Source organism: Chlorocebus sabaeus, chromosome 29 (assembly GCF_047675955.1).
Source record: "Chlorocebus sabaeus isolate Y175 chromosome 29, mChlSab1.0.hap1, whole genome shotgun sequence".
Taxonomy (NCBI): domain Eukaryota; kingdom Metazoa; phylum Chordata; class Mammalia; order Primates; family Cercopithecidae; genus Chlorocebus; species Chlorocebus sabaeus.
The window spans coordinates 1,775,593-1,847,681 of NC_132932.1; the positions used below are offsets into that span (position 1 = coordinate 1,775,593).

Below are 72,089 nucleotides of genomic sequence, written 5' to 3' on the forward strand. Positions count from 1 at the left end.
ATATGATCTTGCTGTAATATTTTCCTTTTTTGTTGTTGTTGCTAAATTTCATGTGGGCAGTTCAGGGAAAGGGTAGACTTGTACTCTTCCCCACTACTCAGTGGGATTTTAGGAAGGCTTTGAAAATGGGAATGATTCCCCGCTCGGACCCTGTCGCCTTTGGAATGGGAACATGCCCACGTTTCCAGAGCAAACAGATACTGGACTCCTCTCTTCTCAAAGGTGGCGAAACCCTCCTGGAGTGATGTGGGGTGTTGTGGCCTGCGAGGAGATGGCTACCCACAGAACCTACCCGCTGGAGGGGGCTGCAGAGGTCTGGCTCCGTGCTTTCAGATGTGTCCTGCCAGGGGCTCCAGGGGGTCCTTCTGAAAGCAGAGAAGCCCCCAGGGGTTGAGAGGAGAGATAAGACATGAGCCTTTTCAGCTGTGATGTGGTGAGGAGAGTCAGGGAGGCTGTGGGCACTGTGGGGCCAGAAGTGTTGGCTTCTGTCAGAAACTCGGCCCTGTCTGACCACTGCCTCCTGGCTCCCTCATTTCCCCTCCATTACGCGCTTCCTTCTGGAAGCCGGAAGCAGGAGGCGGGAAGCTGCAGAGGTAGTGGCAAAATCACGGTGTAACAAGAAGCTCCTGGGGCCGAAGTAACTGGAGAGGTGGCCACATACTATGAGAAACACCAGCGCACCGGCAGGGCCTGGGGAGTTCTGAGCTGTCCTGGGCTGCGTGAAGCCGCAGCCAGCCCACTTTTTTCTCAGTATGGCAGTGCCACCTGACCCAGCCCAACCCATCTCACTCAGGTTATGGTTCTGGGCTTTCTGATGCATTCCCACTTCATATTTGCATTGGGATTTCAGTTTACTAAGCATTCCACAGCCATGATTGCTTTCAATCCCTTCAACAACACTGAGAATAGGTGGGCAGGTATTTTTATCTCTATGTGAATAATAACATGTGGGGACTCAGAAAAATTAAAGGCCCCAGGAGAGAAGGCTAGTGAGGGGCAGTGACACTTAGGGACAAACAACTGGTTCTCCTGCCTCCCGCCTGAGGACTCCTGCCAGAAGATAGTGTAATAACAAAAGCCTCTGTCTTGCAATTGCAGCCGTTAACACATCTCTTCCATACCCACTACTCACTGGACTGTTAGCTCCTTGAAGACAGAAACTCTGTGTGTTTGTGTATGTGTGTGTGTGTGTATTTAATGGGAGCAGTACTTTCTTGAGGCATAATTTACATAGAAGAAAATGCACTAATGATGCATTTGAGATGTATATATATACACACCCATTTAGCCATCACCCAAGACAAAGATATGGAACATTTCCACCACCCCTGAAGGTTTCCTCATGTCCCTTTTCAATCCATCCTTCTACCCCAGAGGCAAACAGTGCCCTAATTTCTATCACCTGTGATGCGTTTTGCCTGTTCTTGGACTTCATCTGTATGGGGTCATAGTTTGCACAGAGACTGAATCCCCAGAGCAGGACACAGTCTGGCACGTGGCAGGTATACAATGCCAAAGAAAGCCTGGTTCTTAAATTACCCATGAGAGAGAGTTGGGCCCACTGGGAAACTGAGGCGGTGGGCGATTAGTGACCTGCCAAAGGCACAGCTCTATGAAGTGGTGGATTCCGGACGCCAGCCACCCTAATTCCGAATCCAGGGCTTCCTCCGGGCCCCCAGCCCTCCCTCTGCACTTTCTGCAGGGCTCCAGGTGGGGCGGGTCTGACGCTCCCGGACGAGCAGCGCCCCCTGCTGCCGGCCCAGCACCCAGTCCCTCCTCTCTGGGGATGTGACAGGATAACACAGGTCTTGCGCCCAGCAAAGTGACGGGCACAGGGCAGGGACTTGTGGGATAAAAGTCACCCGCCCTTTTATTTTCCTCGGAAAAGAGCTTTTCCTAAACCTTGGGGGCTTTCTCTCTCCAGAATTAACAGACTAAGGGAGAGGTCTTTTTGGTGGAGCGCTGCTGCCCCCATGCGGGCGGATGGCGACACTACCAAAGAGCCGGCGATCAAGCCTGGTATTTTTGGGTTTCAGGTTCTGCGGCTCCCGGAGACCTACAGATTCCTGGTCTCCGGGTCCTTGGGTCCCGGACGTGTCCATCAAGGCGTCCATTAGGGCCATCACCTAATGGACAAACATCAGGGTAAGGGGGGGCTATTGAAGGGGGTACCTCAGAGAATCAGCCCTAGCTGTGTGTGGGGACAGATACAGCCTCCCCACATCCCTCCCTCCCAGGAGAGCCCTGAGGGTCTGTCCTGTACTAAGTAAGCGCTTAACCAGGTGAGATCGAGGCCTGATCTTGGCTGGTTTGGAGGGGCAGCAGAGGTGCGGTGAGGGAGGCGGCTCAGCAGTGAGGCCAGCAGCACTGCCCCAGCATGCAGCGGGCCCGGTGCAAGTCACAGAGGGGCCGGCAGCCCCTCCCAGCCTGGCGTGTTGGCCTTGCTGCACCTGCGGCTGGCGGGTGGTGTAACGGCCCAGCCTGCTCCCCTCGGCACGTGGCCTGGGACGATGCTATCTCTAACTCAGTATTTTTAACTCTTCTTTCCAGAGGATGTGGCTTCTGTGGGAGAGCTTCAAAGGGTGCCCTACTTGCCCCTCTTGGTAACCATGACATCATGGAAATGGGAGGGGACCGCCCCAGCCCCCAAACACCTGGAGGGAAGTGGGAGACTTTTTCCACTTCCTGTTCTACTTGTGGCTACTGACTCAATGTCTGACCTGTTTATTAATTGCAGAATATAGCTCTATGTGTGCTACGCAGAGAGGCCTCAGGCATGTGTGTCTCTGTGTGAAAGGAGGCCTCCACCCCCCACCCCTCACCGCGTTGCCCAGGGGGCCTTGACACAGACGCAGGGCGCTGGTGGTCCTGCAGCCTTCCCGCGGCCAGAATGACAGCACTGGATCTCCATGTGCTTGCTCCCCCAGACTCATCCCAGTCAGAAGCTCGTCTTGGAGGATCAAGGAGGTAGATGGGTTTTAGAGTAGGACTCATGGAGAAACTGAGGTGAACCCACATAAAGTGACTGTTGGCCCTGGACCTCGGTGTGGTCACACAGTTACCTCAGCTACCCTGCGTGCTTTCCCACAGTCCCTGTCCTCCAGGCTTTGTTGGATAGATGTGTGCCTGCCTGGGGGCTGCCCTGACCAAGGGGCCACCACTCAGGTTTTGCTTGTTCTGAAGTTCTTGACAAGTTACTTTAGCTCTTGGCAAAACTGTGAAACATTGACTCACCTGACCACTTCCTCTACTAATCCCCTCTTTCCTTCCTCCGGTACTCCCCACTCCTCACACTCAGCTCCCCCCACCCAGAGCCTAACTGCAGGAGTCATTCACTTATTTATTTAATGGCATCTGTTGTGTGCCAGGCACTGTTCTAGTTCCTGGGGACACATTGATGACAAGGAACATTCCCGTCCCACAGAGCACACAGGCCAGGGGACTTCCTCACCAGGATGGTACCTGACAATAAGGTGCTATAGGTCTGTCTGTATACATGATCCCAGGGGAGTTGAATTTTATGTTTGGACCTAAAAAATAAGCAAACCCTTAAGACTCAGATGGCTGCCCCCAGTAAGGGTAACAGCAGAGGGGTTGCTCTGTCAGAGCCGAAGACCCCACCAGGACGCTCCTGAAACATGTGCTTGCGTAGCCTGCCGTTTCTCCTGAGTGGCTGTGACTCCAGTTGCCCTCAGAGGTCAGGTCTCCGAGTGAAGTTTCAGAGAGTCCTCTAGAATCTTAAGCCTGGGGCCATGAGAGCTCGTTTAGTCCATTCTTATGCCTTTGGGACTGGCCTGTGCTCAAGTCTTTTGGGACAGTAGGGCATGTGTCCAGAGAAGTCCCTTCTACAACTGGCCTTAGTAACATGTTCCCTGCTGGGATGTTGGCCTGAGGTTGGGTCCAGGCTGGTAGAGCTGCGGCTGCAGCCCATGGCCCTGGCTCGAAGGGTCTGTGGGTCTTTACGGCCGGGCTCTTCATGACTGTGTTTCCAGGTCTCCTCAGCTTCCTATTCCCTCCAGGCCAAGCAATGCCCCATTCCTTATAGCTGGGCCCTCTGCACTGAAGGGCTCTATTGTGGTGGTGCTAGGCTCAGTGCTGACCTGCCCAGTGGGCACAGGAGCCCTTCTCCTGAGCCTCCTCACAAGGCCACTCTAATTCCCTCTGACATCCCAGGTGGGCCCGGAGCCAGACATGCGAGCAGAGCAGTCGGAGATGGATGGAGTCTCTGGCGCCACCCCCAACACTTGCTCAGCCTCAACCCACTCGCTCCTGGTCCACCCCTCTGACCTCTGCCCTAACTGGCTTTAGGTTTAACAGCCTCAGACATGAGGGAAGGTTCTTGCTGAATAGAGGATCTCCTGGATTTAGATGGAAATTTCTCAGGGGTGGAGCTGAGCCCGCTCTCCAGATGGCTCTCTACCTGCCCTGACCTTGTCATCCTGCCTCCTTGCTTGGGTGTGGGTGGGTCCATAGCCCCTGCTGCATCACCTTGCATAGATCTGTGGGAGGCCTTGGGGGACCAGTGACTGTCCTTGCTCTCTGAGGGCACTGGGCTGGCAGGCCTCCACAGGCCTCCACAGGCTCCCGCACCCCTCCTGCAGGTCTCCTGCAGTCTGGGTCGCCTCTAAGATTATTGCAGGGGTCTATCTTTCACCCCTTCACTGCCTTCCAGGCTCCTGTTTCCTTCCCTCAGCCCTATGACCTCCATGTCATTGCAGCCAACTCAAAAGAGCAGACCTGCCTCCCCAGCCACCCACACTTCCCTTGCCTGAATCTTTTTTCTACAAAGCAAAATGAATTACCACTTCAGGGGGGAAAGAAAGAGAAACAAACTGGCCCTCAGTTTTTAATGGTTGATAAAGGCTTGCTCTATTAACCCTCCCAGGGGCATTTTCATTTAATACAGGGGAGAGAATGCTTTAATTATAAGAAATTCCCAATGGTGGAATCTCTGGTGTTGTGTCAGACTGGTGAGGAGGTAGAGGCCCCCCAGAGTTCCCCGAAGGTGGCAAACCCCACCTTTGTGAAGGTGCTACGGTCCTACCATGTGTGAGGGTGGCCCTGCGGTGATGGAGTTCTGAGCCCTTTCCCTTTGGTGATTTTTAAGGGGATTGTATTTAGGTGAGAGATGGGGCAGCTTAGAAAGAACTGGGGATTTTGTGACTTCCCTCAGTAGGGCTGACCAGGAGAGGGGACACTGGTTCTTAATTCTACAGGGGGCACAGAATCAGAGGCGCAGGGAGTGGGAGGTAGCCTCCAGTCCTACCTGACATTTCGTAAGTGGCGACACCATAAGCCTGTAGAGGGCAGGGGTGTGCTCTAGGTCACCTGTTAAAGCTGGTACAGGTTAAGTATCCCTAATTCAAAAATCTGAAATGTGAAATGCTCCAAAATCTGAAGCTTTTTAAGTACCCACATGATGCTCAAAGGAAATGCTCACTCGGGCATCTTGGATTTCAGATTTTTTGATTAGGGATGTCGAACTGGTAAGTATAATGCTAATATTCTACCTCTGACTCAAAAAGAAAAGAAATCCAAAACCTGATACACTTCTGGTACCATGCATTTCAGAGAAGGGATACTCAACCTGTAGCTTCTTCCCTATGAAAAAAAGCAGGCCTGAGTTGTAGCTGAGAGGATTTACGTATTTCTGGCTGGGAGGGTCAGACGCATAGGGGAACAATGGAGGTATTCAGGGATGGAACCCTCTCCCATCCCCGGGCGTTGGTAAGCCTCAGCTTTGGGTCTTGGTAGCTGTGCTTGCTGGGTGGATGGGGGAGTGGTCTCTGAGCTGTGTTCCCCTCGGCATCCCTGACCCTGGGGAAAGGTGCTCTGGCAGCAGGAGTCTCAGGAGGGAGAGCGCAGTGTGCTGTGGACCCCAGAGAGCCCCATGTCTTTTCTTCCGGGTGAGAGCTCAGGGCATCGACTCTCCTCGGTCAGATCTCTGGGCTCGTGGGGAGACAACTCATCTCCTTTTTCCTCATTCTCACATCCGGGATGATGGGAACATAAAGTCCTGCTGGGGCCACAGCCTCCTCTCAACCCTGCTCCTGGTGTCAGATTGGGCACTTCAAAGGCCTGGCGTGGGGCTGGGCCAGGCAGCAGAGTGGTGGGTGGTCCCCAGCCATGCATTTGTGAGACAATGCAGTTTCAGTGGAAACCCAGTCTGAGAGGAGAGGCAAAGGAAATGCTCCTGGAGGGCAGGAGACGTGGGTGGCATTTTGGGGACACTTGCTGTGTGGTCCCTGTCTGCTGCAGGTCACTGCCACCCATGTGTATGGGCTCCTGTTTGGGTGGTCCCGTGGCGTGGCATGACAGTGGAAGAGAAGGGGCCCAAGCCGGTAGGTGGGTTTTCCTGGCCCTCAGCGTAGCCTGCTAAGTGGAAGCTTTTAGAGGTTATTCCAAGAAGAGGTGGACTTAGGCAGCTTGTTGAATGAGGCTTCCTGGACCGCATCATAGACAAATGCCTTGGTTTTTCTCTGCCCAGCTAGTGATGACCAGCAAGCAGAAAATGACTGCGACCAAACCCAGTCAAACAGAGGCACAGTCTCTGCTCTTCCAAACCATTTTAATGAAGCCACTGGCAGCAGGATATACAACACACCCAGATACACAGCATAGCAGGGCCTCGATAATGAGATAATTTCCCCCCATGTCTGGAGAAGAAGAATAGTATGTATTTCTTTATGAACACTATTTAAAACATATAAACCCCTCACAACATTCTCCAGGACCTAGAGCCCAGGAGAACTCACTGAGGATCCATCATCTGTGGGATGGTGGAGGCAGTCTCTGGGGAGCGGGAGGGAATGTGCACAGCCGGGGAGGCTGCAGCAGCCTTGCCTCTGCCGTGAATGTCAGGCAGTGACAAGCAGCAATAAGGGAACAGAGGGGGTGGCAGCGGTGTTTGGCAGCTCTTCGGCAATCTTAATCACAAATTTGGGTAGGATCCAGTTGGTGGCATTGCCGGGGGGCACAGAGGTGATAGCAGCTTTCTCCTCCATGGGGGTGGGAGAGTTCCCTCTGCTTGGAGAGGGAGAGGAGGGGCGATGCAGAGGAAGGAACGAGGGAGCACAGGCTGTCTTACAATCCTGCAGACCTGGAATGAGGAAGAACAGAAGTCAGGCTGGACACTGAGGAGGACCCAGGACTGTTAGGGGTGTGATGGAGATGGCTCTGTTTGGGGCTGTGTGGTAGAGTTCTAGGAGCAAATGGACCCTGGAGTTCTGATTTTTTTATTTTTTTGAGACAGGATCTTGCTTTGTCTTCCAGGCTGGAGTGCAGTGGTATGATCATAACTCACTGCAGCCTTGATCTTGCAGGGTTCAAGCGATCATCCCATTTCAACCTCTCAAGTAACTGGGACTACAGGTGTGCACCACCACACCCAGCTAATTTTTTCACTTTTTGTAGAGGCGGGGTCTCCCTATGTTGCCCAGTCTGGTCTCCAGCTCCTGTGCTCCCCCGTCTCTGCCTCCCAAAGTGCTGGGATTACAGGCGTGAGGCCCCGCACCCAGCCTGGAGTTTTTTTGATGGTGATGGAACAGGATGCAGTTGTCAGCAAGATGACTGGGGACCCTGGGGGAGGAGGGCGTGGAGACTCTAGCCAGGATTAGGGTATAATATGAGTGTAATGTCTTCTTTCTACTGAGCTAAGAGGGCCATATGGGGAGAGAGGACATGAGGAGAGGCCTTGGAGGTCCCTTTAGGTCACGTGGTGAGAGAAGTACAGCACAGGGCATGTGGTATAAACGGGTGTCTCTCTTCTTCCACTCATTAGCTGTGTGGCCTCGGTTTCTTCATTTCTAAACAACTGTTCTTCCTACCTCATAGGGGAGAAGTTCAACTGAGGTGGCTGAAATGAACATGTTTTATAGTGTTTCGGGCCATTGTTATTGCACAAGAGGAATTTGTAACAGGAAGAAATAGAAGAGTTTGGTGGGCTCACTCAGGCTGTGGACTTAAAAGCAAGACCCTGCAGGGAGGCTTGCTCTCAGAGCTTAGGATGCACCCAGAGACCCGCGTGCCTAACCCCCACTCCCCAGCTTCAAGGCCCCTCACCTCAGCTGGACCACAGCCGCAGCGTCATGAGCAGATTAAACCCGGCCACTTTCAGGAGGAGGATTCGGAACCCAATCACTGACAGGTTTTGAAAGTTTAGGTTCATATCTGTAAAACCAACAGGCCACAGCGGTTATGGGCTTGCATGTCCCAGGCCTGCATGGCCTGCAGGGCACACCCATGGTTTTCCCCAAGGCAGAGCAGGCTGGGTGGGGGAGGCCTGCGGCTCCTGCATCGCCTCTCCCTTGCAGCTTCTGTGCATATCCCCTTGCAAACATAGTTCGTGCATTCTTCCAGGGCCAACAGTATTTTGTGTTTCAAGACAAAAACACCGACTAGACTTGGCTCTTATTTTATTTCTGAGCCCTTCTGGGGATGGGGTAGCTGCTCAGAATTTATCATTTCAATCCCTGGGGTCCATAGGGGCCCCTTAGTGAGTTCCGCTACCACGGGAGAGATGACTCAGTAAGAACAACTCAAACGGAAATGAATATGGGCCCAGGGTGGGTGTGAGGAGTGGTGGGGGATTCTTGAGAGACAGGACCATTGCCTAGAGCCTATGTGAGTACTGTTGCTTTTCTTGAAAGAAGGCAAAACCTCTTGGCTGTGGAGTGAAACTGTCCTCAGGATGATCTGGTTAGTTTGGGGCTATCCCTAAGGGAGTCAGACATTTCACAGCTGGGCCACCCAGAAGCTCTCTCTCTGGCTCTCTTGACAGTGGAGCTGTTGTAAGGAATACAGAGGCCTAGGAAAAAGTCCTTGGTCTGTTGAAGCTAGAAACTCATCCTCAAACTGCTTAGAATGGAAAGTCAGAGATGGTGAGAGGGATTCAGGAGAGACCCCACCCAGCTCTGGGCAGGTCTCGAAATGCTGTTTCCATTCCTCATCATTCATTCGCACATCTACTCATTTCTTCCCACTCCCTCATCCAGGCAGGATTATTGTGGGTTCATCACTTCTGCAACTCTGTGCAAACCCAGGCTAGACCCCTGTCTTACCTGTTTCAAAGCTTTTCTCAACCAGGTTGGCATCACAGACACTTTCTGAAAGGAAAAACACAGACATTCTTTCGCATTCAGAGCGGGCTGACTCTCCCACCCCAGACCTCCTAGTTCTTGGGCAGGTGAACATCTACAGCCTTTCCATGCTTCCTTGTGGAGAGATCTGGAGGGAACTTACAGCACATGGGCACATGCTAAGGAGAGCCCCTGGCCCTGGCAGGACTGATACCTTGGCTCCTGGACACCATTTCTATTTACTCAATATACACTGTTTGTGCAAAGTACATGTTGCATGACATAGGCCACAGGTGCCATCACACATAGACCCTGCTCTTGCGTGGCTTCATTCTGGAGTCCAATGGAGGCAGTGAGGCATACACAGTGACAAGGGCCGTAAAGAGTATAAACAGGTACTTTCATGTGTTCCAAAAAGTTTTGATCCTTGTACCCCAAATTTGTTCCTTGGTTTCATCTTAATAAAATGGCACTATCATTGACTTAGCTGCTCAGACCAAAATCCAGCTGCCTTCCTTGATCCCCTCTTGGCTTTCTCATCCCTGCATGGTTCTACCTTTGAAACCTGAATGGTGTTGGTCACCTCCCTGCCACCACCCTGTCCAGGCCTCCATCATCTCTCTGCTGCAACTGCTCCCTTTCTGCTTCTACTCTTGGCTTACAACCCACTCTCCATACAGCACTCAGATTGATCTTTAAGAAAAGCAGGCCGGGTGTGGTGGCTGACGCCTGTAATCCCAGCACTTTGGGAGGCTGAAGCAGGTGGATCACCTGAGGTCAGGAGTTTGAGACCAGCCTGGCCAACATAGTGAAACCCTGTCTCTACTAAAAATACAAAAAATTAGCTGGGTGTGGTGGTGGGAGCCTGTAATCCCAGCTACTCGGGAGGCTGAGGCGGGAGAATCGCTTGAACCTGGGAAGCGGAGGCTACAGTGAGCCGAGATGCGCCATTGCACTCCAGCCTGGGCAACAAGAGCAAAACTCCGTCTCAAAACAGAATAGAATAGAATAGAATAAAAAGCAAATTAGGTGTCCCTCCCCTGCTTGAAGCTGATCAACAGCTTTCTGGTATACTTAGAATACTGTCTGCCCTCTCATGGCCTAGGAGGCCCTGTGACTTGGCCCTGCCTCCTTCACTCAACTCATGCCTGCTCCTCTTCTCCTTTCTCATTGAGCTCCTGTCCCAGGCCTCCCCTTTCTCAACCTGGGTTAAAACACATTCCAATCTGAAGTTTTCTGGACTTTTCCCAGCTGACAGATGGGCTCCCCCAACTAGAATGGAGCTTCCTCTGGGCAGACCCCTCATCTGACTTTTTATTCCTCCACTTCAGCACCTGGTGCATTCATGTGCCGGCACAACCAGTGGTTGGTGGGTTAATGAGTGACTGCATGAGACTGACTTAATAAGCTGGGAAAGATTTTTTGGCAGACAGGGAGAAATAAGGAGAGGCAACTTGGAGAAGGGCTTTAAAATGAGGCGTAGAAGAGCAGTAAGGGGCAAACAGTCCGAGCAAAGGCAGGCAGGTAGGAACTCAGTTGGAGAGACTGAGGCTGGCCCAGTGCCCTCTCCTGCCACCTTTTCCTCATCTGCTTTTTTCCCGTGTCATTCTCTGGACTGCCAGGACAAGGCTCACTGTTTCTCAGTAAAAAGAGGGTTTTATGGCAATTGATGAGGCCAAGACCACCAATCTGAGGAGTTTTAGACATCGTTGACCAGAGCTCTGGGCAGAACCAGGCCACTCCTGAAGCAAGGAATCAGCCTGCGAAGGCACCAAAGCCGCCCTTACCTGTGCCGGGGAAGAAGGTGTCTGCTGGAATAACGCTGTCCTTGAAGGCGCTTGTACATGCAAAATCGGATTTGTTGCTCCAGGCCACAGCACCGTTGCTCTTAAAGTCCATAGACCTCATGTCTAGCACAGTTTTGTCTGTGATATGCACGTCAGAATCCTTGCTTTGTGACACATTCATTACAGAATCAAAATCAGTGAATAGGCAGACAGAGGTGTCATTGGATTTCGAGCCTTTCAGCTGGTACACGGCAGGGTCAGGGTTCTGGATATCTGTGGGACAAGAGGATCAGGGTTAGGACATGATCTCATTTCCTTCTTTGGCCCAACCCAGGCTGAAGTCCAGATGCCAGTGATGGACAAGAACGGGGTTCCGTGGGGCTGGCAAGTCATGGTCTCATGCTTTATATGGGAAACAGCATTTTAGAAACCAGCTGCTTGGGATGGACTGGGACTGGGACTCAGGGACAGGCACAAGCTATCAATCTTGGCCAAGAGGCCATGATTTCAGTGAACGTTCACTGCCAGGCCTGGCCGGCCACTCGAGGAAACCTGAAATGCAGGGCTACTTGATGATATTGCTTATTCTTTTATTTAATAGGATCTTCTTCAAAACCCCAGCAATATAACTCTGGCAGAGCAAAGGCAGGCATGGAAAGAAGGCCGAGCAAAGCAAACTAGTGGTCTCCCCAACTTAAGCTGGGCATTAGCAGAATGGGAGGTTTATGGTATGTTGGCATTAAGTTGGGAAATCTATCACATCACCAGGAGATTTCCCTCTCATTGATAGAGGTTTTGAACTATAAATCAGAACACCTGCGTCTAAGCCCCAGCACTACCGTTTACTCGATATAAGGCCTTGAGCAAGTCACAGCAGCTCCTTACGTCTCAGGAATTTCATCTGCAAAATGAATATGTTGCCTCATCCACCTTCCTAGCCAGGCTCTTCTGAGAAAGAAATGAGAGCTTCTCCATATAAAAATCTATTTAATAAACTGTAAAGTACCAAACAAATGTTAGTTGGAGCCATTGACCCTGGCAGAACATAGCCGTGACAAAGTGCTAGTGAGTCATGCAGAGCCACAGCGTCTATCCTTCACCCTCAGAAAGCAGGACCTGCTGGAGGCTTTTCCTTAGTGCTGAGACTCATTCCTTAGTATTTCCGTAGGATTTTGTGTTTTTAATGTGACTCTCATTGTTTATTCTTTCCGACCTCCTGCCTTTTGAGGAGGAAGCAGAGGTTTGCCGGAGGATTAGCATGTTGGGGCCACCCAGAGAGTTTCCAGCAGGGTGGGGATTAGAATTTCCCACCCAGTGGTTCTCTGCTCCCACAGCTCCTCACATGCACACAAGATTTCTCAGACCCTGGTGATTCCCCGACAGTTGCTGAGCCAACCATGGTGGCCTCGGCAATGCCGACATCCAGCTGGATCCAAAACCAAAGAAATCAGCCCCTGGGATGCTGAGTGGAGGCAGAGTTGCCTGCAGCATGTGGCTGCCCCTGGAGCAGTGGAGCGGGGGTGGGCTCCATGGTCAGAGGGGAGAGACATCCAGAGCTGTGGCTCCAGAGGATTCTGCCTACTTCCCTCCAACCTCCTTATACTTGGGCAGCCTGACATCTCTCTGGGTGAAGGCCCTAAGGCATAGTTCCTTTGCTGGGAAGGGACAGACAGAAAGCCATTAGCTCCACCAACACGTCCCCCTGATTGTTAGTCATCAGTGGGGGTCTTGGGCAGCACTGCAGAGGGGGAGAGAAGAGTCTGGAAGTGCTGATCCTCAAGCCAACCTGCATCTGGTGGCCCCTGATCAGGGAAAGTGGGCGGCTTTGTGGGGCAGAAACCCAACTTTGAGTCCTGATTAAACACTCACTCAAGTCCTGGGGCCAGTGGGTGTCAAGACTGGAGAAGGTCTAGGCTGCTCTGTCTAGTATAATAGTCTCTAGCTACATGTGGCTGTTGAAATGAAAATTAGTCAATGTGAAATAAAATGTTTTCAATTAAAAATGGAAACTTCATTTCAAGAGCTCAATAGCCACATGTAGCTGGTGGCCATTGCATGGGACAGTGGAGATTGACAGAACATTTCCATTGCCACAGAAAGTTCTACTGGACACTGTTGGTATAGAAAGCGCAATGCCATGGAACACAAGACTCCGAGAAACGGCAACAGGGGCTGAGTTAGAGGTACTGAGTTTTTTTTAGCCTTTTTATACTTTCATCCCATGTACCTTTTATACTTTTTATCCCCATGTACCTCTAGTTCAACTTTATCTCTTTGCCACTTTTAATTTGGAGGTGTTTAGGGGTCTGTCTGCCAGAGCCCTTTGGGGACAGACATCCTATTCTACCCTAGTAAGAATAACACACCCCATCACTGACAATATCAGAAGGTAGGCTTGGCAAGACGGAACCAATTTTTTGATGTGGAAGTTCAGCTATTCTAGATCCTAAACTGTCCTTTACATTCAAAATGAACTGCAGAAGCACATGTGCTCTAGTGCTTTAGGTCCCTAGGGACACAGCAGTGCTTGAAAGCTCCCTTACCATTAAATCTGTCCCCTGTAGTTGGGCACTAGGGACCCAGAAATCAGAATTAGTGACACTGGCTCTGGGTCCCACTGAGGTTCTAGTGAGCATCAGGAAACTGTGGGCATGGGCAGACGTACGGGGAGAAATGGAAACTCTGGTTCCTTTGCCAAATTGTTACTGGGAGGTAACACCTTCATACCACTCTCAGTGTCTCTATTACAGAATCCCTTAGGTTTCTCCTCCTCTAAGGTGTGGGATGATCCCTCTCAGAGCCCACTGAGGAAGGAAAGGGGAGGTCTGCAGCACCGTAGCTGGCTCCTCTCACCTTCACTTCTGGTCTGCATCTCTAAATCGGATTCTCAGTTTCCCAATGGCTGGCTGGCCCGGCCCTAATTTCTGTATCCTTGTGCTCTAGTATTTCCTTTTTCCATGCCTAAAAAGACATGTTCTCTGAGTACTTTTCAACCAATTTTATTATCAGATGTATACTTAGGCTACAATGCATGTGCCTTCATTATTCCCAAGATCATGCCTTCTTTCTTGTTGTTCCCTATGCCCAGAACTCCCCTTCTCTCCTTTCTCTGCCCATACAGATCTTATCCATCTTTCGGGGCTCAATGAATCCTTTGTACCACATGAAACTTCTCAATCTAGGCCAACTTTTCAGCCAGCACCCTATCCCCTCTGAATCTCTATTGTGTCCATTGACATCATCAGCTGGTCAATACTAGTTCTGTACCTTTGTCTAGTTTTTATACCACTTGAGGACCGGACAGGAATCTATCTTACACTTCATACTCAGTCTAGCATTTTATAGAGTGATAGTCACATAGAAGGCATTTAACAATATCCATTGAATGATTAAAATCAAATTTTAATGTGTTTGACCTAGAGAAACATGAATATTCAAGACAGATAGTGATGCTTTTCCCTTCCCAGACCTCTGTAAGACAATTAGTTACAACATCTTCAGCAAGCCTCACCATGGTAATAAGTGATATCCCCAGAGAAAGGATTAGTGACATTGGCCCATGGGGTTGCAAGTGGTGCCACCTGGGATGACTCACCAGATATAATGAACACATGGGTCCCTTTCCCAAATGTGAGTTTATCAATTGTTCCTCCAGTATTCACACCACGGGTGACACCATTGCAGAAACTCACAGGACCTACCTGTTACTTAAATAAGAGAAACACTGATCTCCCCCACAAGGCAGGAGAATCACACTCCTAAGAGTTAGACCTTCTGCTCTTTTGCACTGAAATTTTGCTTCTGATATGTACAGTTCTCCTCCTGCTCCACTCTGCTGTGGTTCCCTGGGCTGAGGTTGTGATTTCATATGGTTTCCGTTAACTAAGAATTCAGTAGAACAAAAACCTCAATTCCAGGCAGCAGTATCTTGGATACGTTTGTGGAAGGTTCAGGAGTCCTTGCTCATCGCCTGCCTCATGGTTCCTAAGGTCCCAGCCTAAGGATGATGTCTGCAGAGCACTGAGTGCTGGATGGGAGGATTTCCTGGGGATGGGTGGAAGAAACTATTTGGGAGCCCACAGAGGAAAATACCTGGGCTCAAGTCGGCATTTTGGACAAAGAAGAAATAGTTGTCCATCCTCCCTTGCTCTCCTGCTTCATTCTACTTACTTGGCCGGATGCTCAGTCTGGTCCCTGATCCAAAGGTTATCTTGGAAGCACTGCTGTACCCCCACTGTGGGTAAGGTCTTTGAGATAACCTTCTTGATGCTAATCTGCTGGAACCCACTGGGGTCTCAGAGCAACATTCTGAAAGGCTCACTGGGTCTTTAGTGCTTCCCACGGAAGCGATTCCCCTTTCCCTTTATGATAGTGTAAACCTTAGTATAAGCAAAGCCTCAGTAATAATAATTATAATAATATTTTAGAAAAGCTACTACTTATTGATCACTTTTTACATTCTGGCCATTATCTCATATTATTATGATGTAGTTACAGTCATTTTGCTGTTGAGAAAGTGGAGGCTTTATTGAAAACAGCTGGTGAGAGTAGAGCCCGAGTTTTCCCCAGGTCTGTGGGCCTCCCTATATACTGCTGCCTCTATACCTTGTAATTGCATGTGGTATACTTGCCCTTCAGTTAGGAGTCTGGGCCACTTTTACCCTTAGGAGGAAGTCGAAAACTCTCCTAACTCCAGAGAGGAAGATGCTATGGGTAGGGATCCCCATACCATGTTTATTAGCCACTTCAGGGAATTTAGCTACCTGCTGCAATAAAAGAGAATTTGTGTTTGCCATTAACTCATCTCTTTCCCCCAAGGGCACTTTGCTAATTTCCTGAATGTTCAGATTATCTGGTGCCGATATTATCAGCTTCGCTTGAAAGCACTGAGTATTTGGAACTCTTTTTATGTTTCTATAAATTATTCTGCTCAGATTTTCATTTACCCAGTTGGCTCTTGGCACTTCTGTGTTTAGTATGAGAAATGGGAACATTTTATGTCACCAAGAGAGCTTGTAGAAATGGAAAATGAGTGCTTCTCAATAGATCCCCAAATTTGCTATAAATCATCACCTGTTTTCTCATAGACAAGTGGTCAGTTCTTTTTGCACTGGTCACTTGCAGGGTCATACTCACATGGTTGTACAGCCAGCCTGGTCCCTCCTCCAAAAATCAGCTTATTGTAGCCACCAGAAAACACACAATCAGATGGTGCTTTACAAGAACTCTAACCTGGGCAGGACCAGCCTGGCTGGGGCACTCCATCTCCTGTCCCTGTTTTCCAGGCTCCCCAAAGTCAAACTTCCTCTGACAAGAGAGAAAAGTCTCTTGTCTTAAGACCACCAGGTCTTAATTCCTCCTACTCCTGAAGATGCATTAGAGGCCTCATTGATGCTGATTATTTCTTTCTAATCATCATGAAATAGCTTCATTTTATTTTGGCAATTGCTGAACACTGAGGCAACTGTGCAGCAAATGCTCCAACCACTGTCAGAACAGCTCCGGGGCAGGTTAGATGCAGGCCTCAACATGCAGGATCTATGCTGCCCCAACACTTTGCAAGGTTTACCTACTAGAAACAATGGCAACTTTAATGCCTTTTTCCAAATGTGAATTTTTGGTCTTTTTGTACACACCTTTCTAACACACCTTGGAGCTGTATATTTCCAAGATGATTCTGCTCCTAATGGGGATAAGTTTCCTTAGAACAAATCTTTTCCGGGTGGTCTCTCAAGTGGAGACAGACTTCATATATTTATCATTAGACTTCTTTCTTTTTTGCTGCTAGAACTCTAGAGATGTGAGGATGAAAAAGGGTCCCACCCTCATGGAGCTTAAGGTATAGTGGAGGATGTGTGTATGTATCAGGCAATGAGAATTGGAGGCTAGCCTTGTCATCTCTTGTACTTCCATTGCAACTTGCATGTACCTCCACTATGACATGGTGACAATGGGCTATAGTTGTCTGTTTGCACTCTGAGCTCCTGGATGGCAGAGACTCTCCCTCCTTCCCTGGATGGCAGAGACCCTCCCTCCTTCCCTCTTTTCCTCTCTTCCTTCCTTCCTCCCTCCATCCCAGTCCTTCCTCTCCTTTCTTTCCTTTCCTTCCCTTCCCTCCCCTCCCATTCCCTTCCTCACACTTAGCATAATGCTTGGAATAAAATAATTGTCCAATAAATATTTGTTGAATATTTCCATTCATTTCTAATGCAGTTCTGCTATCTTCTTTTATTAGGACTATTTCATTTCTTCTTTAACTTCTATACTGTTCCTTTTTACAAACTTTTTATTATTTTGATGGCATTATTTAGGCTCTAAGTTCTTCCTGTGTCTCTCAGTTGGATGTGCAGTTTTGAGAAAGCGTGTCCAATGCCCAGAGTCTTGGAAAGCATAATTCATCACCTTTCATGAAAACGAAATGGGAACAAAAAACAATCTTTTGGCATAATCAGTCACAGTTTCTTTTCTGATAAAGATCTTTTGTCTCAAAGGAATCTGTCTCTGCAATGATGAAATGGCCAATTCCCATTGGCAAATACTACTGATAGAAAACAGACTATTAAGCTAGTGGCTAGGAATTAAAATTTCAAGATATTCAAGCCTCATAAACAAACATGAAAAATTAGTTCAGGAGGTACAGATTCATCATCTGAGAAAGCAGAATAGGGGCTTTCTATGTCTTTGGCCAGAGCCTAAGTTTGGGTACTTACTTGGTTGCACTTGGAGTCTTGTTCCACTCCCAAAAGTAAGTGCTCTCCTGCCCGTGTCCACACCCTGGTACATCACAATACAAAATCCTGCCCTCTGCCAGCTGGGGGCAGCTGCCCATGACCCTCACACACTCACAGCTTCTCTCTTGGGAGAAAAGCTTTTAAGCAGCTTATTCTATGGTTTTGATGATAAATTTTTCTTTCTAACCTCATGCCCAATAAACAGTCCCGCTAAGTTTCTCCTTCCCTCCCTGCCATACCTGTATCCTGCCACCCAACCCAATGGCTCTACTGATCTCTTCAGAGGTGCTGAGTCACTATGCCATGGTCACTATGGTAAGAAGGCTCAGGATGGGCAAACCAAAGACCAAACAGATGGCCTTGGAGGTGTGAGGTCTTCCTTCACAGAACGCAGGAGGCATGGTGGTGGCACGGTTAATAACAAGGCCCTAGAGTCAAATAGATTTGAGTTAAACTCTAGCTCTGTCATTCCTGGCTATAGAATCTTGGATAAGTTACTTATCCCAAGCCTCTGTTTCCTCACCTGTAAAACGGGCAAAATACCAGCTACCTATTATTAGGATGTATGTAATCATTGAATGAGAATTACATAAAAGACAGAGAATGGCCACTGGCACATGTCAGGCATTCAGTAAATAGTGGCTCATAATGGGATGATTCCCAGCAATGCTTTACACAAGGAGAAAGGATGAGGCTTCTTGCAGCCAGAAGCCCAGAAACACATCCCTGAACCACCCATTCCAGTACCACAGAGTGCCTCAGCACCCTGGCTGGTATGCTCTAATTCAGGGGAAGATATCTCATGGATTCTAGGGGAGGTGGTGACAGAGTCTCAGCCATAAGAGACATAGGAGTGAGGGGGCAGAGTAGACCCCTTGGGTGCCAAGAAGAAAGTTCTATTTTAGAAACCTAACCAAGAGTGAAGTCTTTTTTCACAACACGGGGATTTGTCCTCTGAAACCATTGTGCAAAACCTTTGCCCGGCACAGCCTCAATCATCTCATCAGACCTGACACTGATAGTTACTCCCAGGCAACAAAGGACTCCTTTAATGATGGAACAGATCACAACACAAACTCTCACTGCTACGGTATCCTTCCATAATATAATCTGTCTGCAAAATTTCCCTTGATCATTTCTATAATACTTACACGGATGAACAATAAGACTGGTTCCTCTTCCAAATGTAGGTAGGTAGCTTCCTCCTGATGCACACAGTGAGGAGAGCCTTTGATAAAACCTGTTTCATGTGACCTCCCTCTACCAATTGCCCCGTGGTATTGGGCAACATCCTGGGAAACCCTCCTGAATACTCTCCGAGTTGTAGAAAGTCTCCTACTGCTGTCTTTAGAGCCCCTGAGTGCTAGCGCCTAGGGGTGGGAGCCAGGGGCTGGGGACTGGAGAGCTCTTCAGCCCCCATGTACCCAGGGGAAAATACCACCTTCCCATCAGCAGAGAAGCAGGGCAGCAACTCCCCATGTCTGCTCCCAGCACCCTAATACAAACACCACATTCTGCTTGCTTGTGGCAGACATTCTGAGGGTCTAGCTCTGTTACTCTTTAGTCAGATGCAAGGAGCTTCTGAAAATGCTCCAAGGACAGAGAGCAAAGAAAATTTTATGTGACATTTTGCTGAAGCTGTTCTGACCTCCTTTTCTCAAAGTATTCCTTGTTCTCTTTTCCTTTCCAGAGTCTTTGGCACTTCCCATTCCTAGTCTTCTTCCTATGGGAGACCCAGGGGTTGGATTTCTGCATATCCCTGTCCGAGGCAACACTAAATCCAAGCAGGGTTTAGGCACTTCCTGTGATTTGTGCTTTCATCCTTCCCTCTTTACCACCCAGAATTAGGCCAAGGCATCCAAAGCCCTTGGACTCCTTTATTTCTAATGACCTTGACTCAGACAGGGCCCTGCCTCTGTGAAACCCTATAATTATAGAGAAAAAAGTCACAATAATTTCCATAGAATTTTTGAAAGATGGGAGGAAACAGAGACCATGCTGTCTACTTCAGAGATATGAAAACGGAGGCCCAGGGAGGTCATGGCCTGGGCCACAGTCCTGAGCTGGGGCAGGAACTCAGAGCTTGGCTCCCTAGCAGGTGGGTACTGCCAACAGTCAGCTTATCTCACACTGGATTTGAGCGTCACTTAGCAAAGAGCTGTGTGGCTCCACCAAACTCAGGGTGGGAGTAAGGGGCTGGGGCCCCTCCACTGCTCTGCACTGACCATCAGCACGGTCTTGAACAGATGCTAGACCCTGGCGTCAGGTCCCTGTGCAACAAGAGCAAGATGTTCCCATGGTCCCCTCCAGCGCTCACTTCTGTGGTCCTTTGTTCAATCTGAAATCCAGCCTCAGGGAAGATCAGGAGTAGCCTTACATGAGAACGGGAGTGTGTTCAGTGGAGATGCAGAAAGAAGGGGAGAGTGAAGGAAACCAAGGACAGGCAAAGATTTGGGACAGTGGCCGCCTAAGGTTCTTCGATATGGCATTGATGAATGGCATGTCCTTTCCCCGCTCCCTTGGAAATAGGAGGCTCTCCAGCAGAGGGTAGGGATGGGAGTGGGTGTGGCCATTTGAGCAGGAGGATCCCAGCTCACTTACTTGGCATGACCACCACTTGGGTCCCCTTTCCAAAAGCGAGTCTGTTGTTCCCATAGTCACCGTATATAAGCGTTTTACAAAAACGTCCTGGCTTGCCCATCCCCTTTCTGAAGACACATCCGCTTCACAGTAGCTCTAAGATCTGGAAACCCTGAAAGGTTGGTCCTAGTTTTCCTTGTAATGGGTGGTATGAGGACTTGAAGGAACCTCCCTAAAGAGTATAAACAGCACCAGACCCCAATGCTACCTGTTGGCCTTAATTTTCCTCATCACAGCTATCAACAAACACAGCTTTGGCTATTTCTTCTTTGGGAGAAACAGAATCTTTACAAAACTTCATGAAAAACATTGCATCCTACGTAGGCTGGGCGGGTGTGAATATTCCTAAAGATACCAGAGAGCAAGCAGGCATTTTCCTACTTCATCTGCCATGCTTGAGAAGAAGGTATCATTTTCCTGTGGACATATGCAAAAATGTATTTTTCACCTTGCCATAAATGCACACTGTGCTGGGGCACATGCTAAAAACATGCCTTGGCATGACTCAGAGTCACTGCATCCTCTCGGGGCTGAGTGAGAGTCTTGGGTGACTCACGCCTGACTCATTCCTGTTTCTGTCCTCACCCTGCTCAAGGATGCTAACTGCTGAGGGGGCTTTTGTCCTCAAGAAAGTCAAAGATCTCAGCACAGAACAGACTCAATTCCTTTTCCAGAAACACTGTTGGGGGAATCATGTGTGTTCTCTGTCAAAGAATGTGGACTGTGCATGGTCATACCTGTCCTGTCTCCAGCCATCAGGGAACCCACCCCCTTATCTTGGAACATGCATATATAAATTGTTATTAGACCTTTTATTATGAGTGCTTAGTATCCCTGATAAGACTGGAAGTTCTTGAGATCAGGAGCCCTATCTTAGGGTTTAAAAAATTCTTTTCTTTGTTTCTTTCTTTTTAAACCAACTATGATTCCCTGGTTTGTTGATGATACTCAATAATCATTTACTGAATTGAGCTGTGACTTTTATTGTGCAGAATTATTGGAACAGGGAGGCCAGCTTTGGGAGAGGTTAAAAGCTAAGTATACTCTGGGTAAATGTGAGCTGCAAAATCTAAGTGCTTAGGCCAGGAAAAACCAAGGAAGCATTTCTAAGAGAGATAATAAGAAGGCAATATAAAAACTGAAACATCGTGAGGTTCGTATGACCCTCAGCAGAGAGGCGAGAACTGAGGAACAAATAAGAAACTTGACTCAAAGCAAATTCAAATATTTCTCTCCTGATATCTTGAGAATAATTCTCCTTAAAGGTAAAAAGAATAATATGGCAGAAAAAGTATATTTGAAATGAGCAGCATTGTTATGATTAATAACAACAAAATAGTAGTAATAATAATCTATTATAGACCAGAATAATTATATCTATATATGCCCAATATTGAGGATAGGGCTACACACTTCTGCAGATTTGACTTACTTGGACTGACCAGAAGTTGTGTGCCAGTTCCGAATACGAGTTTCTGAAAGCCTGTGTTCACACTCTGACATAACTCTGTACAAAATGGGACCCTGTCACTGGGCCATAGCCTGGGATTGCCAAGTCACATGCAAGTTAGTTACTAAGGGTGTTTCTACGTCTGCATGCATGTGCCAAAGTGGTAGGGGGCATCTAATTTTACTATTTAATCTTAATTCTCCTAAGATCATTGGAAGATGACAACAAATAAGATAGAACCCAACTGAAGATTCTGCTTTGTATACAGTGGATTATATAAAAGTGTCACTAATATTCAAGTTAAAAAAGTTATTCATATAATTACAGAGTTTCAGTTCTAGATAGGACCTAGGGAAGTTTTATCCATACACACTTAACTGTCTGTTATTATACATGTTTCTTGCAAGAGTGATGCCCATGGATACTGTACAGTGCAACATTATTATTGCCAATTTATCTTCTAATTTAACTAGCAGACAAAACTATGTGCCCTTCCCCGCAAAAAGAAAAAAAAAAATCAATGAAAACAGATGTCCTTCAACTGTAATATAAATCAGGTTATTTCATGGAACTTACTTGCTTCAACAAATAGTTTTGTTCCTGCTCCAAAGACAGTTTTGAAGCCTCCAGTATTTCCCACAGTGATTTGTACTGCGACAAAATGGGCCATTTCCTTCTCCTTCCATTTTTACACTACAGCTGGGGAGCAGGTCTAGGGAGCCTATACTAAGGTGCTAGTAATAAGGAGGACATTTTTATACTCCTCTTGTAAAACCTATTTTTTTTTTCCTGTTTATGAGCATAACTCACACTTCTTACCTATCAGAAGTTTAGTTCACCAAACAGCAGCCACAGAATATGGCCCCAGGACCAGGATCTCCAGGTTCTAGTCCCAGCTCTAGTTTGCACTGACTTTATGACCACTCAGCCAACCTCTCTGGGTCTTAATTTCCTTATTGGGAAAATAAAGAGGTTTACACTAGATGTTTTGAAGCTCCTTCTCAGAGCTAAAGTTCTATGTCCAAAGTGCCTTCACCCTTCATTTCTCTGTAACTCATAAACGAGTCAGGCTCTTGTAGATCAGTTATACTGATGGCTGGTCTCCCCGGGGAAAATAATAGAAACAGTGAAGGAAAGTGACAGTCAGAACAAGGGAGTGGCAGCAGCCGGCTCCCCTCTCTCTTCTCCTTATTGGGGTAAATGCTCCCGGCAACTCTGTACTTTTTGTTTTGTCATTGAAAGGGGAAGAGAACTCTTTAGACACTTGGGCCATCCATGTCAAGATTTCCCGAAGCGCCCTCTGTAACTCACAGCAATAGCTAAAGCAGCAAAGATAAATTCCAAGCATTTCACCAGTCACTGTGATTGGCATCACCTCTCATTTCTAAGTAAACTAGGGCACAAGCTCTGCGACATCATGCAGTAGAAACAGGAGGGCTTTCAGGTGTGGTGGTGTATGCCTGTAATCCCAGCTACTCAGGAGGCTGAGGCAGGAGAATCGAATCGCGGTGAGTTGAGATGGTGCCACTGCACTCCAGCCTGGGCAACAGAGTGAGACTCTGTCTCAAATAAATAAATAAATAAAATTTAAAAAATTAAAGAAAATAAAGAGCAGGGGTTTTTAGTCAGGCCGGCAGACCCAAGTTTAAATTTAGGTCCTTTACATACTAGCTTTGGGATCTTGGACACTTCTTTCTCTGAGCCTCAGTTTCTTCTTTTGTAAAATAGGATACTTCCCCTCACCTCATAGAGATATTGGAGATAAACAATTCTACATGTCATGCATCTAGCATAGTATCTAAACATCGTAGGGACTGAGATGGTGGTTATTATTCCTATGTTAAGTTAGGTTGTTGATTAACAGGGCTATTTCCTGAGGATTATAGAATTTGTTTATGAAATACAAGATTCCATACTCTTGAGTCCTATAAACTCTCAGGTGGTATAATAGCGAAATCCCAGAACAACCGATTTTGAGGGCTTTGACCCCCTCATCCACTGAAGGAGTCAGAGGTGCAGAGAGGGGCGATGACTCATTCCAAAATCACACAGCCAGTTGGGACCAAATCAAACCTAGAACTCTGGACTGAAACCAGAAGCCCTGGGTTTCTTTCTCTGTACTTCACTGACTCTTCTTGGATAATGTTTAGTATAAGGGGGCACAATCTCTGGAGTGAATTGGGAGTGTTTTTTTGGGGGCATGGGTAAAATTACCTTGACTATCCTCTTCTAAGTGCACCTCTGAATCCACGGCAGTGGAAGTAGAAAGGATCTATTTGATCATGACAATGCAATTTTCTGCTCTTCTAGCTCTTCTAGCTCTAGCGGTTAGCTAAATTCCACCCCAAAGAAAGCATGCTTACATAGTCTTTAATACTTTCACTAATTTATCTGGATGTCACAGCTCTTAATGCTTCAGTAATAGGTTAAAAATAAGATATAATGACAAAAATAACGTCACCTTTTCTTCTGCTTATTGTCACCAGAATACATTTTGTAATTACCATAGAATCTCATACTTACTCAGTTCCACTTTTAGCTGAGTGCCTGTCCCAAAGGTGAGTTTGTTTCCTCCTCCCATGAGTATCACAGTGTTTGATGCCTCACAATAAACTCCCTTTTAGGCCACTTCACCCCTTTTCTTGATGTGCTCTAATGAGTGAGAAAACACTCAAGCTTTAATATAGCTATTGAGTTACTCCTAGGAGAAAAAAGGGCCCCAAATGGGATAAATTCATGGACTTTTTGTACTAAGAGACCAGAGAGGCCATTGGACCCACTGCCCCATTTACAGATAAAGAAACTGAGGCTTAGAGGCAAAAGATCTGGTCTAAGTTACATTGCTAGTTGGTAGCAGAGACCAAAACATGGCTCTATTTGAATCCCAATCTAGCATTTCTTTCTCTCCACCACAGGCTCAAATGTACTGTGTCATTTGCTTAATTTTCTTCTTCCCTTTGGCCTGGAAACTTGATTTCTTTGGGTGTTTGATTTCAATTAAACAAGAATTTATCAAGTACTTGCTTTTGTAAAAGGACCATATCAGACACTTCATGGAATATTAAAGAGTGTCTATTCTCAAGGATCTTTTGGTTCAAATAGGCAGATATTCTCAGTAAGAAAAGATTTCTGTAGCTGCATATGTCACAGATTGTCTAAGATTCCGCAGCTAAATTTGGGATATGGAGGGCTAGAGGAATGTGAAGGGTACCTGGGGAGAGACCACAGTCTAGGCTTTAAACAGGAAGTGAGGCTATTTCTGGAAAAACCATGTTTGTCCTAATTGTCCAGAGTATTAGTCTCTTCTCCATCCTGACCTAGTGAATTAGCTCTACTGTTATTTCCAACTCTTCTATTAGCTATTTTCATTTTTAAATGAAGAGTCCTTGGAGGCTCAATCTTAAATTCACAGAACATTGATGATAAAACAAAGATGATGCAATCCATGAGGATAACACACAAGACATATGGAAACCTTAAACCAGATAAGGGGAAAACATGGGTGGGATGGGGTCAACATGTACCTGGAAAGACTAGAAGCATTGTCCCCTTCCCAAAGGTGAGTGTGCTGTGTCCTGCATTCACACTATAGCAAATCCCCATACAAAAATGACCTGCAGTGTTTCAACCCATGGTCTACTTAGGGAAAAGGAAAGAAAACCTTCATTTATGGAGAACCTATTATGAGCCAAGTGGATTAATAATATGTATAATTACACTACCTCATTTGGGCCTCAACTGTGCCACAAGCTTAAATATTATTATCCTCATTTTACAAATGAAGAATAGGTGATCTGAGGCTGAGCAGGGGCCAGCACTGCTAACAAAGATGTAAGTATCCTGGATCCACAAGACACTTTGGCAGAGGATGGATAAATCTTAGGAGGAGTTATGAGAGAAGACTCCTCTTCTTGTTCCTTCTAGAGAGGGATTACAGCTACATTAGGGTGCTAGAACCAGACATCAGAACTCTAGTAACAGTGCTCCTAAAAATCTCCAGCTCATTTTCCATTATACAATCATTTCCTGAGACATGAAGACATTTTACCTCAATCTTTCTGTTGCCTCTCTGACGCCTTACTTACCAGGCCTGACCAGGAGTCTGGTCCCACTCCCAAAGATCAATTTATAGCCGCCATCCATCCCACAGTGTTTCTTAGTCAGTCAAAAACACCCAGAAGCCCACACATCCGTTTCATACCTAAGACATAGAGATATGGCCTTTTCACCCACAAGAAGATACGGGTTACATTTTAACTTCCTTTTTACACAGGCCATTTGACTCCAATTTGGGGTATTTACTGCGTATCACTTGAAATGAAATTTCTACCTGCCCACATCTCTGGCTCTGTTGCCATCAAACTCATGATGTTCAACTTCATTTACCCAACAGATGTAGCTAGCCCTTCTTTCATTTCCATTACAGTTATCAATTTTTAGATTCCTGACATAGCGTCACCCCCAATTTTAACTTCAATCAATCTGAAACTTCACGGAATAGCATCCAGATCATCATGAGTGGCAGCTTCCTGCTCCCCCGAGTCAACTCATTTTAGAAGCTCAGTGACTCCTGGTTACTCACTTGAGTCCCATCCAGCCCCCAGAACCAAGCATCCCTCTGATTAAAGGACACCCACTCTGCTTTAAGCTTGGTAAAAAGTACCACTTGTCTTCTCTTTAGTTCTTTTCTTTGCAAATCCACCGTTTTCCATTGGCTTCACGAGCAATGTCTTAGCTTTTTTGATATTAAGAAGAAACACACACTGGATAAAACAGTACTAAGAGCATGCTGACGGATGTTATTATACAATCCCTTTATTTCAGTCTCCTGAAACAGTCAGAAAAGAGCAGGCCCACTATCTCCCTTTATGCGCTCCAAATGTTACGGTCTGAGAGAAGACAACACAAGGAAGAGGAAATGCATAGGAAATTGGACTCACTTGGGATGACTTGGAGCTTTGTTCCATTTCCAAAGGTAACTTTCTGGTAGCTTCCAGAATTTACACTGTAATGCCTGCCTTTACAAAATGACTTCCCTTCCCCTGCCCTTTTCATTTGGGTAGCATTTGAGCCACTATACTTCAGTAGAAGAGAGAGTGCTTTTTACCAATGCCTAGGGCTACAGATTACATGTAAATGGCTATTTCACTAAGAACCTACAAATTCTCATGTTAAAAGAATTCTATGATCTGACATAGTTTTTTTGGTTCTATAAACAATATTTTACATGTGGATAGCATTTAAGAATTTACAAAATACTTTCACATATATTAGCTTATCTTTAAAGTAACATCTGAACCCCGTAAATATATATACCTATTACATACCCACAACATTAAAAACAAAAAATCTGAGGTGATATTAAATGTTTTCATTTTATAGATAAAGAAACTATGGCCCAGGTTCACTAATGAAGCCAGGTTAGGAGAACTGGAAGTGCTCAGCCAGACTTTCTGCCTTTTTCTTTAGGATCAACTCTCTAGGCTGTTTCAGCCTGTGATGTTTGGTTCATCCACATGGCTATTTTTTTTCACAGCTAGCTCTTCTATCCTCCGCACCATTACTTTAACATTTCTTCCTTCATTGGAATCCACTTAACTCTGCAGAAACCATTAATTTTTTGACACTTGGGCCTTCCAAATACTGCAGTAAGTTTAGTGGGTCTCAGTAGCCACATTAAGCCTCCCACTTTAGTGACATATTGCCTACTTACCAGGTTTTACTGATAATCTTGTCCCACTCCCAGAGATGAATGTGTTATAAATCACAGCACTGTGCTGCCTGACAAAAACACCCGAGTTACCTTGATAATAGATTAATGTGATTAGCATGCAGCCATCCTCCCTCATGGGAGCTCTGGTTGGGATTCCCCCTTTTTGATACTGGAATAAAGACTAAGCCATGGAATTAAGCCTGAGAAAGCCTCTTTTCAGGGCGCAATAGTGGTACAATAGATGTAGTCAAAAGCCTAAGAAGAGTCCAAGTGATATTCTCTAGACTACTCTGAAACTTATTTCTTTCAAGGAGATTTACATAATTTCCCCAAGCAATCTTGTTTTACTAGCCAAAGGATAGCAACTCTGACCTCCATTTTTACCTAGGAATCAACACCTGTACATAATCTCATTTTACCACTGTTTAGCAAACTACTCATATCCTTGTAGGTCATCTTTCTTTCTTCTATGAATTAAATAGAATAGGACAGGGGCTATGGTTGGAGCGTTAGGGGTGTGAGACAACATCCAATTTTCCCATTTGTTTAAATGGCTTTCCTCATTAAATGTCAATATTCCTTAACTCAAAGAAAGACGAGGCATTTGGTCACCTGTGCAACATATGACTACAGGATAAGTACAAACACTATGATCAATAATTATCAGGTACTTACTGGAACTCACTGATAAGGTGGTTCCCTTCCCAAAGATCAGTGCAGTTCCAGCCTGGTTGGCACAGTGAAATGAGGCCCTGCAAATACCTCATGTACCCGCTCACTCAAATCCACCTCAGACGTAACTATAAATGATGGAAATTTGTATTCTGTCTTTGCCCTTGGTGCAAAAATCTCAGTGGGTTTTAGTATTTGGGTATGAAATAGTAAAGCTCTGTAATTTCATGAAAAAGAGAGGCAGTTGGTGCTAAGTCCTTTATTCACTCAGTAACTGTTCACTGAACACCTCCGAAGTGTAAAGACATTGTGCCGGCACTAGGGATACGGTGAAAGCCACTTAGACACTGTCCCTGTCCTCATGGTGCCTACGGTCTAGAAGAAGGCAAACAATAAATACATAGATAGTATAATGTTAGGTGTTGATAGTGTGTGAATTAAAATCAGGCTAAATAACAGGGTAGAGAGCAGCCAGGCAGTGGCTGTGTTTGATGACTTGTTAGATTGTCTGGGTAAGAAAGGCCTCTCTGAGGTGATGTCTAAAGTGAAGTCTAGGCTTGGAAGAGTTAATCATCATCCCTTTTGAGATAAATGGAGGGGCTGAAAGAGCAGAGCCTGGCTCCGAGTCACACAGAGTGTCCACATGGACACTTAGATCATGCCTTCGCCCTGCTGAAGTGTTAGATAGAAATCTAACCATGTAAATTCCTGGTTAGAAAAGGTAAAGACAGACAGATTTTCTTTCAGAGTGATTTTGGCATGTTATCTGGGCAACTGGAAGCTTTGGCCCTGGCCATGGAGAGCACTGAGGTTGCAAGGGGCTGCCAGCTGCAAGAGAAAGTGTTTGCATTTCAGAGCAGACTTCTCTGATGGAACTGATCACTGAGCTAAGGAGACGTCTTCCATACTGCTTCTCTGTTAAGCTGCCATTCTGCTTCCCTGTTAACAATGCAAACTCCCACCTGGCAGAAGTGAGGATGGAGAAGGCATGAAGAATGCTCTGCTCCCCATGAAATATGGATAAATTGAGAACTTTTGGCAGTCCACTTAGATTTCCAAAAAAGCGTATTACTTGTCTCAATAACTACTCAAATTCAGAATTCATTTGTAATGATACTTACAAAGATCCACCTTTAACATGGTCCCCCTTCCAAAGATCAGCTTCTGGCCATCTGAAAACCCACAGTGATCTATTGTACCACAAAAACCAAAGGATGCTTCATTTCCAAGCATGGTACTTCTCCCAGGGTTCTTTCGCTTGGTTGAAACCTAATCTAACACTAAGCACATATTTAGCTAAACTAAAGAAAAATTTTAAGCTCACATACTCTTTGGAGTGGTAGGAAACTTCAGAAACCATTTACTATAAGCTCTCAACCTCACACATTTCTCTCCTGAGTGACCTCCGGTTTCTGAAGATCTCAGGGAAGGCCTCGCTCACCAGTTCTCATGTTCTTTTATTTCTTATTATTAGAGAGGTCCACCTTATATCCAAACCCAACCCTTTCTCTGCCATGGCCAAAGTCCATTAAATTTGTTCACCTTTAAGTTTACCCTCAAATGAAATTTTTCATAAAACCTAATTATTAAAAATCATGAATCATTTGACCACCCATCCTTTTCAAAGAGATTTCATATGTATTATATCATCATATTATCTCATCTGAATTTCACAGACTCCTTTGAAACAGTCAAGTTTGGAATAATAATCTCCACATTTTAGATTAACTGAGGCTGAAAGAGCTCAAGTGATCTTCTCATGGCTGCCTAGTGAGTGAGTGGCTGAGCAGGGGTCCACACTGTTTTTTGGCTTCTAGTTGAATGCCTTAATGATTTATTTTGCACACGTTCATGTATTGATCATATTACCTTGCCTTTCAAGTATGCCTCCTTTCTTATTCCCTCCCTCAATGAAAGAGACAATATCATCAACAAAACAATACCCCCCTCCAAAAGAAAACCCTCTAGCTCAATTCCTTTTCAGAGCAGTGACTTTTTAATCCTCACACACTCTCTGTGAACCAGAAGATAAGGGTTACCAATATTTCAGTTACATTAATTGGGAAAAATGAGGGCCAGAGGAAATAAATCAGAATAATGGTTATAGAGGCTGCAGCCTGGTACAGACAGCAATATTTTGAACATTAGAAATTGTAAGTCCTTGCTTTGCTATTGTGACCATGTTCAAATCAACTACTCTGAATAGAGAGAAACGCCATATCCATCTTCATCTGCCCCTTGGGAAAATCAGATAAGAAATGTGAAGAAATAAGGAAAGTACCTTTTACTATGTGTCTTCTCTTAAGAAAATAGACTCTAGAAAACATCAAGATAACATTATCCTTTATCCATGCTGAATTTGTACATAAGTGCACGCGTATACATAAGAGCAACATGAAACATTTTAGAGACAAGTTTGAGACATTAATTTGGGCCAACACGGCACATTGAATTTCAAACTGATGACAAGGCTCAATTGTGGTTCAAGCCCCAGTACTCACTTGGTTTAACTAGCACCCTGGTTCCTCCTCCAAAAGTTAGCTTGTTGCTTGCAACATTGATCACACAATGATTTGAGGCCCAGCAAAAACCACAGGGACCAAGAAAATAATACTCAGTCGGTGCTCAACAAAGGACATTTTCTATGGTATAGGAAAAGTGGAGAGTTTGCAATGTGCAGGGTTATCCTGTCTCCTAGCACTGTATCCTCTTCATAGAGCTGGAATGCTTGCAAGTGGGCACATGTTTGGGTCTAACCCCTTCACATAGTTATTCACTACTCTGCTCTGGCAATTTGGATTTTCTCTGTGAATAAGGATAATATTAATAGCTCTCAACCATAACCTCATTCAGGGGCCCATTTGGCCATTTTTGTCTCACAAAGGCAATTTTCTCTGAAAACAGAAAGCCCTAGAAGCTCCAGAGAATCTTCAGGGTAGGGCTATCCATACATTCAGAATGGAAATACTGAGTGAACACACCATATACATGCATGCATTTGCTAACAGGGTTTTTGTATTCGATTGAGTGCTCAGGAAAGGCCCCAAAGAGAGGACAAGTACTTTAGTCCTAGGTCCTCCCAGGCCCTTCCAGCTGCCATACCCACTGGGTATTGTGGATCAACTTTACTTTCTCAGTGAAAGTTTCAGACCCAGACTCCCTCCAGCTACTCTAGAGCCCATCCATTGGTGAGGCTAAGTGCTGAGGAAGCAGGGGAACAGGCTTCTTGGGGAAAGTTTACAGAGAACCACGGAGAGGTCATTCTCAATAAGAAGGAGTGCAGCGACAGATGGAGCCTCTGACAGGGAGATAGCCAAGAGTCACAGGACCCAAGAAAAACACACCTTAGAAAGATGGTCTCATTCGCTTGCCCATTCTGGGTGGAGGGCCATGTCCTTCCCCAGGTGTTGTGTGTGGACCAGAGCAGGTGCTTTGGGATGCTCACATGTTTTAGTGGGACCTCCCTTCTTTGCCTTTGGTGGGGACCATCAAGTCCTCTCTGATTCCTGGGTTCCTAAAAGGGACTTTCCATTGCCTTAGCCTCCCTCTGCTTCCTCATCCTAATCTACCTAGGGACTGGGGTCTTCCAGGAGGGGAAATACACATATCTCTTTAGTTTCAAGACTAAAGGAGTTAATTCATCTCCCCTTTTAATTTATCCACAGTAATATTTCCCTGGAATAGAAAGCGACTCACTCACCAGGCCAGACAGTCAACTGAGTTCCTCTTCCAAAGTATAGCCTCCCCAGGGTTGAGCCTCTGTCGGCACAGTGCTGGTCCCCTTTACATGAACCCAGCCCTAATGTTTCCCATCCCTTCTCCCCCCAGCTTTGGAATATAGGGTTGAAAATTTGCTTCCATCCTCTTTAAGCATCTGTAAGTCTTTTTCTTGCACAGACAGCAGTCTAAGCTGGACAGTCGTCCTCAGATACTTTAACTCCAGGGACAAGTGATCTGTGGTAACAATAGCCTTTCTACCTCCAGAGTTCCCTCCCATCAGAAAGCAATTACACATCCTTTTGAGTGTGTTTAAATTGGAAGGACCTTTGCTCCCTTGGTCCTATTTTCAAGTACAAAAGGCTGCTCACTTACTTGGAGTGAAATTATGTTTGGATCCCTTTCCAAAGCTGAACTTGTAAAATCTTTGATAGCCACATCTGTCCTCTGCAAAATCACCTCATTTCCTTCATTCAACCTCTGATCCTCCCTTAAGACATTCCCTTTATCTCTTCTTTCTTTTTTTCCTCCTTGATATCTCCTATTATTTTCTCATTTACTGTACTGGGAAATCATACCCCACTATCTTCAAGGTGTAAAAATCCCAAGTAGGCTTTACCTTATGAATAATTTGCTGAACTATTTCTTTGGCTAACAAAATAGTAAAAATAGAAGAAACAAGTCTGAGCTCACCTATTAATCCTCCAGGCTTGAGTCATGGGATCTTAGCATTTAGAGTTGAAAGGGAGCCCAGAGGTGATTCAGTCTAATAGCTAATATGGCATAGAAGTGCCTTCTGCAACATCTCATGGTTAACCTTAGGGATCTGGCATGAAGATATCTAAGGAAGAAAAGTTCCATACTTCACAAAGCAGCCTTTCCACTGCAGGGCAGTTCCACTTGTTCAACAATGTTTGAGAGGACGTTGGAGCACATCTTTCACCTGCTGGTTTTGATTTGGCCTCCACACTCACCCTTTACCTGGTCTACATAGTAGTTCTTCAAATATTTGAAAGGAGTTAACTCTCTCACTTAGTGACCTGAGATAATTTCAGATAATTAGCTCAGTTTTTATCTGACCACGAAGACTCTGCCACCAACAAATGTACCATCTTAGGAGGAGATGTTCTGAGGTGACAGAGAAGGTGAGGGAGACATGTGAGGTAGAAAAATTATGGTTCTAACACAAACTGGGAAAGCTCTTGGAATTTAATTCTTGACCGTTGCACTTCCTAGGTGAAGTTGCTTAAAAACCTACCCACCATTTTGCTTAAAATTATTCTGGACTTTTCTTTCTTACTTACTTGCTCTTACAGTTACTGTGGTTCCGGCTCCAAAGCTGAGCTTGTAGTTGTTAGAGCCACAGTGCGAGGTCGCCCTACACAAACCTCACCAAGACCATGGTTAAAAGAGTAGGCTGGGGGACAGGCAGACCTGGCTCTTAATCTAGCTCTGCCCCTCATCTGCTGTAAGCCCTTGGCTAACTATTTCAACCTCTTTGCTTTAGTTTTAACTTTCACACAGTTTCCTCATCTGTGAAAGTGGAGCTAGGTAATATCTCTCCCAGAGGGTTGTTAGGAGGGTCAAATGAGTCAAGGTATGAAAGGTGCTTTGAAATGTTAGTTATTAGGGTATTATCAAGGGGATCTAATTCTTTTCATCTTTAAATAATACATACAATTTTAATTGTCTCTGAAATCCTGGATATTCAGGGGTGCTTTAAATTATATCCAAATGCTCTTTTGTTAAGTAGCAACAGTTAAAATTCAGGCATTTTCCTTATATAGAATAGCACCTTGAGAACATGGTTGGCAGTTTCAGCATGTCTACTCGATCATAGGATTTGTTTACTACATATCTGTTCAAATGACATATGAATAAGGACTAATAAAATATTATGGGTGGGGACCCAAAATGCAAAATAAAAGAACTCAAATACAGACTGAAAACAAGAATTTAGCATAAGGTGTTAGTAACTTTTTCTTCTAGGCAACTATAACTTACTTGGTTTTACATTGAGTTTGGTCCCAGATCCAAAGTAAAATTTGTTGAAGTTGTACACCATGTTTACTAGCATTACAAAAAATCCCCTGGCACTTCCTAAAAAGGAGACTTGTTATCCAGAGATGACTAACCAAATTAGATCAAGACTAACTCAACCCCACCAGTTCTTTGTTAATTCACTGGAAAATTTGAGAACCAAAGTGAGGAATGAGCAGGGAAGGCACATTCATTTTCAGAGACAGGCAAGATAAGGGCAACTGGTTTTCTTCAGTGGTTTCATTGATTTCTTTTCTTTAGTTTTCTGCTTGGGTTCATTCTTGTGTCCTCTGTGCTCAATGTGCACAATATTGGAAACAAGGACACTGCAAGTAAATGTTCTTTACCTTTCTCTTTTTCTAATTATAAATGAAAATTACCCGCAGGTGGACTTAACTAAGGGGAAAATTCATGTTCTGCCTTTAGCTCCAGGGTGATCTGGAAGCTTCTCTTTGAGACTCTGTATCTGAATCTGGGTTGCACTTGACAACTAGACCTGAGCTTTTCTTAAGGACACCCTGAGCAACGCCAGCTGGCCAGTGCTCTATATGTATGACCTAATAAGATCAATATAGTCTTTCTGTCACAGTACCTAAGTTATACAACCACGTAGATTTTAGCATCCATGTTGACACTCTCCTCCCAGACCCCACAGTCAAACTGTTCATTGTGGCTTTTTTTTTTCTTTGCTTCCTGCTTGCATATTCCCTTCAGAAAAAAAGAAGCAAAGAAAAAGAGAAAAAAAGAGGCTGCAGTGTTGGTTGTCATTTGCAAGTCTAGATGAAACATTATTTATGGGCAAAATATTTTGCTGACAATTTCAAGAGAAAAGAAGCCTTAGTGCCAACAGTTAGACGCCCACACAGTTTGGAGTTAAACAGATCTCAACAAATGAACACAGTTATGAGAAACAACATAGAAGTGACTTCAGTCTAAGCCAAGTAATTACAACACTCATGCAGTTTTGGAGGGCAAGGGGCTTACTTGTTCTCACTTGTAGAAATCATAAGCCATGTGTTACAGCAGTGCTTTGCTGGAAGGGCACCAGAGAGCTACAGAACTAGAGCCTCATTTAAATATCTTAAATATAGGCACTTCTATGTTTAAAGACTTATTTAGAAATAGCTACTAGAATAGACTAGAAATGTAAGTGGCCAACTAGATTTGGTGTGAGATAGTTTTTGTAGCATATAGTCTGGTCCTAGTGCAAATATTATCAGAAACAGAGGTTCCCCTTATGGAATCTGTTCTTATTATTCAGCAATTCTTCTAAGTTAAAGTGAAATTTTTTCTGTTCATTTTCATCAACTCCTATTATTAAAAGCCTTAGCAAAAAGGCTTCTCTTTCTCTTCTTGGTCTTTGATAAATAATTCTTTGCTTGTATTACCCTTTCTAGAATGCATTGTTGCTGTCTCTCCCCATCTTCAACCTCAGGCCCATTAAGTTACATGTACAGAATACATTTATAGATTAGTAAATCAGTGCAAATAGTATTTAATTGTGGCAGCCTACCAGGTACAACAGTCAATTGCGTCCCAGATCCAAAGGTCAGTTGCCAGCCAGAACCAGAAGAAACACTATGATTTGCTCAACAACAAAAACCAGATCAAACAGGCCAGGTTGGCAGAGCACTGAATAAATAGTTGGCAGTGGTTCCTTTATGAATTAGGCCTGCGTCACTGTCACTTTAGGTTTGGTCTGGAGTAGACAAATTGACTGTCTACAAATCCTAAACGAGCCCTCCTTTGTCTTTACAATCCCATTTTGTTTTAGGGGATCTTTGCTTTCCACTTTCCACTACAAAGTTCTAAACATCAACTGTGTATTTTCCATGTATGTATAGAGCAAATACTCTGCGATTTTAGGTGTCAAAACAGCACTTGAATCTTTTCATCCACAGAGACTCACAAAGTCCAGAATAGAGAATATGCCTCCTCTGTTGTGGGCAATGCTGGGTTACATCATCAGAGAACTGTCTGAATTCTTGAATCCTCCCAAGACTGAGTCTATAGAATCTAAGTGAGGTAGGTACAGAGCTGGCATTGTCCAGTTAACTTGGCCACTCATTTCATATTAATAAAATAACTTCATAATAATCAATTATCAGAGAAATTCCTAGTTTTCTACTTCAATTTTGGGACATTTCCTTTCCTCTGACTAAAGTGGTATGTGTGTTAGTTATCTGCTAAAGGACTTTAAAACTGCAGCAAAAATTAGTTTTAGTATTTCCTAAGGAAGTAATGATGGTATAAGAGAGTCATGCCCAAGAGAAATCAGGGTAGGCATTGTCATATCCGGGAAGAAACATGGAATCCATCTCCAGAATGTAAGTTGCGTGAGGGTAATATCACACTGAGTTTGTTTCCTGTTGGATCCCTGGTTTCAGCACCGAGCCTGGCAGAGTGCAAGTACATGAAAATATTTGTCAGATAAATCTTGTGGACGCCTCAAACTTCAAGTTTGAGCAAACTGATAGGTTTGGCAAATTAGAAACCTAAAATCTCGTTCTAGCTCAGCCATAGACTGGTTATGGGGTCGGGATCAGTCTCTTCAATGAGCCTCAGTTTTCTCACCCATGGAGAAAGTCAGAAAGGAAGGTTGTCAAGGCTCTCTCTGCTCCGTGGGGCTATGCTGTATGAATTTTTGGCCAAAAGTCTCAGAAACAGGAAGTCTCCCTTAGTAGTCATGAGTTAACTTTTTTTAAAAAGTGGTTTTTCAGACTTTGAGAGAGGCTAATCACATTACTTTTGGTTAATGATCATTATTTACAAGATTCTTCCCTTCTATAAATTGACAATCTTAGCCAAATAGAATAGTGCCTTAGAGGGTTTGTTAAGGAATTAGAAATCTTGTCACCAATTACTACACAAATCCAGGGATATGATCTCAGCCAATACCTCAAGTATCCAGTCATACATTTTAGCCCCAACACATATATTCAAGAGCAATTCCCAGAGACACACTTACATAGCCCATTTTGCACCGAGATGCTAGATCCTAGCCAGGGCAACGTTTGGCTTCCTATTTGATGCTCATCCCCCTCTCTAAACATTCTTCACATAGTGTATAATTGGGTCTAAATCAGCCCTTAATCCACAGACATTGCTTAATCCAGGGATACAATTTTATACTTACTGGGCTTCACAGATAACTCGGTTCCCTGTCCGAAGATAAGCTTTCCTCCCTGGTTATAATTCACACTGTGTTACATATCCTGTCAAAAACACATCCAATCTGCCTGAACACATTTCTAATCCTCCACCCCCAAATCCACGGCAGATTGCTCCTACACCACAGCATGAATCATGGCTATACTGCTTATTGTAACTTTTTTCCTTAAAAGGGGAATAAGGGTATTCACACAGGAGACTGATAGAGAATAATGAGAATTCCTATTTATCCAGAAATGTTTCTATTTAACACCAATCTGATCTCTCATTTTTGCTTAATGGCTTTGGGTACTGCTGTTCAGGGAAATGGCGTCCTTTCAGATGTGTTTCTCACAGTGTCAGCCCTGCATGCCAAATATTAAGGGCAGGTGAGGCTCCAGGGAATGGGGCTTACCTGGTATGACCACAACCTGGGTCCCCGCTCCAAACTGCAATTTCCCCCAGCCGTCAGTTGTCACACTGTGACAAACACCTCTACAAAATGGCTTCCCCAGAGAAGACAGCTGCTAAATGAAGACAAACTGCTCATGGGGAGACAATCTTGCTACAAATTGAGGCAACTGCATGATATGAGATATAAGCTTTTCCCCCTTTCTCTTCTAATTTCTCTTCGTTCAAGACACTAAGGATGGTGTGTGCCAAGAGCTGCACCTCTTGGGCGGCAGGGGCAGAAAGCCAGACTGCTGGGGTCAGTGAAGCCTGGGCGTCCGCTTCAGACGCTGCAGGAATAGAAAGAAACCCACCAGCCGAGGAGTTTACCCAAGGTCAGACCCAGTCCTCAGCTCTACTCAAATGACAGCTGATCACAACAGTTGCTCTGTCATTTAAATAACTTGATGTTTTGAATTCACGAGCCTACTAGAAAAACTACTTCAGGATGCTTGCGTTCTGTTCCTGTTGGAAGAGGGTTAATCACTGGCCTCTACTTGCCTGAGTTTGTTTGTTTGTTTGTTTTGAGATGAAGTTTCGCTTTTGTTGCCCAGGCTGGAGTGCAATGGCGTGATCTTGGCTCACTGCAACCCCCGCCTCCCGGGTTCAAGTGATTCTCCTGCTTTAGCCTCCTGAGTAGCTGGGATTACAGGTGTCTGCCACCACGCCCAGCTAATTTTTTGTATTTTTAGTAGAGACGGGCTTTCACCATGTTGACCAGGCAGGTCTTGAACTCCTGACCTTCAGGTGATCCACCTGCCTCAGCCTCCCAAAGTGCTGGGATTACAGGCATGAGCCACCGTGCCCGGCCCTGAGTTTCGAAATCTATCAAATGGGGATGACTATGCTGGAGTCTCCTTCTGAGGAAGACCTTGTCATCAGATGGTTCTTATTCAAGTCTGACAGTAGATGGGTAGATGGGCCCCAAGGCTGGGCTTATTGGTGGGGTCCTGGTGGGTTTTTTCCCCTCCACAACCTCTTAAAGCTCCTTCAAGGATGAAGAAGGTGATGAGGTACTAGCCTTGGTCTGCTCAACACCTTTAATGTCCATCTGACCCAAGGAGGCACCTGTGGAAAAGAGGGCAGGTTTTCCTCTTGGAGATAATAATATTCAGCACACAATGTAAATTATATGTCACTTACTTGGCTTGACAAGCAGCCTTGTCCCCTTCCCAAAGATAAAGGAGAAGCTTTGTCCTTCTGCACAGTGATTATCTCAGCATCAAAATCCTACCAGCCCAGCTTTCCCCAACACAAAGCCTCCCCAAGAAGGGACCCTCCAATGGAGTGCATTTCCTCCAGTGACCATCACACGACCTTGTGATTTCCTTCCTGAAAAAGTGAACCCTTCCTCTTTGTATTTTCCTTATGGTTCTGTTTCTCACTCCTTTTTTACCTCCTTCTCCATCACCACTGCTGAGGTCACAGTGGTCCCCCGGCCTCAAGCCCCTGCAGCTTCTCCCCACATTGAGCACTGGACTCATTTTCTATCTCCACTTAACTGTACTTACAGGGCAGCACGGACAATCTGGTTCCAGGACCGAAGATAAAATTCTGACCATAGTTATCCCCACAGTGTTTCTGGGCTCAGCAAAAACCCCCTAAAGCTTCCTCCCTCCAGCCTGGGGATCTCAACACCACAAACAACACAGCACTCAGAACCTGTGTTTTTGGCTTTAAAGTGAAAAGGCCAGCTCATTTGTCTGTCAAGCCATGAGAACAAAGGGAGTTTGGGAACCACCAAGCCGGCAAAGGTTCCAAACTTAACCCAGCAACCCCCTGTGTCCTGAAGGATGCAGCTCTGCATTAATGAGCCTGAGTCTTTTTCATGGAGAGAGGCTCCGGGGACTGGAAAGAGGCTTAAAGAGGTTCTCTCATTTCTCCTCCTGCCTCGAGGCAGGGCTGCACTCCAATCACCCCTGCTAGCAGGGTGTCTATCTCCTTTCAAAAACCCTCTAGAGAAAGTGCCCTGGCAACTACTCCTGACAGCTAATTTTCACTGTTCAAAAATCTATTAGAAAGGTTTTACCACTAACCTAACTCCCTTCTTGCAGTATTAGCCATGTCCTATGGTCTGAATCCTGGTGGAGGTGGAGAGCCGAGCTCCTCCATCTTCTGTTTAATGCTTCCTTTCCCAAATTTAGATGTGTGACTTAACTCCCACCTTGCCCTCAACCTCTTTTCTTTGAAATAAACTGCCTCATTTTGCCTCTGCAGACTCTACTGATCCTCTACCTCCAGGTTGGAGAGTTTCATTTAGTGGCTATTTTCAGGAGCCATATTTCTCATGAGCTTCACTACCCCAAAGAGTAGAAGGACAACCTTGGGATAGATCGCCTTTCCCATGAAGTTTCCATCTTCCTTCTGTCATTGCCCCTCCACACAGGCAGCCTGTCTTTTGGGAAGGGGCTCGGGACACCTTAAAGGAAATCATGCTGGGGGCATTTTGGTGATGGGGCAGTACAAGGTTTCAGTTCTGCAACCCTTGCCCTGCCCTCCTGTGAACCGCATCCTTGCTCCAAGCATGTGTGTGGAGCCTCGAGAGTCCCAGCCACGCAGCTCTCTACAGAAACCTCTCCCCTGCCTCTGACACTTGGATGATTTTGTATTTAAATTAGTCAGGATTCTTTCTATTTCCACTTTCAAATCCCAGGTGAAGAATTTCATAGACTAGGCTGACATTCTCCACCTTCCCCCCATTCCAGCTCTGCTCCTGATGCGTAACGGAGCCTTGACAGAAGAGCCCGAGGGGCCAAACAAAGGCTCTGCAGTGGGTTAGAGATGATGTTTATCATTATTATTAATAGCGAGGGTTTAATGAGCTTTTTCTATGTTCTGAGCACTATGCTAAATACTTTAGTTGTATTATTTCATCTTTACAGTGACTCAATGAGGTAGGAATATTTTTGTCTTCATTTTGTGGAGGGGGAAACTGAGGCTCAGAGAGATTAAGTAACTTGCTCAAGGTCACACAGCTAGGTAAGTAGTGGAGCAAGGACTTGAATTCAGGTTTTTCTGTTTCCAAAGCTCATACTATCCTGCTTAATCCATTATTACTTAAGCTCAAAATGTCCAGAGGGGACCCAAGACACGTCAGAGGTGCTGCAGAGGTGGGCTCAGTGCTGAGCCTCATAGTCTGTGGCAGTTACTTTACTTGATTCTCAATCCAGATGTACAGAGTTCTAGTGATTCTTTTCAAGTAGATATTTAAATTGCAGCAGGGAGATCAAACTTAGATATGAGAAGTACTTTCTGGCAATAAGGGTTGCCAAATTTTGGAATTAATTACAGAGAGACATTTCCCATCCTAGACCATCCAATATAGTGCGAGCACATCCTATATGGCCAGAGATCCTGCTGGGAAGCCTGGTCGGGGTGGTGGAGAACCTTCCTGACAGCTTTATTGGCTCATTATTGTTTGTTTCTCTATTTCTTTCAAAATGTTATATATGCTCCTGAGAAGCCCTTACCGTGAGCTAGAGCAAGAGGCTGCATGTGGGCGTGCGTGTGTGCACACTTGCATGCATACATGCACTCACATCTCATTTTAAAGCAGGGAAGAGAATCAACTCTCTTTGGCCTGGGGAAAGAACATTAATAAAGAGCCCAACCAGATGCACAGGATTAAAGTCTTTTTCAAACTAATGATTTGATTGATTGCCCCTGAAGGCCTAGGCAAAGAAGAACACAACTTACTTGGCTTCACAATGAGCGTAGTCCCATCCCCAAAGGTTAATTTGCCTGCATTGGTGTTACACAGTGTTTAGTGCTATTGCAATAACCTTGACTCAGGCCTCTAGAAAGACAGGTGGAGGTGGGGGAGGAAAGCAGGAAAACAAAACCTGAGATGACTGCCCATGGCCAAAACAACCTCCTTGTAATTAGGTTAGAACGTGGGAGGAATACTAATAACTAGCAACTCCCCAGCCCAATTCTATTTGCCGTAATTTTCCTTGAAGGAATGGGCCTTGGCAGGAGCACCTCTTGGGAAATTCACTCGAAGTGACTACTGCTCTGTCTCCTGGGATCCTGCCTTGTTTGTATTCCTGCAGGCTCTTTGGCTATTTTCATCCAATTCCTGCCTTTTCCCTGCTACTTTCCTTGGACCTTTCTTTACGTGGAGGTTCACATATTTTCACAGGGAGAGACTACATGGATATTAAATGTCCAAATACAATGCCCCAGGGACTATATGCATTAATAACCTTGTTTTCCAACTGATATCACTAACCACCCAACACAAACCAAGCAAAGAAAACACCACCTGTGTTTTGACAGCTTCCGCATGATGGAAGACAGGCTTCTTGGGAAGAATAATTAGCCAGAAAGAAGAACTTACTTGGTATGACCGAAAGTTTGGTCCCCTTCCCGAAAGTGAGTTGGTAACTCCCAGCCCCAGAGTATGCACAGAGTTTCCTTTCTTTGCAGAAACCCCAGAGATGCTGAGAAAATCAGACCACTCACAGCATAGGAGCAGCTCTGACAAAAGTTCAGACTGTAACAACAACCAGACAACAGGCAAGAGAGAAGGGCATTACAGAGGCGGGCTATGGAACGGACCATTCCTCGGAGTCCTCCAGAGTCCTGGCTGGACTTTCAGAGGTCATCGAATCCATCCTCCTGTCCTCAGTCAGTGTGTTGTCTGACCAAAGACCTGTCTAGTTATTAAGAGCTCCTAGTTTTTATAAAGCTTTCCATTGCTAACAGCCCTTACATCCAAGCAACTGTTCCTTGTATCTAATTGAAATCCTGCAAACTGCAGTCCGAGCCCTTTCCCTCTCAAGCTTCCCTGGTTGAAGATGGGATTTCACATAAACATATTCCACAGGGAAACTCATCACAACACACCAAGCTGGTCTCAGTGGTCACTTTTGGGGAGGAGGAAACTGATACTGAAGGAAGGGGCCAAGGTGAATGCTGGCTTTATCTGTAATTTTTTTTTTTTTTTTTTTTTGAGACAGAATCTCACTCTGTCACCCAGACTGGAGTGCAATCCACAATCTTGGCTCACTGCAACCTGTGCCCCCCGGGTTCAAGTGATTCTCCTGCCTCAGCCTCCTGAGTAGCTGGGATTACAGGTGCCCGTTACCACCTGGCTACTTTCTGTACTTTTAGTAGAGATGGGGTTTCACCAAGTTGGCCGGGCTGGTCTCGAACTCCTGACTTCAGGTGATCTGCCCACCTCGGCCTCCCAAAATGCTGGGATTAGAGGCGTGAGCCACCGCGCCCAGCCTTTTTCTGTAATTTGAATGGTTTACAATGAGAAATTTTAATGTATTATTTGGGCAAATCAAAATTAATCATAACATTAAATAGAAACCTGCAATGTATTTAAAAATGGCTTTTGGATCTCAGACAAGCCTTTCTGTGCTTCCCCCAGGCTAAGGAGTCTGGTTCTCTGCCCAGGGCTTTGGACTCCTGGGATCAGAGGAGGGAACTGGGTCAGGATGTATCCTTAGAACACGCGGGAGGCAACAAGGCCAGGGTGCAGTGCAGGGCCCAGTTCTGTGTGCGCTCATGACTGTGCAGTTGACTTTTGAATTATAACAGAGTAACCTGTTCATCTTCCTACTCAACGCTAACGGCCCAGCTCCTTCCAAACCTTTCTTGGGGACAAAAGCATTCTAGGTACACTGAAAAATAATTCAAGGGAAGAAGCCATTGCCGATCAAAATCAGGGATGGCTGGAAACACTTACTTGGAATCACAGAAAGTCTTGTGCCCTTTCCAAAGACAAGAGCTCTGTTTCCTGAATTCCCACAGTGATTTCCTCCATAACAAAAACCCTGAATGCCTGGCCTTGGTAGTTTTCCCTGGAAGTTTCCTCTTGTTGGTCCTCTTCCCTGTTAGAATCACCTGGAAATATCCCCACTTAACCATAGTTTTTGTTTTTCCTTAGCATGTATTTGCCCACTTCTCCCCGAATTTCTATGAAGTATGGCATAATCAAAATGTTTCTGCTTTGCCTGTCTACCCTACTGATGAGCTTCCATATATGGAGTTGTAGCCCGGAGATGCATTTCTGAACTGCTTGCAGACTTCTAGCTTATTGTTAGCCTGTGAAAGATATTCCAGAGGAAATCCCTGTTTCTGACATCATGATGTACTAGAAATAAAAAGGAGTGGTCACTTATCCTAAATAAAGAAAAAGATTTGGAAAATGGCATAGAGTGAGAAGGCTCAATGCAAGATGCTGCTCTTGGCTGGCATGCTATCTTTGTTGTCTTTAACATGAAAGTAGCTCTTTGGAAAGTCATCTCTCACTTATCCCTGGAACAAGGGAAATGAGAGATCATGGGGTATCAAAGCCAGGAATCTCAGCAGAGGCCAAATAAAGAAAAATGTATCTTTTATGGAGGGTGGAAGGAGAGGGGTCATAGGTATGTTGGAGTCATTTCCAAAATCAATTTAGTTGGAGCCAAAAATCACACTGGGCTTAACGATGTGTCCAAACAAAGGTTACTGGGGACAAGCCTGGGGGAAAGACTGGAAAATAAGTTCTGGACAAAGTGTCACAATTCTTTTACTCTTCTTAATAAACAATGAAAAAGATAATTTATATTTGGGTAGCAGAAGACTGGTAGCAACTTTTCCAGTCCTGGAGGGGAGAATTTGGTATTTGGCTCAGCTGTGGAAAGGCTGAGGACTGGGCCTCTGCAAGAGAACAGCCCAGGACCTAGAGGTCACCCACAAGTCTTAGAAACTTTCCCACTCAACACTCACAACAGTTTAAACTCAGTGGGAGTCAATATCAGAAAATCACATAAATGGCACTTACTGGGGAGAATATGAAGTCGTGTCCCTTTTCCAAAGATGATTTTGTCACCTCTGTTCACACTGTGATTGGGGCCATAACAAAAACTCCTAGTGACTTTTTTTTGGGGAAGGCTACATGTTTTTTGATGGATATTTCACCTTCATGGGACTTAACAGATTCCTATATTGTTCCTTCTCCTGTAATAAACAGACCTCATTATCGGCTCAACCATCTTTCTTTGTGTCTTCTAGTTGTTCTGCTTGAATTTTATGCTGCTTATTGCAAATGTGCGGGAGGAAATTGAATGACCTCATTTGACACTGAGAGTGAATTATAAAAGCAACAATTCAACAAACTCCTTTCCAATATCAAACATAATTCTGTTACTGTAGGCAAAAAATACCTGGCAGACAGCCACTGAGCTAGGAATCCACTTTTCAGCCCAAACAAAAATGGGGCAGGATTGGGTCACTTAGGGCACATATCTGGATTTCCACCTGAGAAGGAACTGCATTACAGAGCCCTCCCTTCACCCTGGCTCTACGCCTTAAGTTCTAGAATTTGCCATGTCACCAAATTCTGAGGATACCTTGCCTTATGTTTGCTGTACTCACTATAGCCCTGCCCTAGCTGGAGGTCATGAGCTTCATTCATTTTAGCCCAGAGGGATCCCCATCTTTTAGGAAATGTTCTCCTTCGACAGTCCATGGATGTGGTCTCTCACCACCAAGAGATGGAAGCCTTATGCCATTACCATCAACCCTGGCTGGATCCTTGTTTGACACTTAAAGAACCAAGTCCCATTTTCTCTTCCTCATGGTCTACCTGACCCCAAAGATGCTCTTTATCATAGTCGTTAAAAAAAAATTAACACGGGATGGATATGTTCACTACATCTAAAACAAACCTGTGGAGTCACCTATCTCATTTCCTTGTCTTCCAGCATTTCCCAAGGTGGAACCATTTAAAACTAGGCTATCCTATTTTAAAGCTCCTTGGGTTAGTCATTCCATAATCTTAATTATAACCTGCTGTAGGGTTTAATAATAGTCAATGTGGTGACACCAGCCTCTTAATATTATTTTTTTGGTTGGACATTTGGATGGGTCCTGTTGTCTCCAAAATGTCAATGTGGAGAAACGGACACCCCAGGAGCATACCCGGGAATGCCAGGCTCCTGAATGCCTATTCCCCTCCTTTTCAAGGAGGTAGATTTAAAAAGTCTTATTCCCCATGGAGGAATTGATCATTAAACAAAAATCGTGCTATCATACCTGCCGTTTTATTTCACTCTGAATTTCCTTTTAGGTATCTACAAAGCCACCTGGGATTGTCAATTCATTTCTGAATCGTTTTCTTCTTCCACTGCATTTGAATAGTCAGGCTGTGTTTTTAGTGACATTTGACATTATGGGACTAAATGTGGACGTTTGCCAAAATGCGACAATGTTTGGGTTTCTTATTAGATCTTTTTGAAATGAATATATATGCAGGCACAAGAGACAAAGAAGGTAACTTATAAATATTAGTAGCATTTAAAATGAGAGAGAGTCTCATTTTTAATAGAATGGAAAACAAGTTCTGTGGCTAAAATCAGAGTATACACACAAATCATTGCAGAACCCAGTTTAACAGACACCGCGGCTGTAAATAGCTCATAGCCCCATATCTCTCTAGAAGAAAGACGGCTAAGCCACCATGTTAAAGGTGATTTGGGATGGTCTCATTTTGCCTTTATTTATCATTATTGCTCTAGTCTCAATAATCACGAATGTTTCGTGTATTTGCAAAAGTCATTTTTCAAGAAGGACATTTGTTTACATATTAAATTAAATCTCCACTAACTTCATGGGATTTATTTGTTTGGTTAAATATCAATAAAACATGGCCACTTACTGGGCTTCACCACCAGCTGAGTTCCATCTCCAAAGATGACTCTGGCATTGTTATTTCCACAGCACTTCCTGCCTTTACTGAAACCCCTGGTGAAACCCTTCCAAACGCACAGCATTGTGGTGAGGGGGCAGTTAGACTCTTCTTGTTTTTTTTTTTTTTTTGCTTTTGCTGTGTTTCTGGAAATTGGCCTTTTATGATAGGAAGAAAAATTGGTTCTGCAACATAAAGCAAACCATTTCTCCTTTAAAAATACCAAACTTATGAGCTTTTAAAATTCTTTTGCATTTCTAGGCATAAAACTGCCAAAGCTGAATCTAGTTTGTTAACAACTCTTGCTGTCATATGTGTGAGGTCAGCCCCAGACACACAAGTTTGAAGGGATGGTACATTCCTACACCCACAGGGATATTTTCCAGCTACAGAGCCATCCCAGCTCACCTCCAGACTCAGTGATCAAGTTATTTCAAAGCCTTCTCAATGCGTAATATTGCTTATTTGATAGCCTAAAAAACGTTTCATGAGGGAAGAGTGGCAAAAGTTAAACAGTCCTATATTTTTTCTCCCCAAAGAAGTTCCGCTATGGACCCATATGCTGTTTCAGCCAGGAAGGGGTAGAGAGTCTAGGCATGAAATAAATGGGAGAAGAGAACATTTTCTATTATAAAAAAGATTGCATCCTAAAGGCAGAGATAAAGACACACAACAGTTCCTTTATCACAAAGTTGAGCATTGGCTGAGCTTTAGTATATACGGAGTATCTGGAGAAAAGAGAGAGGGGTGAGCATCCCAGACAGCGATACCACGTCACTGACTTTCTTGGTTAAAAGTAAGGCTTACGTAATAGAAATTTAAGCTTGGAGAGAGAAGAAGTCCCCAACATGACTGTAACTGGCTGATTCTTTACATTTTAAGAGGAAGTGTTCAAAACTGATCTCATTTCTCTCCTTTCATCCTGGGAGCAGTGTGTGTCCAAAGTAAACATAAAGAACTTATTCTAGAGAAAACAAAAGGGAAGCAAATGTAGGAAACAGAGTGACAGATACGTAGATCACAGTTCTAATACTGAGCTAAGTTACCCTTAGCCTTCTCTTTCCCCTACCCAACCCCTAGAAGTTAGACTTGCCTGACTTCTCAGCACTCTTCCCAAGGATGGCTCTGGAGTCTCTTTTGGAAGAAAAATAAAACATGGCCTATAGAAGAAGGCGTTTGGACCAGCAGGCACAGAATTGTATAAATAGGTTAGCAGAGGTTGTATTTGCCCAGGTAAAGGTATGTTCAGGTTCAATGAATGACTGGGAAATTGGGTTCACAGAAGCATAAAACCTGCAGCATTTAGTAGAGAACAATTCGATTTTCTCAACTAAATTTTCCCACAGTAGTCTTTTTCTCCCCTGAGGTTTATCATAAAATTAGCATGTTTCCCCTTCCCTGACTGTGGTGTGCCATTCAGGAGAATGGGAAATTTGGACAGCCTGCTATATCACAGCAGATAAGAGATGACAGCAGTGAACAAAGTCAACCTTCAGACCTTTCCACCAAAGGGTGGCTGTCGCTTCCCACTTGCAGTGGACACAGAATCCACCTGACATACGCCACTACTTACGTACTTGGCTGGACAGCAAGCCGAGTGCCAGTTCCAAAGATGAGCTTGTTTCCAGTACCGCCATAATTCACACAGTCCTTCAGAGCCTTACACTAACCCTCAAGGAGGGGCACAGCAGGATGGGGTGAGGACAGCTTTGCGTCTTTCCAGACTTAGAACATCTCAGTCCCAGTGCAGCAAAAGCTGACTTGCAGGCATTGCTGCAGCCTTCATATTCCCCTGACATGCCCTGACACTGTCATTTAAGTTACATCCCAAAGCCCAGAACCCTGAGTGACTCCAGCAGTGACTGAGAGCTTTGCAGGCATCTACTCTCCATGTGGGACAGCAGCCTGAGGCAAGGATGTCAGGAGAGCTGCAGACTTGCTATTTTTCACCTTTGAAAATTTCACCGTCTTTGGCTATGACCCTTTCTTTTTTCTCTGAATTTGGTCTTCCAATGGAATGCAGCTGGTTCTGTCCTTGGGAAAGAGTTTTAACCATATCAGAGGGAATTAGATATTCCCTAACAACCCAGCTCTGCTCTCTTAGAGGGCTACTTAAGCATTATTCATTCCAGAAGCTACTATCCCAAACAAAAGAGTTGGTGGCTGACATTGCTTCTCACTGGGAGTGGAGACCCCATTTGGGTCGAGTGCATTGTCTCCGGCAGGCTGAATTGTTCTTAAAAATATAATCTGCATGCTATATTCTGTGCATTATTCAACTAGCGTCTCCTCTCCCTTACAGTCACATCTCTGAGACTTACCTGGCTTTATAATTAGCTTGGTCCCAGCGCCCCAGATTAACTGATAGTTGCTATCCACACAGACACAAAAACCTTAACAAAAACCTTCACAAAAACCTTCACTGTCCTTCCGGGGATCCTATTAGAGATAAAGCCCAGATAAAATGTCTAGAGCAAAGCACATAAAACAATGAAACAACGTAGGAATATTGGCTATTGAAGATTATTTGCTCATTTAATTACATTTGATTCCCTTGCCCATTATAGATTCCAGACACAGATGATGAAATCGAATGACCAAACATCCAAAGTCAATCTAGGTCTCTCTGCATACAAGGGAAGCATAATTCAGAAACAGTTTTCAAATTGGAGAAGTTGAGCTTGCTTCACCTTCCCTGATATTTTAAATAAAAATGCAAAAGAGGTAAACAGATCATTTGTTTAGAGTCATAATGCATCTGACGCTCTAGTGCCTTCTTTTCACTGCTGCTAAGATTTTAGTCAGCACCATGGTGTTCACATATAAGTTAAATTGCTCATGTATAGATTAATTGGTTTAAAGAGGGTTCTGCAGCTGTAGGTGTTAAAGGCCCCTACAGAGCTCAGAGTTGGGAAGGGTGACCTGCAGTGCTATGAGAACGTGCCTGTTTATAGAAAACACCTTTTCAGGCTGGGGGCAGTGGCTCACGCCTGTAATCTTTGGGAGGCCGAGGTGGGCAGATCACCTGAGGTCAGGAGTTCAAGACCTGCCTGGTCAACGTGGTGAAAACCCGTCTCTACTAAAAATACAAAAATTAGCCGGGCGTGGTGGCGGGTGTCTGTAATGCCAGCTACTTGGGAGACTGAGACAGGAGAATCGCTCAAACCCGGGAGGTGGAGATTGCAGTGAGCCGAGATCATGCCACTGCACTCCAGCCTGGGCAACAGAGAGAGAAACTTCGTTCAAAAAAAAAAAAAAAAGAAGAAGAAAAGAAAAACAGAAAAACAAAACACCTTTTCAAAATGGCTCCTTGGTTTCTAGTACTTACTTGGAAAGACTTGTAATCTGGTCCCAGTCCCAAAGATGAGCTTGTTGGCATTATAAGACACAGTGATACTGAGATCTACAAAAACCTCCTAAGCCCCTCTGCTCTTCCCTGTCACTGGCACCAAATGACTATCAATAGCAAAGAAGATTTGGGGATACATTTAAAACACCAAAGCAATCAAACAGTCAGGTTTTGTTTCAGTCAAGTTTCATCTTCTGAAAATGCCTATGGCCTGTGCTTATTATGTTTTCAATGCATTAAGTGATAGCTTAAGACAGTTCACTGTAAGAAGATGGGGAATCTCAAGCTCTAATCCCAGGTATGATTTCTTTTGGTTTGACTTAAACTATTTAACTTGTCTGTGTGTCAGCTTTTCTGTCTGTGACATACGTTTGATGATGTATGACCCTGTTTACCTTATTAGAGAACATTGTGAAGATAAAAGGGCCGAGGATGGTGCAGTGGGTTGCAGCATTGAAATGCATTGTGAATACTGTGGGGAAAATATGATGGTTCAAGTCAGGATATTATTAACATGAATAGCAGGGACTATGCTAGCTGAAGTTTATTGTCGAAATAATAACCACAAAGCTTTCTTAGTAAAAACTGAAGGAGAATATATCTGTCTTGTGTGTTTTTCCACAAGAAAGTTAGTGGAAATAACCACTTAATCTGCCAGAAGAGACAGGCATGGAAAAGGTCAGCTGGATTCTGAAGTCTGACTGCCAGGGGAGGAGAAGAAATGATTGTCCTCCCACAGCAGTGAGTGAGCATAGATTAGGTTCCCACGACATGCTAATGCCCTTGGCTGTTGGCAGCATTAAGTGGAACCAATCAAAGTTATTTTAAAAAATGAATTTGACCATCTTAATGGTAAAACTGGCTGTGTAGGTAGACCCAGAGACTGTTTCTCATCAGTGACTGCAAAATGTGTGTGTGTGTGTGTATGTGTGTGTGTGTAAAGAACTGTTCTATGTGATTTACAGACATAAGAGCCCACAGAAATGAGAAAAGATATACTTACGTGGTAAAACAATCACTTGAGTGCCGGACCCGAAATGCAACACATTCCCAAAGCCTATCCACAATGGCTCATTCTTTTACAAAAACCTTGTCATCTCTTCATAACCACATGTTTTATGTCCCAAGGTGGAAGCTAAAGCTTCTCAGGCATGAGAGAAGAGTCAGACACGCATATCATGGACGCCATGGTATTCCTTATTTCGTGTCAGCCCTTCCTTCCTGAGGCTTTTCCTTATCCTGGGCCCAGCTCCAGCCTTCATGCAGACAGTCTGTGTCCCTTGGTGGCCACCTCCACCTCTGCAGGGGCTCTGCTGGGGCCAACCCTCAGGAAAGAGTCCCTCAGGGCCCTGGGCCATTTGAGGATCACTGAAGGAGCTAGGAAACTGCTCAGAAATACAGCTGATGGTTACAGAGGCAGCAGCAGTGTGCGTGGGGGTGCCGGTGCTGGGCATGGGCACAGCAGTCAGGAATTCAAAGGAGAGAGCAGGGATTTGCATACAGGAGTTGGAGATGGAAGGAGTAGGATCTAGAGAGGAAGGGTCTGAAAACCAAGGCAAGAAGGGTAGATATACACTAACAACGAATGTCAAAATTAGTCACACTCTGCTTGGTGAGCACACACAAGTTCTAGGGGAAAGAAATTTTCCTGGCTGTGTCAGTTGCCCTGACCTATTTAGTACTGTTCTACCTCCTGTGACAACCTCTTAGGTGCAGCTGAGACGCCCCATACCACAAACAGAGACCACGTCCCTGTCCTATTTCTGTCTCAAAGAGCCATCTGACCAAATGCTCTCCACGAGGGGGCAGGAACGGCAGCCACAAAAAGATACTCAGAATCTGTTTCTCTCTTCCTAATTAGGCTGTCAATCTGTTTAGCTAATAAGTCGTATAAAGTGTCTTAAGCTCTTCTAAGGAAAGGAGTCATATAAATGCAAAATAGCAGCAGCAATAAGTCAGATGGCTTGCTGGGTATCTTTTCTTCGTGTGAAGAGATGCCGTTTAGTAGAAGGGAAACTTTCTGTGTGGAGAGGAGACAGACTGGGAAAAAGCACAACAGCATTTGTTTTTATTAGGCTGAGTCTCTACAGCACAAAGTAAAACAGATTTGGCAATTATTTAGGTAATGTGACATTCAATTCATGCAATTTTGAGCACAAAAAAGTTTTCTCAAGGAAGTCCCTAAATATCTGGATCAGTTACCAACACTAATCAAAGTAACTGGACAATTGGGCTGTATAGACACAAACTAATAAATGTACCCTGAGATGGTTCTTCAGAAAGGCTTATATTTTATAAACCTAACATTAAAACTAGCCCAATATTTGTAACCACGGTCTTCATTTTGGCACTGCAATGAACGGTTCCCAATTTTTCTTACAACACATCTTACATTTAGAGCCGCAAAGGTAAGGGTGACCTTCTCCCTAGAGAGTTTTATCAGGTTAACACATGGAAGCTCATTTAGAAATTCATTAGGTGTCTGGGATGTGAGGACTCGTCATTACAGACTAAGAGCTTTTTTGTGAAGTGGTAAGGACTTACAGGGAAGAACGGTGAGTCTTGTTCCAGTCCCAAAGAAGAGGTTGTTTACCCCGGTTTGACACAGCGTTTCTGCCCAGTACAAAAACACTTTCCTACTAAGCTAAATTTTCTTCCTCTCCTTCCTCCTTATTTAACTTATTTATTTCATATTTTTAAATACATATTTTTAGAGACAGGATCTTACTTGGTTGTCCAGGCTTGAGTGCAGTGGTGTGATCTTGGCTAACTGTAGCCTTGACCTCCTGGGCACAAGTGATCCTCCTGCCTCAACCTCTTCAGTAGCTAGGATGACAGACGCATGCCACCATGCCTGGCTATTTTTTTTTAAAATTTTATTTATTTATTTATTGTAGAGATGGGGGTCTCACTGTGTTGCCCAGGGTAGTCTTGAACTCCTGGCCTCAAGTGGTCCTCCTGCCTCAGCCTTCCAAAATGCTGAGATTACAGGTGAGAGCCACTGCTCCCAGCTTCCTTTTTCTATGAAGTTTGCCAGGGGTATGTTACACACATTTGGACTTCTGCTTGGTGATAACCTTTGAAAAACTTTCCAACGAGAAGTGCTGTCTTCCATGTTTCTTAACAATCCAAACAACGAATAGTCCCCTTTCTCTCTCTCTCCCCATTTTCTTCCCCCAAACAAAAACATACCATTTCCATGCTGCCCGTTTTCTCCTTGGAAGACAGAACTTGAATAATTCTGGTGTTCACAAGGGTGGATTCTACTTTAGTATATTATTATGAAAAATCACCTTCTTTTGTGTGAACCACCCACATTTGATGTTTTTATTTCTTCCAAGTCAGCCAAACTGACATTCTCTCAGCCTTAACCTAGGAATTCCAGATCCAATGCACCCCTCTTTTTGCCTCTAGCTGAAACCAAGTGAGTTAGAAAAGCCCCTATTAACCAGACTTTACACACATTCTACTTACTTTAAAAGGAAAATATAACCTAAGAGTAAGAGTCTTTGGTTAGAAGTTGAGACAGAGAAGATTAAACAAGAAATGAACAGAGTGGATAACTGCAGTTCACTTGGAAACATCCAGACCTACCTGGTTTTACTTGTAAAGTTGTCCCTTGTCCAAAGATCAGTTTGTCTGTGTTGCTAGAGGCACACTCTAATGCTGTACTTTACAAAAACTATCAATAGGGATCATTTCCATTTTTCTCCCTTTCCTCCAGCAACCTGACATAGTAGCAATAAAAACATATTAACTGAAAACTTTCTATCGGCCTGCCACTATGCAAGGTCCATTTACAGGTATTAGCTCTTTAAATCTCATAACATTTCAGTGAGCTAGGTACTATTACCATCCCCATTTTACAGATGAGAAGAATGAGGCATAAAGAGATTAAGTAACCTGCAGAGTTAGGATTTGTCTGAACAGTTTGATTCCAAAATTCATATTCTTAATCTCTATGCCATACCTTTCGTTAGCCACTCTCCTCTGCCTGCCATTTTGGGTTCTCCTTTGAAGTGTGTATACCAGTCACATTGATAAAATAGTTCATTGACCTAATAAATATATCCTGAGATAGTTCTTCCGAAAGACTTACATTTCATAAACTTAACATTAAAAGAAATCCAATATTTATACCCATTATCTTCATTTTGGCACTGTAACAGACATTTCGCATTCCTTTTTTTTTTTTTTTTTTTTTCCTACATGTGTCTTATATTTAGAGCTGCAAAGGTAAGGATGACCTTCTCCCCAGAGAATCTTATCAGGTTAGCACATAGAAGCCCATTTAGAAATTCATTAACGTCTGTATCCAAGATGTCTTTCCTGAAGCCCTTTGGCTCTGTGGACAACTCCCCTTGCCCTTATCCAGCTTTGCCAAGCCTGGAGCTCCAAAACTGACTCAGGACCTGGCCTCAGTCAAAGCCACAGCAAACACTGCTGGGAACACAATTTGGTGTGTGGAACAAAATTCTGAACAGTGGTCTGTAAGATGCTCCTGAAGACTCTTGCAGAGAATAACTTCTCAGAAAAGGCCAGAATTAGGATGAAATCAGTTCCTTTCCTGTTACTTCTAGCACATCCACAATAAGGTTCTAAGCCAAAGAGAACTGAGAGATGCAGGCGTTATATGGCAAGTTTGAGTCATTCTGGATAATCCACACTGGGGCGATGTGCTCTAGCATGGTCACGAGCATGACTGTGAGTCCTGAGAGTTCCCAGCACTTGACCTGTCTTTGGCTGGAAAGCGGCGTATTTACCAATGGCCCACGGTGAGGCTGCCACAGTGCAGACTAAAGCGGCCATGAAATGTGCTGCACACTCTCACCTTCTGTAACATTCAGTGCTCCCAGACAGGCTTTTTTGGAATGCACGAATATGTTTGCTGTCTAAGAAAACAGCCGAACACTCCAATGGCCTTCCTACCCTGTTCATCTGGATCCCTCTACCTAGTTATTTTGATGGAGGGGTAGGCAAGGGTTCAGCTTTGGTGGACAGGAAGAAAACCCTAGCCATAACTAGATATTTTAAACATCAGGGCTAAAAAGAAGGAGGCAATTTCTGAGATATTTCAAACTGCACAGACAGGTTTGACAGAGTTAACATGAAGACTCACTTGGATTTACTGCCAGGCTTGTTCCCAATCCCCAAATCAGCTTACGGTTGTTGCCAGCATTACACAGTCATAGAAAGCTTTACCAAAACCGACCAGGCCAATGTGTATCAGGAAATCCCTTTCAATCCCCAAATCTGGCCGGCGTTCTCCTCCAGCTGGGACCCTGGCCAGAGGCAGCGGAAAAGACTGTTTATTATGGCGGTCTATTCACAGCACGGTCAGGGTGGAAAGGCTCTTCTGAGGTTAACTAGTTCATCCCTCCACCTCCTGACAAAGCTGCCTTCTGACCAGGCCAGCAAGGAGCATAATCCTGACAAAGCCGCTGGAGAAGGATTCCCCCACTGCAGTGCTCACCCAGCCCATGTTCTACTCAGTCAGACTTTCTGACCCAAATGGTTAAGACAAAAAGGACAAGAAATCATCTGTTTTTCTCCAGCACATTTGTTCCCATGCCAGGTAGTTATATGTATGTCCATTTTCACTTATACATATGCCATGTATTGATAACATGTAACCATTAGAATGAATATAAAAAAATTAAGTAGAGAAAACAGAAAACAGAGCTCAGTGCTATGGCTTCCTTTTGAAATTAGAGCATTCATTATGGATTCAGCAGAGATACTCACGGGGTTTGACCATTAACCTTGTTCCCCCTCCAAATGTGAGCACGTTGCCTGCATTATTATTCACACAGTGATCTTCAGCTGAGCAAAAACCTCCTAGAAACTGAACTAAGTTTTCCCTAAAGATCTTCTGGAAGGAGCGATATCATGAGCACAGAGAATATTAAGTAATTGTCACAGTAATAACCTGGCACAGGATCCCAGTATCAGTTTGGATTTCAGGACTGTTTCCATACTGGATAAATAAAGGATAGTCTTTCTACATGTTCTAAACAAAGAGTTTTCCTGCACAGGCCCAGAATAGTGAATGCCAAAATCCTAGCATATCCACTGTTGTTTTAGATAATAATTCTCCAGGGTTCTGAAAATTATATACCTCATATAAAATTATATGCCTACTGGACATAGTAGGGACAGTTTATGTCCACAGCACCAAAGCAAAAGCAGTCAGAGGGACTGCTGTCACAGTGGGAGGGATTGAGGGAAGCTGTCATGGTCTACCTGGCAGGAGGGGTTGGCGTGCTAATCACACCTTCTGGGTGCTCGAGCCAAGCACCTCTGACCAAAGTCAGCTCAGGAACATCTGAAGGGATGCCCAACCTTTTCAATCCACAGAACTCAAGACAGTCCTATGCAATTGTCTGCCCTGGAATCCACCCTGGACTCCAGCTCCAGATCTTTTCATCCCCTGCTTTGCTAGTCACCAGGAAAAGGACTTTTCACCACTGCCTATCCTTGTCCTAGGAGAGACTTTTCCACTTACCATCCCTTCCCCAGGACATAACACAGCTCAAGGACTAATCAGAAATAATCCTCTTATGACTAAGAAGGTGGCTTCTCCCATTTTTCCTGCATGATCCTTTTGAGCTTCTCTCAATTTTGAGGTACCTCACAGAAAGTCTGAGCCCAAAACTCCATGGACACCACCACTGAGTGGCCAGCATGGTCTCCTCCCACTTCCTCACCCCCGGCCACATTGAGGACCAGGGGCTTAACAACTGGCATTAGGGATGGAGCACTCCAAAGGGAAACCAACAAACATGCAGCCTGTAAATCTCCTACTTAGATTATGTTAGTGTTACTTCAGGGACAGATCTCTCCTTTCCAAACCCATTACAGAAGCCATCTCTCTCCTTCCTACTTTGCTTCTTTGTCTGATGGATCTCTCACCTTGGCCTGCTTAATTAAAAAATGATATAATTTTTCATACCATTCCTATGAAACTAAATCTGGTAATGCCTATGCTGGGTTTCAAGGCTGAGAGACGGTGAAACCAAATTTTGTCACCTGTGCAAGCCTGTTTTAGGTGGTGGGTCCAGGATGTCTGATGGATGGACACAGGGTACAGGTGTGGGCATGTGTAAATATTCAAGGGAGGCAGATGCCTAGTTTTCCTGGAGCAGAGCATTCATGAAAGGGAATCGCTGGAAATAAATTTGGAGAACAGAAAGGGCCCAGATTTTAGAGAGCTTTGAGTGACATGCTAGGATCTGGACATGATTTCCCCTTGAGATGATTTCTCAAAACATGAATGCCCAGATGAAGCATTGAGTTGCACAGAGGAGAGGGGCATAAAAAGAGGCAGAAAAATGAGTAAAAAATGTAAAGTGAGAATATAGTTTTAAAAGAAGAGAATAAAGAACACAGAACTCCTGTTGTGTTTACAGGAGTTTCTCGAGACCTTCAAGTCATAAACATATTTCTAGTGATGTATACAATTCTTATGAAATTGGCAGCAAGTCCATCATGGTAAGCCTCAGAGCTCTCCTTCACCCCTCCTGTCCAGAGTAGAGGGACCCAGAATTGCCACTTCAGATAGCAGTGATTTTAGCTTGCACAGTTTACACGGGTACTTCCCTTGTCCTACCTTCCCTTGTCCCTCAAACATGAACACCAACAACTTTAAAATAAAGCCTGTCTTGTCTGTAATACTCACTTGCTAAAACATTCAGCCTGGTGCCTGTTCCAAAGATGTATTTGTAGTTTCCTGAGGTAGTCACAGTGTTATGAGTCTCTACATAAACCAACACAATGTTACCATTTATGGAAGCAGCTTTACTCTCCATGAATGAATACGGCATTACAGGCACTTTCCCCATTGAAAGGCCTTGACCTCATATTTTTCTAAAAGTAATTTATTTGGGATTACATCTTAATTTATAGAGAAAGTCTTCACTGCTTCTATTGGGTCTGAGTTTGCAAAAGTTCTTCAATCTCATGCTATCTTTATGCGTGTTTGTTAATTAAAGAGGCTGATTTAGCGAACATGTGAGGACTTAAATATCCAAATGACTGTTGAACCCTCTGAAATATTCCACCTAGGATTGCCCCTGAGAGCCAACTTATGAGCCACATGAACAAACCCATGACATTATTTTATAGTCACATCTATTTTTGGATCCAAAACAGTATCAGTAACTAGTCGATTCCCTCCTAAATTTAATAGTCTTGGTTCTGAAAGGATTTTGATTATCAATAAAAGTAAAATCCACCTTTAAAAGATACAGCCATCATGGATGCTACAAAAAGGAAGTGTTTTGACCTTTGAGGGTGGTTTCAGTGAGGGGGCAAGCAATGGACAGTGTTGGATGCTTCAAGCTGAGTGCTTTGACTGGGCCACTCATTGAAATGTATGAACTTGATTTGTTGACAAATCAGCCACATTACCTTATTGTCACAGCTGGTTCATGTGCAGAGAACTGTTGATGAAATACTATTGAAATGTGAGATGGCAGACATTTTTGCAAATAGGGTGCCTGCAGGAAAGCATCCCTGTTTCTGTAATTCTAACAGAAAAAACCCCCAATAACAACCAAAAAATCCACTGAATTCTCCAGGTGTGGAGATAGCTTGTACAATTTTCAATATTGCTTTTTATAATCCATCACGATTACCTGCTCCCTGACAGCTTCACAACTCGGATGAATATTCTGTTTTATTACAGATAATCTAGTGGATGTGGGGAGGCCCTCCCTAGTCCTGGGATTCTCTGCCTCTCCCATAGGGTTGGTTTGGCCAGCCTAGGTAAGGGGGTGAAGTCCATGTGGGGACCTGCGGTGAGGAAGGGGGCTATCCAAACAAGCAAGCCCATCCATGTGATACTTCAAGGGTTCTGTTCTCTCTCTAGAAAAAGTTACATTGTTCTGCTATTCTCCTAGAGGAAGAAAGCCATGCCAAGCGTGGAACTCCTGCTGCCCCTCTCTTCACTTGAGCCCTCAGTCCACTCGCCTTATTTTTCTGTTTTTCTTTCTTTTTGTTTTTGAGACGGAGTCTCGCTCTATCACCCAGGCTGGAGTGCAGTGACACGATCTCAGCTCACTGCAATTCCTGCCTCCCGGGTTCAAACGATTCTCCCGCCTTAGCTTCCCAAGTAGCTGGAATTACAGGTGCCCACCACCACACCCAGCTAATTTTTGTATTTTTAGTAGAGATGGGATTTCATCATGTTGGTCAGGCTGGTCTCAAACTCTTGACCTCAAGCTATCCACCTGTCTCAGCCTCCCAAAGTGTTAGAATTACAGGCGTGAGCCACTGCGCCCAGCTCACTCGCCTTATTTTTTAATTCTACCAGATGACACAAGCATCGACTCAATAGGGTTCTTGCCTCTTATCTGTTGAGGACACACTTCCTTGGCTATGCCATTACTTTGGTAGCTTCCCTTTTCATGGGCTTGTTTCTGTCTCTCTCACAAAGCTTTGTTTCTTATCTCTGCCTTTCCCAAAGCCGCAACGTGCTTTGTGGACCTTTGAAAAACAGTGATTGCAGCGTTAGTACAATTTATCAAACTGCCCCGAGACCTGATAACCAAATCCAGCCTCCAGGGAAACATGTATTCATATCTTGCTCACACATCAGACATAGTTAACAACTGCATGCTAAGCAAAGCAATTAAATTCAGCTGTGTTTCAACAGGTCCCATTGGATTTCTTTCCAGAAAGGACAATTAGTAAACCACAAGAACTCACGGGGTGTGACCAACAGCGAGGTGCCTTTGCCGAAGTTCAGTGCATACCCGGAGTTTGACTTCCACAGTGTGTTCTCCCTAAACAAAAAACCCCTTGCAGGAGCCACCCTGTCCCTTCTCCTATGATTCCTATTAAAGTTAATGTCTGGAAACCAATCACACAGCAGTCACACAGACTGTGAATCATCCATGGGCCCTTGATGGTGTAAATAAAGCTTCCCTCTTCCATGGGACCATTGCTAACAAGGTCACCACTCCCCACAGTGATGTGGGTGATCAATATTGAGATCTGCCATCTGAGGGACGGGGCCCTGTGACATGTTATGAAGTCTGGGGATTTCCTATGTCCAGCAGAAGGACATGCTGGTCTGGACTGGGAACAGCCAGGGGCATGGACAGGAGCAATTCTGTGGGGTTCAAGGGTGAAGGTGGAGGGAAGATATAACGGAGAAAGGAGTTGGCAAGTCTCTTCTCACTCACTCTGCATTGTACTTTAGCTGCACTTACTGCTTTTGCTTTTACTTCCCCAATGTTCTAACAAGTTAAGGGTATAGGATGTTAAGCAAGTTTCCTTAATGTGTTTCCAAAACAGTCATTGGAAGGTTATTCTAGTCCACTTCATCCCATTTACACATAACACATATCACTCTGGAAAAGTTATCCAAGTATTCAGGACTCTCTGTTCTCTATTTGAGAGCCCTTTCATTCTGTTGCCCAGAGTGACAAAGTCCTGATGATAAATCAGGACTTTGAATCCCCAACACTTACTTGGTTTAACAGAGAGTTTAGTGCCTTTTCCAAAGATGAGATTTCCTTGGCTTCCTCCATAATTCACACAGTTCTATGGGGCTTTACAATAATCAACAGGTGGGAAGGATGGAGGGGGAGACTGAGAAAGTGAGATCATCTTTCCCTCTAGTGGAAGTCTCCCCACCTTGCAGCCTCTGTCCCCAGTTCCTTTGCAAGGTCAGGACAGTTCTCTAAAATTAACAGCTGGCTGTGCAGATAGATCTGAACTTGATCTTAAATCCCCTGTTTTCTTCCTAGAACACTGGGTTCTGACAGAATGCTTGTGCCAGAGGCACATAAGGACAATAGCACCCAGCACAGGAGGTCAACACTGGGGGCCCAGTGGCTATTTTAGGGACCAGGAGCACCATGCCACTTTCTCAGACATAGTTCTTTTTTTTTTTTTTTTTTTTTTTTTTTTTGAGATGGAATCCCGCTCTGTCGCCAGGCTGGAGTGCAGTGGCACGATCTTGGCTCGTGGTAATCTCTGCCTTCTGGGTTCAAGCGATTCTCCTGCCTCAGCCTCCTGAGTAGCTGGGACTACAGGCGCCCAACACCACGCCCAGCTAATTTTTTGTATTTTTAGTAGAGATGGGGTTTCACCATGTTGGCCAGGATGGTCTCCATCTCTTGACCTCATGATCTGCCCACTTCAGCCTCCCAAAGTGCTGGGATTACAAGAGTGAGCCACCTCGCCTGGCTTATATTTAGCATTTTTATATATCCAGAGCCAATGACGAAACCAGTGAAATTTTCTACTTCTTCTTGACCTAATTCTTAGGATTGCCAGAATTCATCAACTAACAGACTTCCAACCAGCTCAGGGTCTCAGGCACAAAGAAACCAGGTGCTTAGATCCTCTTGGGAGTGGCAGTGTCTTAACCCGACAGAAACTGCCCAGAACAGCACCACTGCTCTCAGGTCAGCTTTTAAGATTGAACCATTCCCCCAACTTACTTGGTTTTACTGTCAGTCTGGTCCCTGCTCCAAAGCGTATGTCATTGTTATTGTCACAGTAATACATGCTTTAACAAAAACCCACTGGGGAAACCTTGCAGCCAGCTCCCAGCATGGCAGGGACAAGGAGGAGCAGCACTGACAAGTACCACACCACACACAGTTCCGTTCTTCTTTTCCTACAGGAATGGGGCCATTTTGTCATGCTTCTAGACTGTAAACATGGGCACTTTTCAGTGCACTAAGCACAGTTAATTGAGACCCCAAATTGGCACACTGGGACATAATCAGCTTTCAAACAGGTCCCCGAACAGTGCACAAACCAATACTGCAAACAAATCATGCCCAGGTACACTATTTGTCTTCAGGGACCACTTTGTATGAGGAACTGCCTGGTGAGATGCTCCAGAACTTCTACAATTTGCATCTTACTTACAGGTTCAAAATACCCAAACTACTCATCTATGTAATTTCATATAAATTACATATATTCATTTCATAATTGCACATAATGAAACATGGCAGTGCTTTGGGGGAGAGGAGTCGGCATTTGTTTATGTTCTTAGAGGGTCAAGGTTTTGCTTTTACTTCACCAATGTTCTAACAAGTTAAGGGTGTAGGATGTTAAGCAAATTTCCTTAGTGTGTCTCCAAAACAGCCATTGGAAGGTCATTCTAGCCCACTTCATCCCATTTACACATAACACATATCACTCTGGAAAAGTTATCCAAGTATTCAGGACTCTCTGTTCTCTATTTGAGAGCCCGTTCATTCTGTTGCCCAGAGTGACAAAGTCCTGATGATAAATTAATCCCCAAACCACTGTTCTAAAGGATATACACAGGGTAATAAAGACTGAAGAAGTTTGGCGCAGAGAGGTTCTGTCTTCACAGGTGGAAAGGAAAACCTCTGTAACAGGCATAAAAATAGCACAAGAACTGACTGAATGCAGGTATGTTTCCTCAGTGAGATCACCTCCCGCTGGAAGGAAGGAAGGACTACATCCAACCAGGATATCCCCTCTGCAGTCTCCCTTGTTTTAAAGGAACACACAGTTAAGTTACCTCACAGTTTCTGTTACCTACCAAGGGTGACCTGAAGTCTTGTTCCAGTCCCAAAGGTGAGTTTACTGGCAGTGCCGGTGTTTACACTGTGAGATGCTTCATAACAGAAACCTGCTGCTTGACTTTCCATCTGGTCTTCCCTCCCTCACTCAGAACTCTCCCCATGATCTCTCTCAGATGGGCAACCTGGGTGAACCCTCACGGATTCAATTCCCTTTCCCAGACTCCACAGTATTAATTCCTATGAGGGCAGCAGAGCTCTGGCCAGATACCCACTTGACTAACATTACCTGCTGGTTGCCCTTTTTGACCTCAGTTGATCATGGGGTACTGACTAGATGGTTAAGGCTGAGGAGCTGTCAGGTTCAACTCTGAAGACATTGAGAGTTGAATTCTTTGTCCTTTCTATTTCTGGGTTTTATCTTAATGAATCCCTTTTGTCATACTTGATGAGTGATGGGGCCGAGAAATCAAATGATTAATAACTGTTCTAATTTAAGGTCCCTAAGTCAGGTAGAGAAGAAGGTATAAAGACAGAAAAGGAGAAATGGCCAAATCTCTATCTACACAGCCATTTCCACATTTCCTATGAGAGCAATTTTCGTTGCAAAGGTGCTGCTGGCAAAGTGGCCTCCATATGTTCGTGACCCATCCTAAGCTCATATCTTTTGTCTGCTGGCATCCAGATTTTTCCATGATGGACTCCCACTCAAACACAGTTGACAAAGGGCAGATCTCAGGAGTCCTCCAAAGCACAAACTGCATCACCTCCATCTCTACATGGCTCAAAACTTCCCATGCACTTAGGACAGTGCCAACAATAGTAGTGGCACCAAAAGCACGTAAGCCAACGTCTAGACATGCCCCCATGAGGACTGCATTTTGAACCCCACCTCCCAGGCAAAAGCACTTACAGGGCTGGACGATTAGACGAGTCCCTTTGCCAAAGGTGAGTCTGTTAGCACTTCCTCCTGAATACGCACTCTGGGCCAACCCTTTACGTAAACCCGTCTGCCAGAAAAACTCATGCCCTGAACTTCCCAGAACCTCCACAGCTGCTCCGAAACCCACAGACACCAGGTACAGCTAATAGCCCTGGTCATTGCTACTGGTCACTTCTCCCTCTCCTCTGTTGCTGGCATAAAAGCTTGAAACACACATAACCAGAGTAAGGGCCCTGGAGATGATGACTTCAGTTTCTTGACACACTGCCAACCAACTGCCTCACTGTTGGTTTCTTGATGAGTGTGGACCTGGCCACATGACCCTCATGTAGGAGAGATGGGAAGAATGGAGGGCCCTTAGCCACAAATATTAAAAGGAGTATGAAAAGACACCATGATTTGTTGATCTGGAATCCAAAGGAGGACAACTCAAATGTCAGGCTAGAACAAATAATAGGAAAAGGCATAAAGATCTTACTTTCTGCTCAGACTTACTGGGCCTAACTGCTAAATAAGTCCCAGTCCCAAAAGTCAGCTTATCTCCGCTGCTTTTCTTCTCACTGCTGTCAGCAGCTTTACAGAAACAGGGCAGACACCTGTCACCAGTGTCTCCTCACCAACCTGTCTACCAGGCTTCTTCATGACGCTGATCCCACAAATGCCCTACAAAGTCCAGCAGTGTGTAGCTTTTCTTACACACCTCTAAGTCGCAGGCTCAGGATGAATCTCCAAGCTCAAAACTACAGATTGAGGTTTCCATTTTGGAAGTCTAGACACCCAAATAGCAAGCACTGTGGTCCACAGAGATGCTGACAATTTTTTTTTTTTTTTTTCAAATTTAACTGAATTTTAAAACTGTGGGTCTCACCAGTGAATGGATGTGATAAATGCTCTCAAAGGCAACACATGGAAATTCTTAATGAATCACACTAATGAAATGTTTGTGTTGCACCTGGAATTTCACTTTTCCTTTCTTTAGAATCAAATACTTCTCAGCCAGAAAAAATTTATTTAATATGCAATGAAACCCAGGTTGGGCCTTGAGTGTGTTTTATACTCACAAGGCTTGACTCTCAGAATGGTTCCTGTGCCGAAGATCAGCTTGTTTCCATAGTCCACACAGCATCAAACTCCTCTACAAAAACAGTGGTTGAGCATGGGTGATGTGTGGGGTGGGGCCAAGTTTTTTGGTTCTGGAAACAGAGGACTGTTCCACTTTGCATTTAGGACCTGTTGATATTTGCCCAAGAGACTGAAGACATTGTAATAATTGCAGGAACTTGTAAAAGTAAAAAGGCCAATTGTTTATTGGAATTTGGCTTCCGTCTGCTCTTTGCTGCTTGGACTAGGGTAAATGCTACAACTCCCCCAAGGTTTACTGTATCTTTTCTTTCAGGATTTTTCTAGTCCTCTAGCCAGAATCTTCTTTCATCTCATGAATTCTAATCATAGCCCCTTGTTCCAAATAATTCCATTCTGCTGTGATGTCCTCTAGTTTCAAAACCCTTAGCAACTACCAACCACCAACAGCTTCTGGAAGCACGACTTGGAAAACCAACTTGTTATAGCTGGCTTCCAGGTAAAGTTTTTAAATATTTGGGGCTCTGGTTTAGAGCCCTCTGACTGTCCCTTGCTGGGTAGGACATTCTTATGCTGAGTTGCTCTTAGTAGCAGTGGGATTTTCCCTGCATGTGTTACGTTCTCACCTGGGGACAGTTCCCTGAACGGTTGTGGCTACTATAGCACCTGTGGGAGGCAGCAGACTGACCGTCACTGGGTCCCTCCAGGTCCCACGGCTCAACTCTGCTGTAGTCTCACTTTGTAAGTCTGGAACTCTCTGAGCCCCCTGTCCTTAGATACAGAGTGAGGAGAGACCGTTTTTCTATCTTATCCAGAGAGAAGAAAAAGACTTTGATGTTTAAAGGTGCTTTATCCAAGCTAGCTGAGAAGTGCTTTGTAATATAATTGTCACTATAAAAGTCTGACCTACCCAAATCCTCAATCCTCATGCCTTTAATTTCTAATGCAGCAAAACATAAAAAAGATTATTCTAGGCAACTGAGTGGTTAAGACAGAAAGGTTCCATATCTCCAGTTCTCACTCTTGCAAGTGTGCTTTCTGTTCTATTTTGTGTGGTTGTCTTTGATTACGAAGTGAACATATTCAACTTTTCCACAGCTTTTAATTGCAGGTGCAAAAGAGTCTATTTGCCCATGTTTCTCACATTCTTCTACCCTGTGTATATATATCCAGTATCTATCTATCTATCTATCTATCTATCTATCTATCTATCTATCTATCTGTCTGTCTGTCTGTCTGTCTGTCTGTCTGTCTATCTATCTATCTATCTATCTATCTATCTATCTATCTATCTATCTGTCTATCTATCTCAGAAACAGTTGTTTTTAACAGTTAGTTCTGTGCCTCACCCAAATTGTCATTAACTAAATGCAGATGTGCTGCCACACTAATAAACTTCATTGGAAAAAAAGAAAAAATCAAACCCAGAGATTTCCAAGTTTAAACTTTCCCCTTGAGATCAGTGCTTGGTGTTCTGTTTAGATAATCCTGCCCCGCCCAGAGCACTAGCTCTTAGCACCTTTCCAGATACCTTGCCATTTGCAGAGAGAGACACAACACTGAATTAGTTTTGTAAAATTATGCTGCCTGACGTTCCGTCTGCCTGCCTCTCTGGGTCTCTTGGTTTGCTTGTCTCTTTGATATTCTGCGTTTCTACCATTTCTTCCAAATACTTGCAGTACTCAAAGTTAAAACTATTACACAAGATAAAAGTGAAGATGCAGTCATTCTGCCTGAATTCTCTTCACATGCCACATTAGCACTTGATGGCAGCAGCAAAAACAGAATTGTGAAGCATATTTTCTAGTTTTGAATTAAATAGTCAGGACTGGAGTTCCCCCGGAAAACTCAGATATTTGGTTGCCGCCTGTCTCTACCAGTTCTGAACAAGGACAGATGAAAATTCTGTAAGCCCACATGTCTACTATGACCCCTGGAATCTTATGCAGACTGATTTCCTGACCAAGGATGAAGAACTTACTGGGTATAATGGTGAGTCTTGTTCCAGTCCCAAAGGTTAATTTCTCATTTCCAAAGTTAGATACACAGTGTTCTAAGTCATTACAAAAACCATCACTCTAAACTCTCCAAACTCTACTGCAAACCCCTGCCCCATTTCTTGCAAATCTCCTTCCTGCAATGCTTCCACAACATCAAAGACACCAGTGACCCTTTCCTACCATTTCCTGCTGGACAACTGAGAGAAACCAGAATCAACGACTGTAATTAGGAGAGGCTTGACATGTGCGATCTCTTTCGATTTTTCTGCCACATTTTTCTTCAGAGAGAAACAGAAATCCTCTTTCTCTCTCCACGTGGTATCCATCAGTGCATCCCCCAGGTCTAAATACAAGAGTGAGTGTGGACCCCCCTGCCATCTTTCTCATCCCTTTACACCATCCCATATTCGGTTTTCTGTAAAGTCACCTCATTTCCCTTCTAGCCTACTAGTCCCTCTCCTCTCAGTTGGGAATGTCCCTCCATTCTCTGCTCCTGAGGCTAGTGCCACAAAGAGCCCAGTTTCTCTGGTTGGCACAGTTGTGGGGGTGACCTAGAGAGGCCAGCTGTCACTGCAAGTGACATCGCCTGCTCCCCCACTTTAGGAATGTTCAAGGAACATTCTCTGGGTTTGGTTTTTTGTTTTCTTCCAATGAAGTTTATCAGTGTGGCAGCACATCTGCATTTAGTTAATGACAATTTGGGTGAGGCACAGAACTAACTGTTAAAAACAACTATTTCTGAGATAGATGATAGATAGATAGATAGATAGATGATAGATAGATAGATAATAGGTAAATAGATAGATACTTCAAGGAATGAAATAAAGACCTGTCCAAGCATAAATCATTCTCAGGTGTGGGGGCGCCTCTTTACTCTGGTCCAGATAAAGTTATACCTAGAAGCAGAGAAATAGAGTAGCAGACTTTGACAGCTTTCTGCCGTTTAAAGGGTTTGCTCAACACAATGGTGATGGAAAATTTTCTTTGACTTACTTGGAATGACTGTCAAACTTGTCCCTGTCCCAAAATACAACTGGTTACCGGTGTTCCACTGTGATAGGAAGCTCAACAAAAACCAGGCAGAAGAGACAGCCAGAGCTGACACCTGGGGCCCCGCCAAGCGACGGACCAAAAGGCAGAGACCGGCAGGCAGGCAGGCATCTCCTTCCCTGTGCAGGCGCAGGAGCAAGGGTATTACTGGGAAGGAGCTCCAGGGCTTAGAGCAGCTGTGACCATGTGCAGCTGGAGGGACTCATCCCTCCTGAGAGGGGATTAAAAGGAAGGCTAATGTGCATCTTGTGCGGCTTGCTGTCTAATTAAAGGTGTAGGTCCATTTGTTTTATGCTTGGGCATTTAAAAAATTCTTTTTCTTTTAAGACTTAATTTCTCTCCTGATGATCATATGATTCTGAAGTGGATTTTAATCAGGACTCCTTATTACATCTTTGGACTTTATTTCTTTGTGAACCTTATGGAACAATTCATCTTCTCTAGATTAACCCCGTATGGGGCTCTGGTCACCTTGCTTCTTTCTGACCTGCCTCATTTCCCTAGCACCCCCATCATGCAATGTCCATTGCTTATTCCCCCACCTCTGTTTATCCCCCATGTGCAGTGAGAACGTGCCGACAGACCACAGGTTGTTTTTCAAATTGCCACGTTCAAGTCCCATGTTATCTATGCTACCTTTTAAGGACTAAACCTGTATTTGCTATTACGTGACCTGTTTTTCTGATCAGAGTCAATGTATCTTGATTCTCTCAATTTTGTGTCCTCAACCACCATGCCATCTGCAAAGCCATTTAAGCCCTAATGCATGATACTGTTAGCCCCACTGCACTCCACACGCAGCATCCCAGGGAGACTTACTTGGAATGACTGATAAGCTTGTCCCCGGCCCAAACATCAGCTTGTTGTAGGAGGTTGTCACACAACCATCCAAACCTTTACAATAACTGACAGGTGACTCTCAAAGATTTCAGAGCCCAGTCTTTCTTGATGCCATTTCAAAAGGCATCTCAGGTACCATTTGGCATTACCTATAGGATCTGTGAGTTGGAGCCACAGTGAGGCCAGATTCTGTTGGGAATGGTAGGAAACTTGCTAGGATTATATGCAATACATACTTCTTCACCTTTGTGTCATTACAATTTCTCACATGCTGCGGGTTTTAAAAAGCATCATTGAACTCCCTGTCTCCTCCTCCCTTCTCTATTATTCCCCAATTCACACAACATCCCCATCTGCATCTCATTTCCATCTCTAAGCTCTAGCTTGGTGACACCAGGTCCTCAGGCACCATTGATCTGCTTTCTCTGAGACAGCATATGCTCACCGGCTCGCGTGATTAAAGAAGTGGAAATGCCAGGCTCTCAGAGGCTGAGATCTGGGCTCCCAACTCCTTATCTCTGGTCAATATGTTGTTCTCATTTGTCTGCCTAATGAAGAGCTGACCTTTCTAAGTGGATGCATTTTGCTGAAATGACAACTGCCAGAGAGCTAACAACAAAGGCCGAGCTCTGAAGGCAGTTTTGGCCTTTCAGATCCCTTTGGCATATTTCAGTCAATAGGATCCTTAGCTCAAATGTCAGTCTCTTAATGTTGGCTCCCACACCACTGGGCCTGGAGAAACTCAACAGAAAATGGGCAATATTGGTCCAACCTGCACCCTGCTCATTAGAACCAGACTTCACTTGGAGGCATCTCACACATTCAAGATGATCACAACAACTCAATATTCAGCCTTGTAGTGGCACCAGCATATTCCAAATCCACACCCCCCTGGCATGAATTTATGCTGCCACTGAATGGAGCAGATACAGGTGGCAACGTCAGGTGGCCTCCTCCATGTACCCTGAACTGGGATTGTACTATCTGCCTGACCAACTATGCCTGCCCAACTATGCCTGCCCAAAGGCAGCTATTCCAAAAATACAGGGACATAACTCATCCCTTTGGCATAAGAGGACACTGCCCTTGATAGAGATCCTAGGAAAACAGAGTGTTCTGTAATAGCAACTGGAGTGATGACACCCTTCTCTGACACCCACCTCCCATCTCAGTCTTATCACGCTGCAGTGAAAAGCATATTCTTGCTTTTCAACTTTGTTTCCCTCTCTGTCTCTTATTCCTTTCATTTATCATTTCTGAGCACCCATGGGGCTCCAGATTCTCTTTAATCCATTTCCATTTGACTCCCTTAGAATCCCTACAGGAAAGAGCCAAAAGGCCTGAAACAGGGAAGGGAGCAAAAGCACATAAGGAACACTGTGAGTTTAGGTCTTTCCTGCTTGCTTGACTTCACGGTTAGTCGTGTCTCCTTTCCAAATATCAGCTTCTCATAGCTGTCACGCATCTCCCTGCTTCAGGGAGTTTTACAACGACTGACAGAAGGAACTTTATGAATCTTAAAAAACAGTCAAGTTTCTGTCTCTTCCCAGTGGGGTGCAGCGGCAAACACACCAAAGCCAAATCTTTCTATCTGCTCTAATTATCGGCCAGGATACAAGTTACCACGAGGAGAAAGGTATTAAGCCGTGTATCTGAAACTCTTTGGAATTAATTGTAATCCCTTGCCTGGTGGTTTCAGCGATAGGGAATGGACACAGTGGATGTTTATTTCTGTCTATCCTTTCTCTCCCCCTCTCTCTCTTTGTAGTTTCACATCTATAGAAGCAAAAGGAGACAGCAGACAGGAAACAGAGAGGGATTTGAAATAAGACCGCAGATTCCCATTCAGTTTTCATTTTTTCCCTCTCCGCTTTCATTTAAAACCCATTCTGAACCAAATACCACATACCTATTCAAACCCTGCTCTCAATGTTCCTCTTTATTGTGGACGATGCTGGTGGAAACGGCCTCGGCTATACCAAGCATAACTGAAGATTGACATAAGGAAGGACTTTCTGACAGGGAATGCCACTAAACGCTGGAATAGGTTACTCAGGGGAGTCATTTGGAAAGGGTGGCCTTCCCCTCAAAAAAGTTAGGGCATCATCTCCATAGAAGACCCTGAAAGCAGGAAAGATTCTGACTTTCCAGGGTCAAGGTCAGCTGTACACGCAGCAGGGAGACGGACCTAACAACTCAGGGTCCAAAAGGAAATCTATGAATATTGAGATTAAAGAAGAGAAAGGACCTCAGAGGACACCATTTAACTTGAAGCAATATCTGGTTCTTTGAAACCTGACACTGGGGTGAAATTCCAGAATTTCCAGTATACTGCTGTGTCCTGTTACACTTACTTGGATAGACAGTCAAGATGGTCCCTTGTCCAAATGTCAGCTTTCCATAGCCAGCACCAACAGCATTAGCACTGCACTGGAGGCCTTTACAAGAACCCTAGGGAGACTTCTGAAGCTCACAGACTTCCTCCTCTTTTTATTCTGGGGAGAATGAGCTCACCCAAAGGGGCCCAGCCCTGTGAGGCTCAGTTTCTTCCCACTAAAGGTCGGAAGACCATTTCCACCTCTGGTCCTAGGACACTGACCTGCTGCGTCCCCCAGGGCCGGCTTCCTGCCTCCCATCTCTCTCCATTTCCTCTAGTTTTTGTCTTGAGGCTTTACTGATTTCTCATGTTCAGCATCTCTCTTTCTAAAGGTCTAATTTCCATTTTACAGCATCATTTTCAGGACAATTTCTCTGATCAGTTTTCAAGACATGTCCTCCCCTCCCCTCGAGGTGTCACACATTTCTGACGACAATGAATTGATTACAAGGAGACAGGAGGAGAGTGTTCAGCTTTTTGGAGACTGACTAGAATTAGATGAGGTTTAGACTGCAGCCTCAAGAAACAGTATCTCCTGAGTTTCCCTTCATGCCCTAGCATAAGAAATAAAAACGATGGGCACATTTAACTGAGCTTTCACACAACTTAGCTTTTTTGTCAGTCTTGAATCTGGAGAAATGTAAGTAGTAGCTCATAGAAAAAAGTTTTTATCTGTGCCTTGTTATGGTGATTAACGATCCTGGGGATCATTCTGGGCTTAGCAAAGAAAGACCTTTGTCCTGGAAAACGCCTGAATCCCAGGAAATCCAGGACATCTGGTCACTCCACAGTCTCACCTGAGGTGTTCTGACCCCGCAGAGCAGCCCAGTGGCCACAGTGGTAGGGTTAAGTGAGGTCTCTGTTGGAGGCAGGCTTTTGCACATTTACTTGGGGTTCCTGTAAATTTCATCCCTTGACCAAACAATGCTTCTGTTGCCAACAGACACAACCACAGGAATCCTGGGAGTCTCCCTGGCTGTGTCTGGATGTCACAAAAAATGGGAAGAACAAAATCCAGGCAGTTTCATGATGTGGTGATGATCAAACCCTGTCCCCAAAGGGTATGAAAAACAAATACCTCTTTAATTGAATTTAGTTTTCTTAACTCAGACTTTTTTGGACTGAATTTATGCTAGCCTGTTTAGTCATCTCTTCAAGCAACCACTTATTACAAAGGGTTAAAGTTTTAGCTTGCTTACTATCATGAAAAGGGTGAGAGAAAAAGCTATTATTTAGCTAAGAAGATGTATCCATTTTTTTAAGGACAGCAGTCAGGGAGTCAAACAACCCTTCCCATCTCTTCACTATTCCACAGTATTCACTGTCTAAAGAGCTTCCCATCTTCTCTTCAGCCTCCATAGGACATAAGCAAAACCAGATGCCTGCCCTCAGCTGAGGCCCTCAAACAGATAGGCACCAAAGTGTTGCTGTGGCAATAATCTCTGTGTTCCACTTACTGCAGGAAAACAGAATGGAATCATGGGTTCTTTGGACTCCAGCCTTGCCATGTAGTTCCTGCAGCTGAAGAGTCCACTGCATGGAAAATCTGGCATACAATTACCGTCCAGAGCTCTGGAAGAATGCTAGCCTTGCACAGATAGTTTCTTTGCCTGGTAAGGCTGCCAAACTCCCTGACCTCGTCAACATTTTGGAGGGTAGGAGTTGTTACAGTTCTGGGTCCCCTAAGAGGCTGACCAAGTGCTGAGAGGGGCTCCCAGCTTCTCTGCATTCTGGAAAACCCACCACAAATCCCCGCCCTGGTGTGTTTCCGGTAAGAAGCCAGAGAAAAAAGCCTACTGTCTGGTCCCTAGCCTTGGCTGCC

General features: G+C 44.6%; 1 gene segment (V, D, J or C); it reads right to left on the reverse strand.

Moving 5' to 3' along the window:
- Positions 1-6,551: 6,551 nt before the first annotated feature.
- LOC103231394 (T cell receptor alpha chain constant-like) lies at positions 6,552-57,124 on the reverse strand. The segment is given in 5 exon segments: positions 6,552-7,099; positions 8,062-8,169; positions 9,060-9,104; positions 10,865-11,137; positions 55,205-57,124. Coding segments are annotated over 4 exon segments (438 nt in total).
- Positions 57,125-72,089: the final 14,965 nt, after the last annotated feature.